Source organism: Strix aluco, chromosome 9 (genome assembly GCF_031877795.1).
Source record: "Strix aluco isolate bStrAlu1 chromosome 9, bStrAlu1.hap1, whole genome shotgun sequence".
NCBI classification, from domain to species: Eukaryota; Metazoa; Chordata; class Aves; order Strigiformes; family Strigidae; genus Strix; species Strix aluco.
The window spans coordinates 8,288,882-8,343,767 of NC_133939.1; the positions used below are offsets into that span (position 1 = coordinate 8,288,882).

The 54,886-nt window shown below is 38.5% G+C and overlaps 1 protein-coding gene across 15 annotated transcripts; it reads right to left on the minus strand.

The window, feature by feature from the left end:
• Window positions 1–5,701: 5,701 nt before the first annotated feature.
• PER2 (period circadian regulator 2) lies at window positions 5,702–54,138 on the minus strand. 15 transcript variants are annotated; one of them, XM_074833642.1, is made up of 27 exons: window positions 54,069–54,138; window positions 46,655–46,710; window positions 45,555–45,600; window positions 43,322–43,483; window positions 38,029–38,130; window positions 36,300–36,774; window positions 35,313–35,381; window positions 32,135–32,289; window positions 31,492–31,613; window positions 29,730–29,931; window positions 28,132–28,183; window positions 26,624–26,766; window positions 26,210–26,288; window positions 21,966–22,072; window positions 21,213–21,366; window positions 20,682–20,790; window positions 20,183–20,314; window positions 18,645–18,741; window positions 17,735–17,891; window positions 17,525–17,652; window positions 15,747–15,920; window positions 15,224–15,484; window positions 12,998–13,845; window positions 10,771–10,969; window positions 10,074–10,266; window positions 9,213–9,363; window positions 5,702–8,171 (listed from the first exon to the last, which is right to left on the minus strand). In XM_074833642.1, the coding sequence occupies exons 6-27, from the start codon at window positions 36,554–36,556 to the stop codon at window positions 8,022–8,024; spliced, it is 3,939 nt and encodes a 1,312-aa protein (XP_074689743.1). In that variant the 5' UTR covers window positions 36,557–36,774; window positions 38,029–38,130; window positions 43,322–43,483; window positions 45,555–45,600; window positions 46,655–46,710; window positions 54,069–54,138; the 3' UTR covers window positions 5,702–8,021. The 15 variants fall into 15 exon arrangements, with proteins under 15 accessions (XP_074689743.1, XP_074689744.1, XP_074689749.1 ...); XM_074833643.1 differs by having other exon boundaries at window positions 43,322–43,489; XM_074833648.1 differs by lacking the exon at window positions 43,322–43,483 and adding an exon at window positions 43,512–43,573.
• Between the last annotated feature and the right edge of the window lie 748 nt (window positions 54,139–54,886).

Consider the following 54,886-nt stretch of genomic DNA (forward strand, 5'->3'; position numbering starts at 1 on the left):
AAGCTAGACTGCATAAATCAACTAGGTGATAAATACCATCTCCATTTATAGACACTTCTTAAAACACATTAGATCACACTGCTGAGCTTCCTGGACCTAGTTTACAGCCAGCTCCTTCAGACACATGGAGAATTTACATTACGGTGGCCAAGCTATCCCGACCTTCCTCTGCATGAGTTCAGTTTGACCCCTCAGAAGGCACTATGGGCAGCGTCACTGTTCAACAACTTCCTGAGCATTTGGACCCTTTGATCCTGTCAAATACATTCAAAAAGGCTCTACCTGTAAAGCCACCGTTGTCAGCCTAATGAGTAAAAGTTAACACCATAAACTTCACAGGCCTATGAACACTAAATTAGGTGACAAAGGCAGTCATATATCACTTCATCAAACTAATTCTGTCAGTAAGTGAAATCTGTTAAACCATTTACAGTATGCAGTCTGGTTCAATTTATATAATTCTGCTGCAAAATCAATTCAAGACTATAAACAGTTTACTCAGATTAGGATAAAGACACCTTTATTTTGCTAATGTGTTAGCTAATAGACTATCAGACAAACTTTAAAAAAAAAACCCTAAAATAAAAAAAAAACCCAAACCAACCAAACAACAAAACCCCACACCAAACAGATTTTTCCACAAAAATCCAAACCAGAAACCCCTGAAAACTCAGAGTTAGAGACTTAAGCGCTTATCACCTCATAATGGCAGAGTATGTACAGGGAAGGGATTTTAGGTGGCCTGGTAGGACTAATGAAACAATGTTGTACAGAAGTGCTTTCATAATCAGGTCTTTATAGTTGATCTCATTTAAATTCACCACTCATGTAACACAAGGTAATTATTATTAGAAGAATATTAAATACACTGCCTGACTACATCCAAAGCATTAGGAGCCTCCATTTGAAGTAAGCAGTTTGGTAACCATCTTTTTGTATATGCATAGCTAAAGACAATAGAAGAATTTCCTAGTTCTTTACATGCCATGTGATTTTGGCAATTACAAATTTCAACACAATTCTAAAATATATATATATTTATATTTGAAATTGTCTCTGAAAGGAGAGGAGGCAAAAGAGAACTTCAAGGCAGCCAACAGTGAACAAAAGCCTTCCAGCCTTCAGCCGCCTGCAGGGAGGTGGAGTTTAGGAAGAGGTATGCATCTTCCTAGAAATCAGATCTGAACAGAAGGCACTCCTCCCCATCCTCCCAGCCCCACACTGAGCAGCTGGGACAGAGTCTTCACTATTCACAGGCAGGCAGCAGCTCTTCAGAACACAAAAAAGGAGGAGCTTGTAAAGACAACTGCCCACAGACACTGGAAATAACTCCTGATGGCCACATTCTTCACGTTGTCACTTCTTTCTGCATTGTGTCACCCCACGTGCTTTTTTAACTGCACAAATTGCAATATTTAAGATGCTGCTTTTGGCTGGTAACTGAGTCTCTGGATAAGGGCCTGGAGGCACAGGCAGAGCAGCCGCAGAGCTGGCAGAGCTCAGTTCGAGGGCTGGGGTTGTTACGGAGCCTTCCGCGCCACTCCGGAGATCATCATCCTGCAGCCAGAGCAGTGTCTGGTCATTCTTGGGTATTCCGTGCTCTGATGCAGACGTGTATTTTTTTCTTCAACTCCATTATTTCCTAGAGAGATTTTTTTCTTCCAATTTTTATTTTTTTAGTAAATTAAAACCTCATTTAGCCCAAACAGGAAAAGAAACAATTCCATCAGATAGTTATTACATTGCACAATAAAAGAATACAAGTTCACTTTAATACCATCTGATATTCAAATATACTGGTTGGCATAGTAAGTCACATGCATTCTGTCACTGCAAGAGAAAAATAACAAGATGTTATTTTACTTTTTAGAATCCTGTATTGCCGCAGAAACAAAATACCTATTTTAGGACTCTAGAAGCAACAGTATCCCCCACATTGCAGCTATTGCCATTCCTAATTGCTTAGCACAAAGAAGCTGGTCTACAATCTAAGTGTTTTCTTCATCAACCTCTGGTGTCTTACCAAATCTAGAAATGCAACTGAACCATGAAAAAAAAATAGTTTTCCACAATATGGGAAGATAGATTTGTCAGTATTCAAAATTCAAACTGGAAGTCAAGGGAGGTGAGAGAGGTTTATTAACACAAGCACAAGAAAAGCACTGAGCCAAATTTATGTATCACTTCAGTCTTTATACAGTCCAGTAATTTTGTATATGCTCCCAACAAAACAGCAAACACTTAAAAGCTGGAGAGATGCAGTCAGCAGGGGCACAAGTCACGGCACACAGAATTGACAGATGGTTCAGATTAAACAGTTAGTATAAATGCCTGTGTACAACCCACACCCCATAGATGTGACTCTTACCTGGGAAGCTGGAAGAACTGAGTCTGTCTTGCCAGGGCTCCGCAGAACAGAGCCATGCCAGTCCCAGCACCCATCCAAATCGGAGTGGAGGTAAGCACAGGCCACCCAAACCTTCCTCTGCTTCCTGCAGCTAAGAAAATTAAAGATTAAAGCCAACTAGAGAAATGCATTCGCTAAATTTATCCAGCACTTGTATGATTGGGTTCCTGGGTTTTCTGGTTTCTAGGTTTGGTTTTCTTTTGGTTTCCCTATGCAAAAGGGCACAGGAAATTTCAAAGGGCATCAGCTGGGGACAACAGAAGGGAAAAGCAGTCGACCTTACCTTAGAAAAAGCAATGGCCAAGTACATTTGAAAAGAAAAAAGGTACAGCCCGTATTTTCTTGGACAGAAGTAGAATTTTTGAAGTTGACAGTGCAACAGCAAGACAAACAATTTACTTTTAGACCATTATAACAAACTAAAGGTGGTAACAGATTCAGTATATTCTGTCATACTGTATTAATGTACAGAGAAAGAAACACACCTTGACAAATCCTGGAATACCAGGAAATTCTAATCCATCATCAGATTCATCTCTTTTTGTCTAATTAAAACAATACATGAAGTGCAAAGCAGTATGTCCCTCTAAGGCTGATGGTGTAACGGCTCCCACCGAGCCATCTACCCCAGCTGCGGCAGGTGCTTGAGAACTGTCTCACTGCTGATTTCCCCATTCTGTATTACACTGAAATCATTACACCCACCGCTAGAAATGCATCACAGTTCTGCCACAGCACCTGCTCCTTTTGGTTAATCCAGTGCTGAAGAGTTCTGGGTTACTTTGTTGGGGGTTTTTTTTGGTTTTTTTTTTTTTTTTTCTTTTTTTTTGGGGGGGGGGTGTGTGTGTGTTTTGGAGGGTTTTTTTTTGTTTGAGGGAGGGTGTTGGTTGATTGTGTGTGGTTTTTTTTTTTCCCCAGGTGTAACACCAGAAGCAAAGGGCCTGCCACCTAACTGCTCTGTTACAGTGCCTCAGAACACCGGACCTCCTTCACAGTGAGTTCTTCAGCTAAAAAGCATTCCTTACTAGCAAATGGCAAGTGTTTTCATACTTTCATATTGTCCACTAGGGTTAAACAGTATTCATGTGCTGCCGGAGCAGCTTCTTTTTGTCTGCAACTACTAGATATAATCCAGAACCAGAAATACTGTAGAAAAACCCCATCACACACACTCCTATTGTACATGGCACTCTGATGTACCTCAGATTTTTTCAGCAGATGCCAAGAGAAATACCCATCATTGAGTGTTCAGTTGTCTTGGTTTCTACCCAGTCTTGTAATTCTTTTCCACTTAGGAAGCCTGGCAGAAGTTGGGTTTTGGTTTTGGTATGGGGTGGTTTTTTGTGTGTTTTTTGAAGTTGCACCTGTGAAGCATACTGACAAAGTTATTATACACTTTGTGTACCACTTCTAAAAATACTGCCCTCTTCCACAGCCCTCAAGAAAAAGATGCTGACGAACAAGGTAATGAACAGCTCAATAGATTAAATATATTTCTCAAGCTCCTAACCACTAGTAAGCAAGTAAACACTGGAATTTCTGGAAATTACACCTACAAACATTATTCTCCTTTTAAGTCATTCATTTGTCTCTTTGCCAGAAGCATGCAACTCATTTCACTACCTTACCAATTCATTAGGTTCTTTCCTCCCTTGCTAGAGACACAAAAGAACAATCAAGGAACTTAATTCTCAGTTAACTGAGCATTTTTCTTCTCCAAATTCACGACAGCTGTTAAGTAGACTAAAATCCAATGCTTTTCAATAGTCCGTTTCCCTTTTCCAAGCAGAAAGTTTATATTTGCATTCACTATTATTGGGCCAAAAAGCTGGATAGAAGAAAAACAGGGGTGGCCAAACTGCCAAATATAACCACAGGACACCAGTGACGCCTAGGGGCTGCTGAGGTGGGAGAAACTCTCTCTGACAGAAGACTGTTCCCAACAGTTCTGCAGTGTAAAGCAAACCATTATCTTTGAGTGCTGACAGAAGGCCCATCACCAAGGAGTACACACATACCTGAAGCCACTTTTAATCCGTACTCTTATTACATTTACAACTGCAAAAAATTACCAGAAGCAGAAATAACTGAAACGTTACCTGGTAATTTATTGTGTCAGCAGCACTTCACTTCTCTCAGCATTATAGATCAATTATCAAAACTTACAGCCAAGTGCTAGCACAATACCTGCTCTACAGGCACCCTGTATATGTGCATGACACTCACATTTGTAGTTCTGTAAACTGCTTCATCAGTACATCTCTCCTCTGCACGTTTAGCTAAGCAAGGAACCAAGGTACCCTTAGGAGAGAAGTGTTTTCAGACTTCACATACAGAGAACTGCTCATGTATTTAGGGTCAATTCAGAAGACTTCAAAGGGACTTGAATGATGTGTTGAACAAGCATGGTTTAAAATGCATGTCTCACCAACAGTGCACAACACTACAATTCTACCCTTGGTGTGAAGGCAATTCACCTATATGAACTGTTTTGTGGTACAGGAACACCTTGATTTTGCAGCTCATAGAAATATCTGGGTCCCTTATAACCAAACTAAGGTTTGCACTAGCTTGTTCTGTAAAAAAAAATACAAAACTCTCAAAACAGTCATGGAAAAAAAAAGACACAACAATGGTCTCGTAACCTGAGTACCTCCTAAACTGGAGGGGTGGTCCAAAGCAGCATCCCACACCCACTAAACCACATCACAACTCAAAGTGTGAAAATAGAAGTCTTCAAGCATCCCCACTTTGTCCACTCAGGAGTATAAAACAAGATCATCAACACAAAAGTACACTAGCTTGATGAGCTTCAGCAATCTTCAGAAGACATGACACTTCACACCACAACAGGAGACTAATAATCACCACATAAAGCAAATTCAAAGGGCATAACTGGAATTCTCTACCTCTAGGCTATCAGTATAAAACCACAGAGGGCTGCAGGAGAAAAGGTATCCATAGCTGACATTAAACAAAGTAAAAAGGACAACATGCATTCTGGTGGTTTTGAAAAATAAACACCGAGAACCCAGCTGCATACGCTTTTCCAGGTAGTAAATTTGTACGCGTTTTCAGAATGACTAGTCAATGTAAAGATTCATTCTTCCATTTGACCACTAAACTTACAGGTCAGACAAGCTGGCAACAATTTTAACTTCAGGACAGTAAGCCACAACTAACTTCATGGCTTGCAAGCTCTTCAGTTTGAAGTACCAGTTCACATACTATCAGTAATGCATGGGTTTTTTGCTTCTCACATGGAGTAGAAGGCTCAAGGAACAAAAAGGCAACTAAAAATATATCTGTTTTATTTACCAGTTTTCTAAAAAGCAAAGTCATAAAAATTAGTCACAAGTGGCAAAACCAAAATATATTGCACAGTGTACAGAAAACATTGTTGACATGTTGACAAAGTGTCATCACAAATAAATCATCTTACAACAGTTTGGAAAAATTACAGCTTCAGAATCTTATCTATAAATGGAGGCATGTAGATTTAAAGTTACAGGAAAATATTTTAATACCACCCTGTAAATGCAAACACTTTAAGGATGCAAGATTAAGTCCATAAGTAAGCACATCCACAAAATGCTCTAAATATACTTTTCTCTTCCTTTCACTAAGTTATGGTTACAAGATGGTCATTGAAAAAAAAAAAAAAGAAATGAGAACAAATTTAAAAAAAGCAAAAAAAAGGCATGCTAAAGCAAAGAAGTTCAAAGTGGTTGAGAAGTCCCTGAAAATAATTTGTATAATTATGATGCACTCCTTTTATATAAAGCTTTTATTTTTCCCAAACCCTGGTCCAATTAAAACTATTTCTGGTTACATGTAAAAATGAAATATATTTAATATGTTGGTATAGCTGCACTGTTCCATTTATGATTAAAACATTTAATACATCAGACTTGAACACCAACATTTTAAAATTTCTCATTCAGTTTATATTTACATATATTTAAGTTTGACCTTGCTAAACTATTAAAGACAGGAAGCAGATCTTGCTGGGTAGTGCTTCACACTACATTTAAGATACTTACTTTTAAAATTGTGATTCTACTTGTTTCACAAGTTCACATACTCTGCACTATCTGCAGAACCTGTCTCCAATGTAGATTTCCTCATGACACTATCCAATTAACAACTAATTACTTTACACAAATTATTTCTTCCACTAAGCAAATACCAGTCACTTCTGCATGTTTTTGGTGCTGTCAGATCTAACTTCACATCCTCTTTGTACGCAAAGAGGATTATTTTTATAGAATGAAAATAACCTTGAATTTCAGTGAATAGAAATGTTACCCTAATAAAAAAGGAAATGCTTTCCATGAAAAATATTTTAAGACAAACATATCAAAGTTAACTGCATTTCTCCATATTTTTCACCCCAAGACCTACAGCTGACATCTAGCAATGTTGTAACTAAATGTCCTTTAACTAACCAATATAGTAAAGTTGCTCCTTTGTGTTCTCTTCCCACATCCAACGTGTATAAACACTACAAGAACATAAAGTACACATATTCAAGTCAATACAATCTCAGAGGCATTAAATCCTTGACAGCAAAGGATTCCAGCCACACTAAGTTTTAGATTATGCAATTCAAACATAGTGAAAGTCAATGCTACTCGCAAAATCACTTATTTTTCTTATTTTTTATAAGAACTATCTTCAAATGACAAGAAATGTCTAAACCTCTTGTCACATTTAAGTTTGATGTTTGTTTAGCCACACAGAAAAAACTGATGGCCAACCTCCTGACAGAACAAATCAGAAATAAAGGTTAAAGTCATACCAATCTTTGTCTAACAGTCACTGGATCATACGCAGTCATTCTGTGGTCTTACTACTTAAAACCTTTAAGCATAAAGATTTCTTGTGTATAAATTCTCAGAAATGATGCTTCTAGGTAATAAACAGTTCATAGTATTGCAGCATCCATTTAAATAAAAGGCTACAAAGTTGTCAGCACTTGTCTATACTTACACATTCACATAAGTATTTTAACCCAAGACCACCTTACAAAATTAATTCAACATTTCTCAGACAAAAAGGGTTCCTACATTCAAAACTATGGGAAACAAATAAAGAGGATGGGATCAACTGATATGAGAAGGGCAAGTGTGAATTGATTCACTTGAAGGTTATTTCTTCTACTATGCTGGACCACTTCAAATATTAAGAACAATGCTAAAGAGCCACTAAGCAAAATTGCTAGAACAATTTATAACGCTGAATCATTACCAAAAGGAGATGTGAAGAACCGTACGTACGTACATAAAGGGATTTTCAGTACTCATTAACCCACTCTACAAAAAATAGTAGGCATCAATGAAACTTTCTATAGTTTATAAAGAAATACTTGAGGCATGTAAGTGCAAAATATGAGTCTTTCTTTTTTAAAGAAAAGCTATACCATCTTCAACAACGTCCTTACTGGGAAGAGATTGCCACCATTTAAAAAGAGATTCATTCACAAATGACTCTTCTAGACCAAGAAAAACGCATGTTTTTCTGAACTGGATTCATCTTGCTAGATGCAAGATTAAAACCTTTATGCATCATCACCGTAGTTTTGAAGCAGCTTTGAAAACAACAGGCTCAAAGGCTATGTTTGTTCTTCACTGACTTGACTCAGGGAAACCAAGTTGTTTTCCCCACTGTCTTCAATCATTTCATTAAGGTCCATTTCATGAATTTCTTCATCATATGATGTATAAAAATTGCTCTGTATATTGTCCTCACAAAAAATACATTCCTAAAAAGAAGAAAATTATAGAAACACTCATAAGTCAAAGAAAAAAAGCTTTTCAAAACAACAGTCCATTTGCACGCAATCCCCGATTCCATGGGAACCTTTACATCCATGCTGCGATTACAAGATATATTCCACTCCCCAATTTTCCCCCACACAATCATTTTATAACATGCAGTAAATCAATACAGGTACTTGAGAACTCTACTGGAAGCAGTTATGTCGTACATCATTTATAACACTGACATTTTACATGCACTTCCAATCACCTTTTCCTCCCTCTGATTGCTAACCCTGCAGTAATCTGTTCCTGTCAGTTGCAGCACTTAAGAGACTGAAGCAACCCTACGCTTACACAAGTTGCATGCTATAGTACTGATGTTGCAGTAACATTAACATCAGCATTAGGATTCCACTGCAATTCTGTTACAATGACTTCTGAAATACTCATGGGCAAAGAGAGCCTCTGCCTTTGATAACTTATGTGCAAAAGAGCTACAAATGATGGAAAGCTTAGAGAAAAAGAGAATGCAATCAGGTATTTGTGTATGAATAAATAAAATACACAGACAACAAATAAAACTGCAAGGATGCTTTGTTTTGTTTTCTTTTTTTGCTTTTCAAGCCATTCCACTTATAGAACCAAAGCAAGAGATGAACTTGTGTGAGAAGTCTAGTAGAAAAAAGGAACGGTACTCCCATTAATTCTGCACTTTCTAGAATGCAATGAGCATAAATTTCTGCACGCAAAATAGAGATTTTTACATAGTGAAGTTTCTGGCTGTGTTGACAAAGGATTTTAAACAGATGCACAGAAATTTAGAAAGGAAATTCCTTATACTGTAATCACCACTGCTTTGACTTTCCCATTGGAAAGAAGACTTAGGGTAGATTAAATCAAGCCAGAAACCACTGCATGGAAGTATGAATCAATTTTTTTACCTTTTAGCTTTCATAGCAACAGGAATGTAAAAATCTAACATAGGCAGCTAATAATTTAAGCACTGTTATACATGCAAGAGTAACTAACTCATTTAAACTTACAGAATTAGCAACAGTTTTTGGGAGTCCACCTTGCTGGATCCACGGATGAACTTCAATAAGCTCTCTTTTTTGTTCTTCTGTAAATTTTGGCTGTAGTTTCTGCATTTGCTTTAATTTCTGCTTATCTTCTTTCAAAACAGTTTCCAAATCTCTAAAATAAAATGTATTTAGAAATTGAGCTTCAAGTTTCTGGGCTTTATGCCTATATAAGGTTACACAGTCAAATACTAACATTTAAAAGACTATTTTTGTTCTGGAATGTTAAGCTTACAAATCTTATATTGGAAGAAAATTAAGTGTCGTTATTTCAGCAGCAAATGCAGACAACTTAAACGCATCTCTGCTGGCTCATTGTCTTTTCAAATCCCATCAGTGAAAACAGTTTTCTTAGAGCTGTTCAGGCAGCACCACTGGTGAAACCCAGAACTCCAGTTTCCCTCTGCTGCCGCTGCAGTAAGTTCCAAGTTCCCCTTCACTAGGGGGACAACCCAAAACAGACACCAGATGCACATATGAGATACTAAAGCAGAAGTAGTAAGATATGTTTAAGGAGGTCATCAAGAATGGATTGAAATTCAGGACAGAGAGATTTAGAGAACACTGCTCTATTTCAGCAGCCAAGGTTCTCTCTCCCCCCAATGCCCCACATTCCTTCAGAAACTTTAAAAAACCCGCACCACACCATACATTTACAAGCTGTTTACCTCTGTAAGATGACAATAGAAAGCAAGTTCCAAGAAATCCAGTACTATTTCTGCTCCTTACAGCATACGCAAGAATAGGTTGACTTTACACTTCTCTGTACACCCTGCTCCCCCCAGCACACATACAGATCATGAAGGACTATGACATTGGAATTACCGTGAAGGTATCTGGTAAGTCATCATAACAGTGTCATCTGTGTTTGCCATCAAAAGCCATATAGGATCCTGAAGTACGTATTTAATGAAGTGCTCACTTTCTTCCATTTCTGCCTTCATTTTGGTTTTATGATGATTTTCTGAGGAATCAATACTCCCGAAGTATTTGCTGGTATGACTAGTTTCACTACTACCTTTAAAAAGAAATGTAAAGTTTCATTATTGTCAAATTCATAGATTATCTGAATGCTTTTGAAAATAGAGATTAAAGAGAACTGGAAGTATAAACACCACTTTTCATTTTTTAAACAGAGGGAACTTTCACCCCTAAGTAACTGCATTAATATTTTTAAAACTCAAATTCTCAAGCTAAGTCTCCATTAAATTTCAGAAGAATTAGCTGATGTAAATTAAAAACTCTGAAATGAAACATGAATGAGTATGGTATTTTCTCTTCACTATGCAGTCATACCTACGTAATATCTCAATGGCTATTTTACGTACACTTAAAAAGGTTCTATACTGTAAATTAACACAATAGAAAAACTTTCATGTTATGTAATAGAAAAGAAATCAAGAATAAACTATGCAATGAGGATTAAAGACAACTAAGATTTTTACATAAAGTACTTGATGTTCAAGTGGTGTTTGCAATACCTCACGCTCCAACTCTTCTAAAATGCTAAGAGAGTACTCACTGCCAGTGTTACCTGTTCCACTCCCTGACATGCCACAGCCATTGGATCCAGACCCGAGAGACTCCGCAGCTGCAGACACACCACTCCCTGAAGAAGCTGAACCAGTGCCTGAACACGCATCTTCTTGAAGTAAAATGTCAAGCAGGACACTAGACATGGAGAGTGCATCACTATTTTGAGCATCCATTGGAGATTCAGCCTAGGGATAAGAAGGGGAGGGGGGAAAAAAAAAAGTAAAAAAACAAACACAAAAACCAAAAAAACAAGGCTTATTCATTACTAGTAACTTACATTTAGTATTAATCCCTTTCACTTTATATTCTAGTATGTTTACACAGTTATTCAAAGACAGACAACCACCAATAACATATGCCAAGACCAGCTGAGGAATAATGAAGTGGAGTGATAGGCAGAGAAGTGGTCCTTCAGTAAAGCTGAGATTTTAATTCAATTCCTCTTAAAAAAAATATACAGTTTAGTGAGGAAGTAAGGAAGCCATTTGCTATTCAGTTTTGACACCCCCTACTGTCCTGGACAAGTCAGAATCTATCCAAGCTACCTAAGACATACTAGCAGTTGCTCCTACTATAACCTACCTCAAAGAGATTTGTATTAGCAAATGATGGCACTGTTATACCACAGCAAAATTCCGAAGTCCTTATAGAAATAAGACTTCAGAGATGTTATCTAAGTGCACAGAATACATTATTTCAAATATGGCACTGGATGCATATATCCCTGAAAATTTATTTGTAAGTGGCAACTGCATGACTAGTATGATAAAGAATTTTTAAATGAAAACCAAATGTATTTGTTCTCAAGATCATGAGGTAACCAGCATGTAATAAAAGCATGTGACAAGTTTCCTGCACCGTATCAATCAAGTTTGAAGGTTTCTCTAGAAAAACATCAATATCACAAAATCCGTTTCTTTCTGTTCTCCCACCATTCATCCTCCTTAAGGATCAATATCAAGAGTAAATATTGAGTAAAGCAAGTCATCTGGAAACTAACCAGGAAGAAAAGTTTAATATGGGGATCTAAATGTTCCCCACAGTGTGGGGAACAAGCATTTTCAGAAGGTTTTCCTTCCTCCTCCTTTACAGCTTCTAATGTAGATGCATGCTTATGACTCACTGCACAAAGAAAGTCATCTAATCAGCTGTTAGCATCAACACTAACAATGCTTTTTACCAACTCCTTACAGTAATTTAGATCTCGGACATGCCTAGAAGTAAAAGCCACCCCTTCCAATGCCTGCATTCCTTTTATCAGCAGTGAACCCCTGTTCTACTTTAACTGCACCATTAGATGCAGAGACCAGTTACAAACCACAGCACGAGAAAAGCAGGAGGGAGGAAGGAGCCAGTCTAAAAGGTTTAGGTTGTAACTCCATCCTGTCAGTGACTTAGTATTTCTAAAAATACTCTATGGTGCCTTTAGAAAACACTAATATTAGTCTACATATTTCCATCACAGAAACCTTTACGGACATATTGCTCCATATGAAGTTTCTGTAAGGTTATCTGTTAAACTGATTTGTCAAATTTGAATGAGCCAGGTAATAAAAAAAGTTACCAAATAGCTCAGCATCACTTTAGTGCACCAAATAAAACAAAAATAAAGTTATGGTCTGCAAGTAATAGTTCCTTCTTCCTTTACTTTGTTTGCTTGTTTGTAAGCAAAGATGTGATTTTATTTTAAATCATCTTTCAGAGCACTTATAGATTGTTTCCCCCCCTCCATACAAATTCACTAGCCCAATACTTTTTGCTAAAAACAAAGTGCTCATTTTAAGTCTATTTCAGTGCTTTTCAATGAACGTATTCATATTCATACTTTTTTAAAAAAAATTGAACTGTTTCAGGATATATTTCCAAGCTTCTTGGTGTAAATTTAGAAGAACAGCAACAAGGTGGTTTTAATTTTTAAAGGTTAAGACCATTCTAATGATTGGATTTCATGTTTTATACAGACTGCTGAACTTTGTGTTTACTAACTAAAATTGTGACTCCAACTCCTGGCATTATATTGACAGATTACTGTTCATCATTAAAAAAGAGGGTCCACAAGTGAAAGGGGATTGAAAACAATGTAGCAGAGACAAGAAAACAGGGAGAGGGTGAAAAAAAAAGATCCATTTTAGGCATCTCTGCATATTAACAACTTCAGAAATGTTCAAGAATGTGAAGACTTTAAAAAACCCCCAAAACATCAGCATACTTACTGGTAAGGATCCCTTTCTACTACAGTTATCAGTTGTCATGATTTTGCCTATGGCTCCTTCCTCACTTAAAGCTCCATGTAGACCCACAGGAGGTCCACTTTCAGCAGTTTTTGTGGTCTCTTCTAACTGCAGAAGATTCAGAGGAGAACTGCACCTTGACTGGAACAGAGGTGGTGAAGCCTGGTCTTGAGGACCCACTGACTGCGGAGTGCAGGAACGGGATGGCTCATTTCGTGGCTCTGTGACAGGAACCTTTTCACTGTCTGCTGGTGGATTATAATGGAATGGCTGTGTTGAAAAAAATGCCTGTTGTGGGAAAGGGCTGGGTGTAGCGAATGGTGGCTGTGTTGGAAATACTGTCTGTGAAGAGAAAGTGGAATGGGTAGGGAAGTTGGGTTGGCTGTGGTAAAGAGTTTGAGGTAAGTTATTGTTCATCTCTGGGTAGACGTAGTTGGGGAGCACAAGAGCTACAACGGGTGTCATGAGGGGTGCAGAGAACTGGGATGGTTGCATAGGGCAAGTATTTCCAGAGTCTGGCAACTGATTAAAACCAGAGAGTGAAGTCTCAGGAGCTGGGGGCACAGTCCCCGCTGCCGGAAAAACAGGAAGAGGATATGCAGGCATAACAGTGGGAAAAGACATGGCTGAATAGCTCGCTTGTGAAGTGTCTGATGGTGACCAAGCAGTAGTATTTAAACCTTGAAGAGGGAACCGATGCGGGAATTTAGTTCCAGAAGTTGTACTGTCTGAAGACTCCTGTGGTTTAATGCGCTTTGATTTCCTGTTCTTTCCACTTTTCTTCCAAGGCTGATCCATTCCAGAAGTGCCATTTCTTTGTCCACGGCCACCTGCAAAATAAAACCCCAAACATCAGAAAGGATCCTACTGGCAATCTGATGGATCCCTTTCACATTATCACCCCTAGAAGTTGCTCAAAACTGCAGTTCTGGACTTCGCCCACCCAAATGGAGGCATTTGGGAAAGGATCAGGTTCACTTTTACCTCCAGCACAAGAGCTAAGCTAACTGGGCAATAAAAACCATGCTGACACACCATGGAAGAAAAAGAGAGCAGCAGTGGATTAATTCAGGCTCAAGTGTGTGACACCCAAATAGCTGAAAGCTACAAAACAGTGACTCCCAGAGGGGCAAACTTCTACTTACTCCAGCAATTACAATGAAAACAGTATGGGACATAACTGAAAGCATTTCTAGAGAGTTAAGGTCAGGCAGGTCTGTAATTGAAAAGGTGAGGAAAAAGAAAGAAGAATTTCCTGAGGGGAAAAAACACATTACCTTTACAACCTTATTTTAAGGGAAGTCTGTGCCAAGTGACTCTTCCCTAGGTGAAGGCTGTCAGTTCATCTGATTACAGACATGAGGGAATCCATAAAATATTTACCAGCACTACAAGCTGCTCAAACTTTTAGTTTGTCTAAAGCTTATTTAGATAGGCTGAAAGTTTATCAAGTATAAAGAACACAAGGGGACTAAAGGGTTCCAAGAACAGGTTTCCTAAATAAAGGACCTGTATAACTATTTAAATAAAAAGTGGAAGATAAGAATCTGTAAAAAAATATACTTAGGAGTGTCTGACTTCTGTTCCAAGTCAAGTCAGGACTCAAATGGGAACAAAGTCAGATCAGTATGAAGCACTGCTGAAAATGCCATCCAGAGTTCCTAGTCCTCATAAACAAAACAATCTCACTTTACATCTAGCCTGCGCTACTTCCATCCCACTGATCACATTATTAACTTAAAGGCAACCAAGCAATTAACAGACTGTTTCACCGATTACACAATACTGGAAAAAGCAAAAAGCAAAAAAGCAAAAAGGACTGAAAACAGAATCACAGACCTGAAAAAAAAGACAGATGGAAAGACAGAAGGAAAAGAAAAGCAAGGGAATACAAGCGTAGATACAGTAAAGCAAACATGCTAAAGCATGGATTTGGTCCCCTGAAAGTAGATGAATGACAGTAACAGCGAATAGATAAAAATCAAACCATTAGTTACAAAAATGTCACTTACTACATTAAAAGCTATATTCCATTCTCAACCTTCAAGCAAGATTTATCAGAAAAAATTTTTCTGTGGAATTTAAAAATAGCATCCAACTGTCACTAGTCACAGTGGCTCCACAATACAGCTAAAAATGTAAGCACCCTCCCAATAGGATCTACTAACTACATAAATACAAGTTTTATCGTGAAAACTATTGCCGTACCACGTTCACCAGGCCGTCCTTTTGGTTTATCTTGTAAGTAGTAATTGCACTGGGACTGAAAAATATTAAATCTCTTGATTTCTTTAAACTTATTCAAAAAGCTCTGCTCCTCTTTTTGCGTATGCACTGCAAGAACCTCCTTTGTAAGTCCCAGTTTTTTAAATGGCTCCTTTTCCTGATTTACATGCGCAGAGCCAGATGGAGGGGCAAGAAGTTGACCATCTAAGAGGTCTGCTCCACTTGGACCATCTTCTATCATTTCTACAGAAATAGAAGGAAAAAAAAAAAGTCAAGATGAAGTAAAAAAAAGCTCTGTATATGAATTGTTAAGCTATTACAATTCTGTAATAATTTTGCTGTAAATTTAAGATACAAATTCTGTCCCTGTTTATTCTAATTCCATAGGAACATTTTAGCTGCAAGAAAATTAAGTCACAAGCAGATACTAGCTGTTCACATGTCTGAAGTTTAAACTTGCTAGCAATTGTCATTTTGGAGAAAATTTATTAGCAAAAAATCATACCTAATTCAGGTTGTGGCTTTTTGTCTCCAACATGAACAATGGTGCTACTGTAGCTGCACTGGCTTGTGAGAGACACAACGCTTTCAGGCTTGCCAGGTAAAGCCAAAGACGTTAAGTGAGCACCAACCACTGGGGGACCACTTGGTTTACCAGATGCCTTCAGAACAGCGGGATCTATTAAAAGAAATAAAGTCATGGTTTACTGAACATAAACAAGAGTGAATGCAAATTATAGGTTGCTGGGGTTGCAAAACAGCAGAGGATAAACTGTGCTCGACCAGACACACAAGGAACATTTTATTTTATGCATTCCACCAAGAACACTTCAGGAATAGAACAACTTCTGAGCAACCACATCCAATCCTCTACTTTCACATATAGCCAAACCAAATCTTTTCAATGAAAGACTTTTTGCTCTTTCCTGGTCTTCACTCTTCTTTCATGGCACAATTTTCAAAGAAAGTTTCTAGCCTCTTCCAGCCTAAGATTAAGTCCCGTCCAGCTCCCATATTGTTGAACACTAATCTCTGTCATTAGCTGGTTATCTTAACAGCTTTGCTCTAAGCATCTATCTATTTAAATGCTCTCACCTGAAAGCTATACACAATAATCCAGCAGAGGTCATACCAGTGCCTCATAAAACAGTGTTAAAACATTCCTCCTCTAGTATGAATACTTAGCATAACACATATTTAAAAGCTAAAGTTTGCCTTTTTTCTGACTAGAGTACGCTAGTGCTTCATCGTTCTTGGTTATCAGTGCACCAAAAAGCTAGTGAACCCACATCTTCTCCTGTCAAATAGAACTGCACAGACTCCAAATGACAGCAGAAATTGTGTTCCTAATTACATGATGTTCTTTCAAATGCATTCAAATGTTCTTCCACCATTTTGTCCTATCTAGTTCTCAAGGCATTCCAATTCCTTCTGCAGGACACTTCGTTCCTATGTATTCCAATTGAATTTTAAAAGCTGCATTAGAACTTCTTTTTGAAGCTCAAAAGGAAATATAGTCAAGATCATTCCCACAACCAATTTTTAAGAAACACACCACTAGACACTTCTTTTCAACCTCATATAATGACAAGGTTGAATCGGCAAGTATCCCATTTATGAATAGTTCGTTACCAATCTCACAATTCTTGTACTAACCAGTTATGTTCCTCACTTCAGCTCCCCATCCAGACAAGGACCATATCAAGTACTATACATAAGTCCTAACAAATTAAGTTAATGTTTTTGCCTACAACAGAATTTTTACAATAACTATCCTTAGTAATCCCCATCTTTTATTTTCATGGCTGGACATTGCTTTCATATGGGTTCTTGTGCCTTACACAACACAGAGCAGTCCAACACTGCATTTTACCCTCTCTTATTCATTTTTAAGTCCACAAAGAAGAACCAGAAGTGTAATATGCATATTTTTGTTGCAATTAATTAGCTGTCAGGATCTTCAGCTGGTTGTTCCTACAAGTCCCAACTGTGAAACAAGCTTTTTACATTTGATAATGATTCAAGTCCTAAAACTCAAAATCCTGCTGTATTTTGTACAGTATAAATAAGCTTGTTGCATCTACAACCCAAATAATCAATCAGCTACTCAGTGTTTTGATTTTAGGGAAGATTTTCATAAGAGTTAGATCACCAAACATCTAACACTGAGAAAACGGCTACGAGGTCCTGCCTAAGCTATGCTTGTCATTATTCTGCAAAGTAGTAACATCCAACTGGCTGTTAGTAAAAATCAATCAAGAAAAAGCTGTGATGTAGAAATACCTCCCAAGGGCTGTATAGCATTATCAGCTGCTTTTTGTTCATGAACTCCAGAATTCAGTGATGCAACACTTGATGAAGGTTCACATTTTCTTTTTGCTGTACCAGGCACATTGCAACTCTCCAAGTATCTAAAATACAATGATTTAACAATATTAGATATGGAAGTCTTAAGCCTAGAGGTCAAGAGTAATTTACGCCCTGGTTGCTTACCTGATGACACTGTCCAAACAGCTAATCTGTTGATAAGAATATACAGGTTGTTCTTTCCAAGCCAGCTCTTCAGTAGTCACATTTTTAGGAGCAGCTGTTACTGCAGTATCCTTTCCTACTACATCTTTCACCTGACCACCAGGACCATTTTGTTTTTCTGTGAAAAGAGATAATGCTATTATGCAATTATGGCATTAAATCCTTGCAAATTCTCCTAAAAGCAAGGGTAAAAGTTCTTATTTACACATATTTCTTAACAGGTCACAAGTTAACCACTGTAAAGCAAGTAAGAGGTTTGCGCACTAATAGATGAACTTTGTGTAAACATTTTCCTGTCCTTATGGATTCTTGGAGGTGTGAAGATTAGTTAGGCTGATGCATATGGATCCAAAGGGAATAGATATTATGGCTGTAAGAGAATAGATATCATTAGAGTTGAAACACACTCACAGTACGAGCACAACTCTAGTGCCCATAAGTTATAACAAATTATTAGAAGAATAACCTATTAATGTATGTAGAATTTAAATCTCATTAGTAAGACTTTAATTTATCAACTTAAAGATTCCTGAGGTTACAACACAAACAGGAAAGACAACATCCATAACATTTTGCTCCACCTAACAGAAAAGATGACTTTTGACTTGTATGAAAACATGAGCTACAATTAAGGTATTTCAAAATAACAGCTTTAGGGCATGCCTTAACTGTTTGTTATTCCATTATCAATTCAGACATAGCTGAACGCAATATTTCCCTGAACACAGTGGAGAGACACAGTACAATATCATTTTAATTGATAAAAATGATGTTGTATCTATTGATTAGAACTAAACTAGAAAAAATCCTACTGTCATATTATAAGAGCCATCAGCGCAATAGACTAATAATCAACTTGCAAATGTCTTACCTGCAAAAGGCTCTCTCTTGTTTTCCGGTTTTGCTTTATTGTCAGTGAAAATACGCTGTCCTTTATTTTTGACCTTACGGGTTACTTGACAAACCTCCTGAAAGCAGGTCATTAAAAAGAGTTATTACAAAATTTTGACATAAAGCATTATGCTTAGTGATTCCATAGTAAACTAAATCTAACCTTAGTTAATCACTATCTTACAATTAGTCTGATCACAGGAGAAATCCTGATCTATAAAATTTTATTGTGCAGCAGCCAAATTTTAGGATTTGGAAAGAGAAGAAGTTTAAAGTATGTTTTTTGTACACAATTACTCTATTTTGTTTAATATGGTTGAATGACTTGGATAGGAAAATATACAGATAAATTACAAAGACGACTTCAGGAAAAAAAAGCCACTATCACTTGGTAAACAAGATATTGCTGCTAAGACTGAGAACTTTTTGTGCTATGTTGTTTAACCAAGCAGTGACAGGATGTTATAGAACTATAACAGTCTTCTCTATCTGTGGAAATAGTGAAGGAAAGATAGGTATCTACTTCCCTCAAAAACAAGATCTCCTTAAACATTACTTTTCTGCAGAGCTCTGAAATGTAGTAAGTTACCCGTTAAAAAAAAATCCAGAGACTTTATCTGCTTAAACCACTAGTATTTAAGGACTGAAAGCCAGGAAAGTGACCACCTTGACAAGAGTAGCAGTCTGCTATATCTGATCACAGAAGCAGGATTGAGATTTGGGAGAATTAGCCTATAAGCAGTAAACTAAGTAAAGGGAAATCTTGGCTTTCAGAAATAAACACAACTCGGTGAGCTACAACAAATTTGGGAAGAACAGGAAAGCCAAAATGACCAGAGATGTTAAAAGGTGCAGTTCTTTCGACTGCATCCATATTCAGTACTTTACTCTGTCTGATTTACTTTGCCTATTGAATAGTTCTGTTAGGCAAAGGCAGACTTAACACTGCTGTTTTGTTCAGACTAATGGAATTAAAAAAATTACATCTCACTATCTACTAGATGTAGCAATGGCCCAATCTACAGTAAAGTTAAGTTTTAAACTCAAAAAAATTTTTACTTTATTCATTCCATCTTATATAGTGTATTCTTGCAACATAAAAGAGTGATCAAGGTCAAGCTATCACTTGGTTATGCAGGTATTACTACATTTTCTCTTCTTATAGTGACAGACTTTTCCCTTCCAAAAGAAACTGCTTTCAAATATCCACCTAGTTTTCCCAGAAACACAGCATATTACATATAATGGCCATTAGAATAAGTTAATACACTGTACAGGTTTAAATTCTTCATTTACACTGACTTTCACACCTATAACTGTGCTTCAGTACCTTAAGACTTCATCTACACCAGAAATGTTTATTGCACTAGACAGAAAGTTTTTTCCCACATTAAACAAAAAGGAAAGATTACATTTTCCTTATATTTCCTTCCATCTCTAATTTGAAAGAGTTATGCTAAAACACCCCACTTGTACTAGTTTTGTGCCACATACTTGAATAAGAAAAACCAAACCTACTGGCTTATCCTTGTGAGCGTCTTCATTATTATTTCCTGTGCTGTCACTGGAGGATGCCACACTCATTAAGTGCTCATGTGAACCATTGCTACCTAGACTTCCATAGCCACTGGATCCACTGTTGTGTACAGGCTGTTAACAACAACAAAGTTATACATATACACACATATATCTCAGCACATCAGCTTTAAACAAAACTGAAATTATTACCAGCAGTTCCATGTGAGGAAAAAAAGATTTATTTTAGGGTGGATTTGTTTGGTTTGGGTTTTCGTTTGTTTGTTTTTGTTAGGACTCCATAGCTGCATGAAATCCTTAAAATACCAACTGGAGCTTTAACATAGTTCAGTAAGTCTTGTCTGGTAGTCATGAGTAAGTAATTTCCAGGATTGAGGCCAGAAATTCCAGTACAGTAGTAGACAGCTAAACAAAATGTCAAAGATAAATGCCCTTTCTTCAGTGGGAAATGAAAAGGGTAACATTAAAACACATGCTGTACCTGCAATAATAGCCGATATATCTGCTCAGTGATTTCCTGAACACTGGGATGAAGAATTCTATCCTCTGTATAATTGGGAGCGGCAAAGACATCTTCATTTAAAGGACCCCTGCAAAAAGCAAACATATCCCAGCTCATTACAAATGCAAGGACTTCAATCACAGAGATCACAACTCAATTTACCATTTATGTATAGTAAACAGAATCTGATGTTTATTCTATTGCATCTACAACCTTTGAATCTGATAATTACCTACCCTTACTCACTTTGAGCATGACTTCCCTTTCCTGAAGCAACTCTTGACAGTATTGGCAGAATTTGAAGGACTTCAAATTTCTTTTTAAAGCAGTTACTATATCACAAACCCCACATTTAAGAAGGAAGCAATTTGTGTGTGTGATTCCGTGTGCCATCCCCCCCCCAATCTCTTATATCTGTTTTAAGGATCACTATATAATCCTGAGGGAAGGGAAAATAAAAATAAATTTAAAAAAAAAAATCTTAAAAGTCCCAACAGTTTATTAACTTACGTCCTAACTTTGTGTCTTCCAATAATAAATGAAACTTTTCGACTCCAAGGGTTGATGAAACTGGACCAGCTAGTGTCCATGGTTATATAATCTCCATTTCTAGTGCAAAACCTGATTGGTGAATAGTCAAAAGGCTGTCCTCCGTACTGAAGTACTGTAATGAACAATTCAAAAAAAGTTTCAGATTAATATTTGCACAATTTTACTTCATGATTCAGGATTTTACAATAAATTGCAAAGGATGAAGATGATATTTGAAGGAACAAATAGCAGATAAATCTATACATTTTAGAAACATTAGGCTATCAGAATAAGTAGACCTTCATAATTTACTGGACTATGTCAAGGAAATCACCTTCAGAACACAACAAGCTAAAGATGACTGAAGAAACAGCTTTACATTTTCAAAGTGTAACAAATTATCATTGTCAGAATGGCTCTTCTCTAAATGGCAGTCCTATTTTATAAAGTATGACAGCTTCTATCATTGCATTTTCAAGAAAATTTTCTTTATGTATGAAATATTCATTTACAGCAGACACATATGCTTCATATCAAACATGAAATTGGGTAATTTTGCATTTTCATCTATTTGCATTATGAATCAAGTCATAAAGGATTCAGTATTTACTTGCAGAAAAATTCATAGTCACAATTAATTCTTACCTCCTACTTGCTGAGGTCTTTGTAGTCATTATTATTAACTCTTAGAAAAAAAGAATTCTATTTCTGCCACAATAAAAGATTACATACTTTTTTTGTGAATTGCTAGCATTAAGGGTCTGTCATTTGGGTGAAGATGCACCAAGACTGGTGTTCCTATTAAGTCTTGAGGTAGGTATCCCAGCAGAGGTACTGCTCTGGGAAAAAAGAAAAAAAAGAAAAAATAAAAATCAACTGGAATAAATGTGTATTTAATCTTTAAAATGTTTCCATTTTAAGTTTTCTTTGCTCTTTTTGCTATAAAAAGAATAAGCAATTTTAAGTTTGGGGAAATAGCAGTGCCAACTTAAGAGCCGCAGTACTCTTTGAACAAGGGGGTTTTTGTTCGTTTGTGAGGTGGCTGGGTAACTTTGGTTCTTTGGTAACTTTACAAAACAACATGATCAGACAAAATCAAGGAGTCTTCTACAGCATTTCTGTCTTCTCTGTGCTGCCTAGCTCTAAAGGATAAACACTTACCCTAATTTTAAAAGAGCATTAATAAAAGTTTGATCTTGCAAAACTCTCATGAAGGTAAACAGTACCCCAACCTATGGGCTGCAAGCCAAGGCTAAGGATCACAGGGTTACTATAGCTGAACTAGCAACAGAGTAGTCGACTAGGACTCAAGAAAACTTTCTCACAGGCAGATTAAGAGTTCAACTCATAAAGGAGCTGCAAGGAAGCAAGCTTATTAATTAAAATAGAGAATTAAAAGCAATGTTACTGAATTCCTGCAGCTTATCAATGACAACTTCTGATGATGTGACTGACTAAATTACGTGATAAAATAATTTTCATTGATCACTTAAAGCATTAAGGAGAAAGAGTGGAAGTTCACAAATGTCAGTTTGCACCTTAACCTGAAAGCTAACGACCAAAAACATGCTTTGGAAAAAACCCAATGCATTAAGTCAATACTACTCAGTAATGTTTAAGAAGTTGCCAGATGCCAGCACGTCATCTTGTAAGCTCAAAGTGCTGTATACCTTCCCCCCAGCCCCATTCACTGACAAAGATCCCAGAGCAGAAAGAGACTCAGGTAACTCAATGAAGAAATTAGCCACAGCACACCACAGACATAGAATCTGTGTTGTGTTGGAACTCAAAAGCATTTTGGGACAAATGCCTTCAACACTGCATTTCCAATAACCCATTGGAATTAGATCAGTTCCCCAAAACATCAAACATACCCTTCTGGCAAAGAGGCTGAGATATTCAGGGGAAGAATAGTAACTAATGCCTTATTATGGAAGCAATTAGTTAAATAATGAGACTTAAAAGCTTGTGGATGATCTAAAGTAACAATTTTACAGAGCTGAAACTGGCACAAAACTCATACCAAATCACACCATACTGACATTTAAAAACACTGCCAAATCCAAAGCACATAAGATAAGTTATGCTGCTAGAGGAGTTTAAAATACTAATCAACTCTGAATGACTTCAGTTAGGACTTAATCAAATAACATTCTAAAAAGAAGAAGAAAACACAAGTTGTTTGCCCTATTCCTATTCTTTGCCAACTACTTTATGAATGCCTGGCAAACTCTACATTTGTTTGTGCTGCAACAGAACACCTACCCTAAAAGGGATCAAATTTTAAACTGTTATTTATTAACCTAGTTATAAAGAAAAATGCAAATTCAGTCACTTCTATGCAAAAAAAGAAGAAAAAATCCCCTATGCATTTTTATACTGATATGAAGATCACTGGAAGAGTTTGGGATCTCAAATGTAAGACTGAGTAAAGACTGAGCTGAGCTCGCCTGTTCTGATGAAGAGGAGGCTAAGAGATGATCCAGGAGTTCCCCACAACTACTGGAAAGAGGAGTTACAAAGATGGAGTTAAATTTTCTTAGTGGTGCCAGACAGTAAAACTATGGGCAATGGCTCCAGACTGCAGTCTGGAAAGCTTATGCTGGATGTTACAAAAGTTTTTTAATGAAGTGAGTAGTGCAACACAGGAACAGTTTCCCCCTACAGATTATTTAACCTCTGTGCTTGGAGGTTTTCAGGCATTACTGAGACAAGGTCACAGCTGACCTAGCCTAGAACTGGGCAACGGTTTCATTTCAAGGAAAATGACGTAACAGAGACCTCCAGCAGTACCTTCCAACCAGCTTTTCTGCAATCGTATATTGCTGTATTTGAGAATACTTAATTTACTATCCAGTAGAGGCAACACTTCAGCATCACTATGCTTCCTCATAATTAATAACTCAAAATAATTCCGAGTTTAACTTAAACTAATTTATGAATGCAGATGCACATATGGCATAAGAATGGCTGATGAGGAGAGGCAGCAAGTTCAGTTTGTCTTTTATCAAATGACATTTGAAGTGTCAAAACAACACGAAAAAGAAGTCTCTTTATATTCTTATTGCAAGTTAAATAGGAAACGACTTTAAATTAATTTACCAAGATCGCACCACTGAACTATATAGAACTCCTTACACCCATCATACACATCAAGTATCAAATACATTTCAAAGATAAATATATACAGGAATGGTTAATTTCAAGAAAATATTTATTTTTACTTAACGTATTCTGTGCAGAGATCCACTCGCAGCATTAGGACAAATAAGCATTCTTCCAACCCATGAACACATACTGATTACAGAAATTAACTTTATTTATGCAACTCAGGCAACAGTTTCAGCACTGGATTATGAACACTTCTCACTTGACAGCAGGTGTTCAGTTGTATATTTTTAAATATTAGACTCTGCTTCCTCTAAGAATCTATTGTTTTGTGTATTCCACCTAACCCTGGAGAGCTTGAGAGTAATAAACTGCATATGCATATCTTGGTAAGCATTTATGTGGTTGTCAGTGCTCTCAGGAGTTAAATAATTATAAGCAAAATCAACCACACAGATCGCAAGAACAGAAATAAATGAAGCAAAATCCTAATATCAGACCAAGATGTATTCAACCCTCACGAGTGTTCAAAAATGGTGTTTGAGAATAAGTGATAACATCAGACTAACAGGAAACAAGCTTCCATAGTAGCCATAGAGAAAGGATTTACTGTGCTCGCTCCACCCAAGTCCACAAATAGCTCTCCATTCAGTATCTGGCCATTTTTGTTAAGTGACTAGAAATAAATGACCTGGGGGTGCACGGAGAAAGGGAAGCTTTACTTTGTGCTATTAAACTATCTGAAAAAGACAAAGCCACCCTGCAAAGTTGCAGTTGGCTTGGAGGATGTGTGGGAATGAAGGAGAGCGAAAAATCCATGAAGAGGACAGAACTCTACTGGACTAAGTAGTTCTTTTGTCAACTTAAGCTGTTTAGAGAGACTGTATAAATCACACCATGGAAAAAACAGTTTGTCAGCATTACATTGATTTCTATCCCGCAGGAACTCTTCACACTAAGCCACAATGTCTGCACAAGTTAGGCAAAAATACCTGTACCTTAAAGTCCAAACTTATCCTTACTGATTAGCCATTGTCACCTTCTACAGTAGTCTCCAATAACAATCTTCTGCAATTCTTGTTAATAAAAAAACATGTGTTGCAGTAATACTGATGTGCCTGACTTCTCTGCAGATAAATCGTCTCAAAAGTCACAGTAATTTTTTTTACCTTATTGACTCCAGCTTACTCAAACTTCCCAATAATCTCCTTTCCTTCAGTCCCTCTCTTCTGCTGCAGTTAAAGACTTTGCCAACAGCAGCATACTTCTTCAGAAACAAGATTCCCAGCCAAAAGATGTCACAGAAATCCAAGTTGTCTGTTATACTCCTATTCTGTCTACAGATACCCTCCCCATCTAGACCTACAAAGAAAGTTTTAGCATTCTTGGAATGCTTAAAAACAAAAGGGGAGAATCTCAGAAGTCAGATGCTACTATCGTAGTCAACTTAGTTTTCACTAAAGAGAAAAAAAAATCAAAATAACATATAGCCACATATAGCACATCAGAAACCATCATGAAGAAAATATCAACAAGGGAAGAGGAAGAGAAAGGAAGGGAAAAGGTAGCCTGTGTTTTCAACTCAGGAACAAGTGAATTCTCTTGTCAAGTCAGGTCTTCAAAACACTATAATATTCCAAAGTGCATCCCTGTCCTTAAAAGCTTGTTGAGACTATGCAAAGCTTATTTACTTGTGCAAAGCTTTTGGCACTGTCCCACACAACATCCTTGTCTCTAAATTGGACAGACATGGATTTGACGGGTGGACCACTGGGTGGATAAGAAATTGGCTGGATGGTTGCACTCAAAGAGCTGCAGTCAACAGCTCAATGTCCCAATATTTTTTTGTAATATTTTTTGTAAGTTACCTTTCATCTACATCCTGGAACAAACAGGTTGGTGTGTGCGTAGTTGTAAAAATTCTTTTGTCAGGAGGAATTCTGGGTGCTGAGAGAAAAATAAAAGCAGATTAACAAGTGGGGTTTTTTGTATGCATAAAATACTTCAAGCTACATGTTGCTATTAAATATTGAGTAAAGTGTAAAAGTCTAAGAGCATACAGGAAAGCAGCTTGCTAGCTCACAGCCTCCCAGCAAGGGCAGAGAACGGAACCAATTATCTTTCATTTTAGTAAAGCGAGATCACTGACAGTAACTCATGTAGTTGGCTTTCTTCGGCTGAAATTCAGTAATGCTACAACACATGGAAATTCCTGTAGCAGACCATACAACAGTTCTTACTTTTAAGAAACCAGACTAATCTTTGCGCATTCAAAGGGTTACCTTCATAACCAGAATGTACTTTTTCTGCAAGCAACACACAGCAAAGCTGGTCCTCTGCTATTTCTGGATCTTGCACTTTGATAAGGTAAGGAGTCATCCGAAATGGGTGATAGCAAATCTCATTTTCACGTTCCTTTCCCGCACTAATAATTAAACACAGTTAATTATTTCAACAGATTCATCTTATACTAAACAAAGTTTTAATTTATGTATTGTAATTTCCTCATCACACAAGGACTGCATGATACCTCCTAAAATAGCACCCAAGAACTTAACTTTCTGCATTTTTTTGGTAGAAGAGAAGCTAATTCTGATGGCATTCTTTGCATACCACCTGCAATAAAGAATACATTGTTGTATTCTTTAAAAATTCTTTAAAATTCTTTAAAAAGATTCACGATTGCTTTAAATGGAAATTTGATGGAAAAAACCCACCTCCTATGACAGATTAAGTTATTCTGTTGATCTAATAATCTGCAACATTATACCCTTCCAAGGGATGAATTTATAGTTGTATTTTATGAAGACTGCTATATCCCCTCAGTTAACATAGAGATCTTTTACCCAGTATTTATCCCGACTTAAAAAGAATGTAGACTCAGAAATTCTTACTTATAGCAGTTGTTCATTTAAGAATCCAAAGCACAGTAATGAAAATAACCATTTACACCATGACCAAAAAAAAGTTTCAGTTGTAATAAGTTTATAAACAGCACAGCTTTATAAAACTAAAGCTTTTGGAACCAATGTTAGTTGGACAAAAAAGTCTACACCACCAGCAGTACTTTTATAGTACCTCCAATCCAACGGTCTGGAGCAGTACATTTTTCTCTAATTTGTTTAAAGTTTACTCGTACCTTAATGGTAAGTATTTATTTGCTCCAGAAGTAATTAAGTAATAGGATCCACAATTTTTGTTTTTGGAAATGTGACCAGAGAGGCAATAAACAGCGAGAAATCAAATTGCACCAAGAAAGAACATGGAACAAGTTGCCAGCATTTCCTAAATAAGAGCAATGAAAGGGAGTGGAGGCAGGAAAAGAAGGAAGAAAAGCAAAACCAAAGGAACTACGTCATCTAGTAACTGCAAAAGAGTCAAGTCACGTTACCCTCATGTACCTTTCTCTACAGGAGGTTTGAGATAAATTTAAGATTAGATAATAGTCTTCTAGAATGAAAGAGACTCTGTAGCAGGTGCTGAACAGAACAGTTCAATTAACGTGAAGACTTTCCACAGCAGTAGGAGATACCGTATCAGCTCTCTTTATGGTGCAAAGGTCAATATTCACACTGATGAACTTCTAAAATTCAACTTCCTGAAATCGCTTTGTATTTTTCTCTGTAGCTTCTAGGAGTTAACCAACTGGAGGACAAGCATGTTTTGCCTTATGTTCACATTATGGAAAAGTAAGAAACTTGCATACCATACAGTTCTTATAAAAGTCAAATATTTTTGTAATGCATGGTTTCATAATGTAACAGTAAGCTTTATAAAGTTGTTGTCTTACCTGATGCGACAGAAAAAAGATTTCTCTTCCATGCAATCCTGGGTAGAAGACTCTAGAAATATTAAACAAATTTCATAACAAGTTACAAATCACTACAAGGTTGTATTTAAAATAAGAGTTTTTACCTAAGTGATAAAAGCTGAATTCTTTAAAAAGTTTATGTCCCCTGAAGTCTCTGCATGTATTTGCTAAATAATGTACTTCATAAGCAACTAAATCTGAATATCACTCAGATTTTGAGGCTGGCATGTGAATCACAGCTGTGTGCTTTTTAAGCCTTTTGCCAAAACCGTATCTGAACAGTTCTCCAGTTCGTGCCGTTTACTCTTACCAGCTTTTCCACTGTACTTTATAGCGTTAGCCAAAAAAAAGACTGATTATCCAAGACTCTGAAGTTTTACCTTTTTCCTAGAAGGGCACTAGGACAGCTAGATCAAATTCACTTACCACTCCAACCCCCTCCAAAAAAAAAAAAAAAAGTATTTTTCATGAAGGTTTCCTCTTACCTTTTAAGTCTATCTCCCTGCTCTTCCAGAGTAGGCACAGACTGATTTTAAGGCAAGCTCTGGTCTTTCAAAGGCCTCAGTATGCAATACTTTTGGCTATTATGTCTATGGCAGCTGTTACATGGAATAGTGTGTATAGTTCCACTTACTGCTTTTTTGAAATGTGAAGCTATATACAAACATAACAAAACTACAGAAGATGTTTCAGAGAAAAAATATTTGCATAACTGAATAGTATCTGTCATCAGGATCACATGGTCAGAATTCACCATTGACCCTCTTTTGAGCCAGAGGTTGGACTAGGGACCTGCTTTATGTATGCATTACTTACTATCTATTTATTGCTAATTGCTTTTTCACATTAAATATGGTTCACACTGACTTAATAGACTTAGTATACAATGGATTGGAATTTCAAACATTTAGAGCAGACCTTGAATTTCAAGTGTTTGATTAAAATAGTTGGCAGCTATTTCTTGACTCCTAACAGCTGTAGCTACACTAGTAAAACAATCCTCCCACAAATATTAAGTGCCCTAAGACATCTGATGCTTCACTATTAACACACCTAACATCATTTTTCTAAGGCTAAAAGAATAGAGATATGATTACACTTGGTGAGTGCACAGTGATGGTAGCTGAAGTACATCTTTCTACACTGTAATCAAGGTGTCCAGTATTCAAATCATAACCATTTTAAAAGGAAAGAGGCAGAATATTATCCCCTTTATATCTGAAGAAAAGTAATTTTAAAGAAAAACTGTCGTCATTGGATTGCTGGTAAGAGTGGAAAGCAAACCCACTATTTACCATGAACACCTACTTTGTTTTCATTCATCATTTGGATGAAAGGGGTACGAGAACAAACAATGACATTCAGAAGACTTGTAGCCAACAGACGAGCCTTGCTGATTTATAAGTAGTGTGTTACACATCTAGCGTTTTTCAGAGATGTTCTAATAATGCATCTGTGTTATACCCTCAAAAAGTGATAGAGAAGGATGGAAGGATATTAAAAATCAATTCAACTATTCAACACATTTGCATGACAGAAAGAAGGTCAGAGAAATATCTGCTGTTGAGACCACTCACCAGCTCTATTGCAAATATTCCATGATGGTAATCTATACGGGGTAGTAGAAGTATAGAACACACTGACATCCTGAGGTGCCAAGAACTCCACAAATTTGGCATTTTTAAAATAGCCCCTCTTACAGCGGAGAATAGAAGCAGCTTGATCAGAGATGTACAAAATTTTCCCAGTAATCAAAGAAACAGCTACAGCAAACATATCCTAAAAACAAAAATCTCAAGTTATTTAGACAGTTTAAAACATTCTTCAATCCAGTATGTATTTCTTATAAAAACACTTAAGATATAAAAGCATGAATAAGTTCAAAATAAAAATTACAGAAACAGTGTTGAACTGCATCTGTTTAGGGAGCAGTAAAATTAATCTGCTTATGCAGACACAGACAGTAAGCTTTTTGAACTATGCAATAATACACTAGCATCTTAATGGGTTACAAGCCCTAAATATCATTGTATAAAATTTTATGATGTAGAATGAATTTACAAATTAAGAATTAAAGAGCTTCCAGCTATAAAACTGCACATTTTGCTTGTGCTTGTTACGGGTATATTTTACATTTATGAAATTCAACTGTTTTGTGAAAGACTGCTCATGTTAGCTTGTCCATCCACTGCAAAATGAAAAAAGGTGCTCTAAACCACTTGGTAAAATAATGAGTAGACAGGTGAAAAGAGTCCCACACAACCATACACACACTCCACTTCTATCATTTTTTCTTCTTGACGTCATAACCTTTAGTGCTCTATTCACTGACATATACACAAACTTAAGAGCTGTTGTCAGGATACCAGTTTCACAAACTCAGATGCTTCAGATCAATTGAACAATGTTTATATTTGGCTGAAGTTCTCAGTTGTACTCTAGCCTTCCTACTTATTTTACCTTGTGGGCAGCCTTAACTATTCGTAGATACAACAAAAGGCACCTAACTTCAAGTGAGGGAACATTCCCCCATCATGCCATTATTTTATTGATTTCAGAACTTCATACATTCAAGGCAGAGGCTTCAGAAAAAAAGAAGTGGACAGTAGTCTAATAAGTTTAGATGCAATTATTTTTTGAAGACTCCGTAACATATCCCTAAAACACTGGGAAAATGTGGAAAATAACTAATAAAAATATTCAGACTATCATTTTACTGCTGAAAACTACGTTGACCATCATAGCTGTTCTTATCTAGGCGAGAAGACACAGTATCACTGGATCAAACAGCCTGTATCAGTTGCAAAGACTAGACAAATACCACAGAAGAGGACACAATACACAGTGATTCCAACACTTTCATCACTTTTCAGTTACACTAACACAAAGAACTGGTGAAAAATCAAATAATCCCTACTCATAAGGATAAACCAAAACAATTCAGTGTGCCTTGACTAAAATTTGGAAAGAATTACTCTTCAACTTTAGCAGGTGTTCTAAAGTGAAAACTAATGCTGTCTCACAGTGCATTATATCACACAGATGTTGAAGTACATCACACCAGCATTTCTAGGTATGAGGTACATTTCAGAGGACCAAGTTGTTTAGACTACTTATTTCCACCTAACTAACAGAAAAAAGCTTAGATCAAGGTGCTACTGGCAAAGCCTGCAAAGGCTCAGAGTTTCTACTCAACATCCCCTGGAAGGCAGAAGCCAGCTTCTTCAGCCTATTGGTCTAGATACCAACTCTTATGTTGTAAAAAGAAGGCATGCCTGAGAATTCCAGTTCTAGAAAACATTTTCAATGCACACTGCTGACTTGGGTCACCATACTCACCGCGTTTTTCATGATGTATTCTGAGGTTATAGTCTCAACTTCTTCCACAGTGTAAGATGACACGTTGAGTCCAGCAGGCTGGGATTCGTTAATCATCAACAATTGGTAATACTCCTCATTGGCTACACAAGAACATTAAACAACATACATTCAGGATTTAAAATCTCACCAATAAACATCCAGCCTGGAAGCAGCAAGTGGCCAATTTTTTTTTTTGTCCATAAGCACAGAATAGGCAGTTGGGAAATCTAGGTACTATTCCAAATTAGTTTTTCCTCAGTAGAGCTTCCTCATCAATAACCCAAATAAATTTACCCATCTTTATATACTCATATGTGCATGATCATATATTTTGGTCTGTTTGACAGTTCAAATAGTATGAAATTGTAAATTGTTTTCAAATTAATTTTCTAACTCAACAAAGTATCAGTAAAATATCAAGCATCTAGAAAGCTGCTTTAACTCCCAAAAGGGACACAAGTCAACAGAGCCAACAAATGGGAACACCATGAAAACATCTGCTTAGAGAGATTATTCAACAAAATAAACTTAGCTTTACACAGACAACTGCACTTAAATTCCTATTTTAAATGTTTAATTTTATCCAGGTTGGCACTATCTAGGTAGTATCATACTTGATTACCTTTAACTTGTTTAATACTTTTAAGGGCATATTTCAGCGTCGTTAGGACACTAGATTTGCCTTTTATTCTCTTTTCAGAAGGAAGGTGAGCTTTCAGCTCTTGTAACGTTTTCAGCAATTCCTTTTGTGTTTTGGCTTTAGTTGACTGCTCACTACTGTAAGATTAAAAACAAAAAATAAAATGTCACTTGAATGCTTGAAGTGACTCACCATCCTCACAGAAGCCCAAATATACTCTGACACTTGTCACATACGTAAATTTGTACAGCTAGCCATATAAACTTTTCCAGTACTTAGTATCAACATTCAGAACTTACAATAACTCTTAAATTAGCTTGAATCATTTAAAATGAAAGATTTACCACCACCTGAAGTCTTATTGTAAAGTGTACGCTGTATGTGCAACAGTACATATACCCAAGCACCAGAGAATTTTTTTTTTTTTTAGGCCAGTTTCCCTCCTCCCTTTTTAGTGGTATTTGTCTTAGTTCCTTTTAAATTCAAACTCAAAGAAATGTTCATGGACTTCAAAGGAGAGAAGCAGGAGGCCCATTCAGATCTCCACCTCCTGTTTGAGCAGGTTCTCATAAGAAAGGTCCCTGAAAAGGGAATGGCAGTGGGAAGAGCATCAATTTACCAGAGAAATCCTTGGAACAATGTATCGCAGTTAAGCATGGCAATACATTAAATAAGATCAGAAACCTTGACTAAATATATAAGGTTAAGATTCAGAGGAGGCTGGAGACAGAAATTGCATTCACATTTCTCAGGTGCATGTCCAGAAGTGCTGTCACAGTGTAGAAGGTCAAACTACAGAGATTATCAGTGCTAGCGTCAGAAGATTATTGTTTTCCTTTGCAGTTCCCGATATCTCTCCCCATTATTAAAAGTTACTTGACAAAATCAAAAAGGAGGTAAAGGAGGGGGAGGATTGCAAAGATGGGTGGCAGGTGGGTAGGAAGCAGTTAAAATGAAAAATCACCTTGTCTTTCTCATTGGAGTAGATTTTAAAAGCTGATCAGTCATCAACAATCAAGATGATTCTAGAGCTTTAAACCTTCCTAAAAATAAATTCCTTCCCATCAAAAGGAAGTTCTTCTCTTACCACCTGATTGTCACGGCTGGTAGTCTCTAAGAAGTTACCCTAACAGAAGAAACAATAGTCTTGGCAACTGCACCACACTGTCTGAAGTGCTGAACGAAGTGGCTTCAGCTTCTAGGTAATTTTCAAGAGGATTTCTGAATATTTTTCTGGGAAGTTTGAAAAGTTCTTCAGGCTGACCAATCACCTGACAGGTGTTGGGTGTATTTCACCAAAAATGCTTGGAAAGCGACAAAGCTGACTTCTACTAGAGAATACACATTGTTCTTGCTTACATCGCAACGTACTATGAGAAACATAGCATTCACTTAATCAGGGGTTATTTTGTGCTGAGAAATAATGACAAGGGATAAGACAAAAGAGTATAGTGCTCCCTTGGGAAACATGTTCATGCTGTATATTAAAATCACATCTACAACATGGCTTGACAGTTTGGACTGATGCAATCAAACAGGGCCTTGTTAGTAGAACCACCCTCTATGCTGGCAGTATGGAAGAAGAGAGAGGGAAAAGATTATGAAACAACTGGGCATACTGCTGTTTTTGTACTCTTCGAGCATACTTCGTAAGAGCAGTCACTCTTCTGCAAGAAAAAAACCTTTCCTAATTAGTCTACAGCAGCAGGAAATGTAGAAGATGGGCCTCCTTGGAAAATAAGTGATACAACTTGAAAACATTTTTCCAAAGATCAGCAGCGTCAGGCACAGTGGCCAACCACAGGGAAGGCATGACATGCAGAGGGCAGAATAAGCAAGTTCTATAAAGATAGAGGAGCTTTCCATTTTGCTTTATATGGACAGTGAACTGGAAAGGTTCCTACAGATATTAAATTTGTTGGTTGGTACCAATATTGAACCCAAAGCCCAGTAGTCTTTGAATCAAAGACTAAACCTATAGCTTATCAGTCTGTTAGTATTCTCTTTGAAGGTCATTCTCTAGACATCCTTAGTCTCCTATTCCCAAAAGATGATCAGATTCTGCTCTGTAACCCTCTAGCACTGTGCCTGACGGCTGGGGAAAACACTGTACTATCTGGATTCCTATTTATTTCTGAGCAGAGAGATATTAATGAAATCTAAAATAAAGATGTATCAGAAAAACTGTAATAAGTAATCCCCCAAAAACCTTGCAGTGGAGAAAATGGAATCAATGGGAAAGGAAGATTAAGAGATGCCTTTGGTTCACCCTGTCTTTCATACTAAGGAACATGAACCCAAGAACACAATTTCCAATTGAAAATACAGCATGGAACAAGATCTCCAGGTGCCTGCAAGGCAGACACAGAAAATAAGTTCATCAAGCACTAAATGCTGCGAAGGGGTAATTTTAATTCACCAGGTAGAAACACTTTCAGGTAGGTACATGTAGACAGGAGTCTTAACATCAGTAAGTGATAGCTAGATATCTGTTCAGGACCAGGTTTTGGTCTCCTGATCAGAAGCTGACTTAAAAAAACCCTAGAAGTACAGTAGGGCGTAAGTGTCCTGATTTGAGCCATCAATGCCACCAGTTTTATCAAGGCTATCAAGGTCAGAAGCAGAGTTCATACAGAGGGATTCCAGCGGCTGATGTTGGTTTACCCTTATAGACTTGAGGTTTGAATCCTTGCAAATGGAACACAGGAGAGGCAGATGATACAGCTGCTGGACATCAGAACACATCCAATTCAATGGGTGAATTCTGATGTTAAAACACTACGAGGTTGTCCCCAGGCAAGGGCTTCAGACCAAATTCTGAAGAGCAGAAAATTTAAAGAAAAGCTTCAAAAAAACCACTAGAGCTGAAGCAATATTCAAAGTGAACCATAACAATACAATTACAGAGTTAAGCTACCAAATCAAAACAAAGTAAGATGACTTGTAAGATTATTGCACAACTTGCATAGAACAGCAACAAAAAGTTCTAATTTGACAATGTGTTTAATAGGTTATGGACAGGAAAAGAATCAGAGATAGGACTTCTTGCATACCCCTCCAGGTTTAGCCAAAAAACAAAAAACCAAACACACAACACTAACTTTCAGCATTTAGTATTACATACATGCAAATTACTGAAAATATATGCACATGAATTTACCTGCATCCACTGCTAGATTGATTGTGTTCAGAGTTTGCAATCATCAGACTAAATGCATTTGAGCTTGAACTAGAATAAGGAAAGATAGAATAGATTAATATTAGTAAACCTAACAATTTTTAGTTCATTTTAGCTTTATATTTTCCTATTAATGACCGGCTACCTAGAAAAAAACCACTTTAAAAGCTTCTGCCTGGTACCACAAATGGAAACTATAGCTGTTACACGTTTGTCTAAGAAGGTGACTCTTACCGTAGCTTTGTTCTGCACACCAGGGGTTCTCAACCTTTCCTTCACCACGGACCCCCTTTAAATACTTTTTTGTGGCTGCAGACCACCAAGACTTAATTCAAGATTTAAAGCACTGGACTGCATCAAATATTTATTTCAATTTTCTCATGAAGGGTCTTCAAATTTGGAGAAGGGGAAATAAGTTAGTCTGTTAATGCGCACACTCCTATTATAATATCTTTATTGCAATGATTCCCACTCGCCACGGGCCAGACCAGATGTTTCCGGGCTGGACGTTCCTCACCCCTGCTTTAAGCCTTCACAGACCCCCTCCCTGTGACAACATCACAGCCCCCCAGGGGTCCATGGAACACAGGTTGAGAACCACTGCTGTACACTAAACTATTATTTAAAAATGAAAATAGCACAGTTGTATCCTTACACGTAAGAATAGACTGACACTTTTTGATATACAATTGTAGGAGTGGGTTTACAAAATAATATATAAGACTAATTAAACGCACAATGTTGAGAAGAAAGGTTCAAATGAAGCTAGCCCGATGGAACACTAGACACCTCTTTATCAATTATATCACACAATTTACATCATACAAGAGAGTACAAGTTAACTAGAACACTCAGCTTCAATCTGAAGATACACTTAACACCGTAGTTATTATTCAGAAATGAGATTCAAACCAAAAAAGCCTTTAGTGAGAAAAATTAAAGTGAAATTTATTTAATATTAACTATTACCTTTTATGACAGTCTGAAGATTCCATGAGCATTGCTGAATCTTTCCCATTTTCATCAGATTCATGGCCATGAGAATCATGCCCACTTGAGTAGTTTTCATTTGTGTCATTTCCACTGAAGTCGTTTCCACTTGATCCACTGCTCATTTCAATATCTTCCTGAAGAACTTCATGAGAGTGTTCAGGCTTTGTCTGAATTTCTGAGTCTTCAGCAATCATCTGGCTATGGTTATTTGCAAGTCCAGAATAATCACTCATTTTCTGTTGCTCTTTTAAAGAGAATGACGAAGAAATGTTTTCACTGATACCAGGTTGCTGCTCAGGGTTCTGCTCCCCAGTGCTAGAGTAGAACCCCCTGAACTTGATAGAGTCCACGGGACACTCATTAGAAACACTGCCAAGATCAAAAGCAAATCAAGCCATATTCAGAATTTTCTCTCTGTACAAATTCTGTTTGGAAGTACAGACCCACAAATCTGAGAAGGGAGGGAAGGAAGAAAAAAAAATTATTTTCTTGTTTGCTTTTGCTGACAAACTGGAATTCTTATTGATTGATGAAATTAAAAGTAATATCCATGGTTAATATATTCCATATCTGAACAGTGAAAAGTTTAACTTAAATATAACTGCAAACCTAACAATGTTTTATCATGGAAAAGGTATTTATGTTTTAGTAAAAACCCACACAAAAAGGAGTGGAATAAACATTAAAAACTCCCTAAAAGTTTAAATATTCACTTTTCTCTTCTCCTACTTAATACTTGGCAATTTTACTGCCTGGTTTTAGACAATAGCTATTACTATTTTCAGTGAAACCATTCCCCTGGCTTCCAGTTTACCTTGGTAAACAAAAAGATTACGTTCAGACATCAGAGGATTCCTCGTTTGGTCTGGAGGTTGTTTGGGTTTTATAAAATACATAATCTTGTTTCTTCCATTTAAGATCAGTTCTGCCATTTTGACCAATTCTTCATTTCTTTTTTTGTACAAGAGCTCCATAGGTAAGTAGACCAAACACACAATAGGAGCAGGGAAACTAACTACACAAACCTGCCTATTTATCAACAAAAAAAATTCTAAAATACAAATAAGCCTGAGAACAATTTTATCTACTGATTACCACTAATTCAGGGGAAAAAAAAAAAAAATTCTGCATTGTTTAGAAAAGTAAACTTAAAACAAAGCAAAAAAAAAATCCATCTTTAAAGCAAATTCTAATGCACCAGGCTCAAAAATCAGAGTGTATAAGGAAGTGAATTAAGAACAGACTAATACTGAAGAGCCAACAAAGGAGAAGTACTAGAGAGCAGTTCAACTTTATGAATAAAATAAAGATATTTAATCTGGCTCATTTGCTTGTCTATTTCAGCAACCCACAGAGACAATACTGCAAACCCATGAACTAAGATTCTCTGAACAATGTAATTCATCATCAGGAAAAAAAAGGGTTGCTTTTAAAACAACAGAACCATGTTTGTTCCTTCCTCTCTTTTCCTTTAAAATATCCAAGATTACAATTGTTGGATAATAAACCTCTGACTAGAATAACAAAGTCAGTGAAAAAAATCTACAACTAAGTTTTGCTAATATTAACTGCAGCAGCTTCCTTTGAAACACAAATATATATTTTTTTTTAGAAAGCCTGTAACAGAAAACATTTAAAATACACTATCACTCAACTTCCCTCTGCACCCCACCCCCCCACAAAAAAATTGAAACTATTTTCTTACCCTCCTAATTGCTGTTTTTCCAGACATTTTACATTTAGTTTGAGTTTTTCAGAAGAAAATACTATTCGTCTCCTCGTTTGGCCAAAGTAGTATGCAAGATATCTGTTTTCATTTGAAAGAGGAAGTGTAGTTTAAGGACATTCATTTAAGCTATCAGTAATGGTATACAAATAATTTTTTTTCTTTACAAGATTATTCACTAGTACTTCATTACAGGTCATAATAAAAAACACCCTTTGGCTAGAGTAAAATATACCAGTATTTCACTTCTGCATGTATTCACTTCAAGTACTCTAATCCAGATTATAGACATCCCATTATGTTGTTGTATTGAACAGTAGTATACAGACAGTAAATTATACTTTAGTAGCTCTAACAGGTTTTTTTGGACTAAGTAAGACACTTCTGTTAAAAATTACATAACTGGAACATGCAATAAAAGAATATTTACTTTTAGATGAAACTAATATATTTCACAATGGCACACACTCTGGTGGCCAATGATTAACTAGATCAGACAGTTCATCTCTGATTTAATCTCTCTGATAGATAGAGCTCACACTTTCACTTGCCTTTCTTAGCTAGACATTTTAATGAAGTTCTGTCCTTGTCTGCTCTCACCACATATGGTCCTAATGAACCTGACTAGTTAGTGATATCCATACTACTATCTGCAGTATCACAGTCCCTGCTTAACAATGCAGGGCTAGCCACAACTCATTTTGTCTGAGAGTGACTGAAAAGGGCTCAGGGCAGTGAATATAGACACTCAAAGGCTCACAAGAGTGAATACAGAAGGTGGCACTGGGGACACCTATATGGACCACACGAGACAAACCTCCCGTTACTGTAAAGGTAAGGAGCATCCTATATATGTTTTAATCCATTCTCACCCAGCTCTTACCACTACTTCAAGTATTGCAGAAATAAGAGCATCTGTCTGGTTAAACAACTGAACCCACTCTCAAGAAGCCATTTCTCACCTGTCATCTGTACTATTACTTCTCAGAGGACACCGAGGTTGTGAAGTTCTATATAGGATTCAGTGAGTAAAGATACTCCAGCACACTACTCAGCTAGCAATGGGATGGCTTTTTACTTTCTCTGTGAAGGTTAAAGGTAACCTTGGAGATCATCTACAGCATTTTGTCCACTTCAAATAAATGCCTTAGGCACATCAAAATTACAGAAGTTAACCCCATCGTGATTAAAATGAAGCTTTTGGAAAACAGACAGCCACAGCATCACCTGAAAAGGACGGCCGACTTATAGGAATTTAAGGTAAGATTGAACATTCCTCATACTATATTCTGTGCCCAAGGTACGGGTTTCCTCATATTTTTTTGACCAAATGCTACTTAGACCAAGCTTTAAATACAAGAGAAAAACATACTGCCATAACCAAAACAACACTATCTGCTAGTAAACTATGTTACATGATTTCTTTAGAGGGAGGGAAAAAAGCTTTACAAAAAAACCCACCAAAAAAAACACCCGACTTTGGGCTGCTATTCTTAAATAGCTTAAAAAAAGTTATATAAATGACTATTGATATGTTCATAAACATGAACTGCCAGAAGACAGACTCTAAGCATAGCCCTTAATTCTCTAAAGATAATTAATTAGCTCAATATTATACTAAAGCATGTATCAGGAAACTGTGCTATTTATGGGAAGAGCAATGATTGTACCACAGCTTTCCTACTCTGAATGCAAACTTTTTGTATTTCAGTCTTTAAGTGTGAGAAATCTCTTCTCCTGAATTCTGAAGCCAGAGTATTACATACGATAGTATCTTCAGCCTCAAGAGTTGTCCGCAAATATTCTTTTGAAACAACTTTTCCTTGGAAAATTATTTCCCCGGTCTTTTCTGTAATCTTTGGAAGTTTAAGAGTCAATGGAATTGTGGCATAGCTAGCATGCAGAATCTTACACAGTTTGAAATTCTGAGCTGTTAAACCACTGATGAGTAATTTCTTCCACCTCCAAATATCATCTATTGTCTCGTCTCCTCTCCTTTCCCTGACACCTAGGCTAGCTCCTGTCAGGTATTTATAGGAAACTTCAATAGTGCTTCCTTAGGTGGGAGAGAATCGTTCCCAAAATATATATATATAATCTGTCCAATAATTTTTGAGTAATTTCCTGTGCCTCCTTGAACAAGAGTTGAGTAATCCAATGAGTCAACATTTCAGGGTTTTTAAAATTATTTTTACTTTAAGCAATGAGTTCAAACTAAGAGAATCACCAACAGAAAAGAAATAGGTACTGGCCTATAGGAGATACCATGTGAATTCTGTTCCTTTTGATAGCTGGCAGAAGTGTATCAGGAAACACTTAAGCTGTGTTACTTCTGTCTCTAATTAGCAACATGCTGGAACTTCTGCAGCTTTGCCCACAGCAAGTATCTATGCAGTTCCTACATAACTACAATTTGGACCCTAAGGACAATGGTGCCAGAAACAAAAATGAGTAGCTCAGTAATGAAGAAGATACAAGTTTGACCTTTTTAAAGGTATCTTTCAAGAAGAATTGGCTCAACTCCTTGAGACGGAATGCTGTTCTTAGGCAGGACTGGAAGATTAATATCACTGAAAACAGTCTTGCACAAAACAACTTCTGTTTCAAAATATCAAAAACGTCAGTGCCAGAGGCACATACCAGAGTAAGGAATACAGGAAGAATAAATAGGAAGGAACAAGAAAAACATTATGATAGGCTTCCAAGAGCTTCTGGGGAAAGAAGGAAGAGAAGTGTTTCTTAAACAAGAACTTGTATAATAAATAAAAAAGCCAAGATCTTCCAAAGTAGCAATGTTAATATATACCATAAATTTTGAAAGATTTTAAGAAGAGATTGGAATAACTGTGAAAAAAAGAACAGAATGGCAATTACCCTACACCATGCTCCGTGCCTCGTTTTAGATAAAAACCGATGCATCTGGCTAGACTTTACTCTCAGACAGAGGAAGACCTTAAGTGGAACATCTGGATGCATACACACACAAGCACCATGCAAACACTTCAGGAGCACAGAGGGTCAGTCATCCCAGAGAGATTAATTAACATTGAAACTAATCTCAGTCAAACTGCCATAATAAACTGCACATATTCATTCCATTTATATGCTTGAATAAATTTCCAATCCATAACCAAACAAAAATGAAAAGGTAAAAGCTAACATGCTTTTCCAGTCTGAGGCTCTCTCCTGTTACCACAGTTTGAGGAAGGTAATTGGGTCTCATACCAAGTTCAGTAAGCAAGTGAAGACAGTCACATGGAAACAGAGGAAGAGCTCTTTTAGATTTGATCTTGAGAGAAGTACATTAAGCCATTTTTCTCTTTATTTACTACTCCATCTTTCTAAACTTTTAAGGGAGGTTGTCTACTTTGACTCTGTAAATAAACTTCTTAATCTTAAATTGGCACCAGTTAAGCTTGATTTTAAGGCAACTGGCTCACAAAAAACATTCTACTCTTCTAGACACTCCCAAAGCCACTCTGGCAAAGACTAGAACTCTTTAAGATCTTGATGCAGTGTATGAAAAAGGCAACATAATTCCACTGAGCACTAAGGACAAATGTAGGCATTAATATGCCAGGTTAGACATGCAGAAAATGTCTTTGGTTATTCATTAGCTACAGTAGCTCCTTTATCCTGTAGTAAGACAATGGGAACAGCCTTAACTTTTGTGTTCCCAGAAAAACACACTAAAATATGTATGTACAAATGCTGGAAGAAATATGCTTTTGAAAAACCCTCTTAAAAAAGGACTGTACAGCACCAAGGCAGCAAATTTCTTTTGAAACTATGACATTTAAACTCAAAAATCTTGTTTCAGCAGAGATCTGGTTATATTCAGAGAACAAATTTTTCCAGATTTCTTTTCATACAAAAAAAATCGTGTCTAGTTCTGGCATTTAAAGAATGAAAAACTAAAAATCCAGAGTCAAAATTATCTAATTCAAGAACTGAGTAAGAGGAGAACATCTGAAGATTTGAGTCTAAATCCACAACTAATATGAACTTACCAATATTCCCAAACGAAGCAAGTGGCACACCACAGTTTATGACTATAGACATGTGAATATTTGGGGACTCTTAACTGTACTAGCACCAATAGGAGACATTCCTAATGGTCAGGATTCAATTTTACTGAAAATCTTATCAGCAAGAAGAGTTTCCACAGGTATTCTGGAGATTGCTTTGCAAAATGATAAAAGTTCTCATTCGAATGACAAATAACTAGCAGCAGTTTAATCATATCATGCAATTTTAGAGAAAATTGAAAATTAACACCTACAATGAATGCATTCTCCCTGTGCAATTAGACAATAATTAAATGCTTGGTAGTAGCAAAAGGTTAGGAATAAATGTAGAAAAACAAACAATAATCCAAGAAGTGACTTGTCTAACTGTACAACTTCACTGGCAGTAACACTGAGAGCTTCACTTTTTTGTGGCAAAAGACAGAACAATTAATAGAATACCTTCACTAGGATAGAAAAAAAAACAGATGGCAGTATTCTCAAACTTCACTATGAGAAAAACAAAAGATGCTTAACAATTTCCTGCAAGAGTTTTCAAATTGAAAAAAATAATTTTTTTTAATAGATTCCTCATCTCACTGCAAGTCATAAGCAAGTTTTGCTCTTTTTCTTAACAAGAAATGAGGTGTAAGTCAATTTTCTACTTCTGTCAATAAAATTATCAACATCTAGAATATCACAAATGCTTCCATAAAATCTAAATTTCACAGCATTCATTTCACAATTTGTTGATAAAGATTCACCTTTCAGTTCAAGAGAATCCTGAACACAGGACTGTTATTTAAGTAAAAGTTAGTAATATCTCTATAAAGGTGATCCTAATTAACCACTGCTTACAGCTGCCACTTTACAACAGAGGCACTAATGAAGACATAGCCTTGGTCCAAGTCCCACCCTGAATTTACAGCAGCACCTATACTGGAAGAGGTCAGGATAAGCAGCAGGCCAGGGCCCTTGCATCCACAGGAAGGATGCTTCCAACCAGATTGTTTCCTCAGTGAAGAAACTCAAACCTGAATTTAAGAATAAGAATGGTTTTAGGCTAAAAATATGTTAGCTTCAAATAATGTAACTCCCAGTTTATACCCAAAAAATAGTTCTGAATGAGTATCTATATGACTGAAATCACAGTTCTAGGATGAAACAAACACAGAACAATCTAATTTCTGCATAAGCTGTAGGGGGGTGGGACAGGAAGCATCTTTCTACTAACACAAATCATAACAATTATGCATGTTTCTTACCTGTTTTTTCTACGAAAAGTTGGTTAAAAGTGTTTATCAAGCTCCCTCCCAGCTAGCATCAAAAGCACGAAGTGCCTAGGTCCAGAGTCTCCCACAAGCATTTAATTCTTGTCTCATCCTCTTCTACTGGAAATCTTTGACCATTACAGAGTCCGGACACCTCTATAACTATAAAATATAAAAGAAATACCTGGGCCCCCCAACAGTGTCCTCTTCAAACAGATACCAGAGATGCTCACAGTTATGCCATGCCTATGCAGATAAATGTTGGTTAAACATGAAACTGTCATCCAGCAGAAGAATCGGACACAAACTTGCGTTTTAAACATTTGTGGTCTAAAATAAGGTCTTACAGAGTTTTAAAATAACAGAATCTTCTACACCAGATAAAATAACCCTTCTGATTCACTATCAGTACGATATCATACTATGTACATGCATAGTATGTACATGGTCCGCATGGGCTGACACAGCCACTAAGAATGCAGGGCCAACCTCCCCAGTAGATAATAGAGCAAAATGCCTGAGGGGAGCTCCAAGTGCTTAAGAAGTTTGGTTAGAATAACATTTTAACGCCTGAACTAAATTCATCTACATTGCTGTAGGCTTGACATGAGCATTAAAGAGTTTACTAGGCAGTTACAAAATTTCAGTTCAGAGAATGGCTGAAGTCAAACAGGACCTCTGGAGGTCATCAGGCTGAGTCACCTAGAGCAGGCTGCCCAGGAGCACCCACAGATGAGTTCTGAATATCTCCAAGGATGAGATTCCCCAGCCTCTCTGGACAATCTGTTCCACTGTTCACTCACCCTCACAGTAAAAATAAAAGTTTCCTTATGTTCAGAAATCTGTACTAAAGTCCATCAACACTATTATTCTTCCTAATAAAAACAGTTTCCCAGGGAGAATACTGGGAATTTCAGCAGGAAAAAGAAAATCTGAAAGCTCTTCTATTAAATCTAGGAAACTAAGCCTATTGGTAAATGCCACTGCCATGTAACACAAAGAAATAGTAGAATAAAAATCGGAAGTTCAGGAGACCAACATTTGTGTGGCTAATAATTACATCACTTTAAGTGCTTCATTTGAATATGCAGAAGGAATGTTTGGAACAAAAATTTGGAACAGTGTTCAAATCCCAAGCTAACCATTTTGGAAGACAGCCCATGTTAACATGCCTTAATTTAAAATGCTGCACGTCTACCAACTGTTAAAAGTACATTTGTGTTGGCCAGACTTAAGGAAGAATTTATTCACAACATTCCATTCTGCATAACGTCACAAAGCCAATACAAAGTCTACAAGCCTCAGATTATGATACAAATCTGAGTACATTGGTTCTTTAAATGTTTTGCCTCTGTATACCATAAATTGATAAAACAGGATTTAAATTATAAGCTCTCTATGCCTGACCATGAGAAGTGTTAGAAATTGCTGTATCTGGAGCTACTTGCAGATTTTGCAATTTTTAGCTTGGACATGAAAATGTAGAATGTCTTTCAGCACTAGGTAAATCCTGGTTTAAAGACAGTTCTTCCCATTCCCTCACACTAACTCATCTCCCTGTAACCTGTATCTCCTCAATTAAGTTAAGTTTCTGCCTTCACCAATCAAGTTCCATGAGAAATTAGCCACAAGGACTTGCCTATTTATGAAGTGACATAGCACTACTCTAGTTTGATGACCTCCATCATGACATTTTCATAGATAAGTCAAAAAGGTTTAACAAAGTCTAGGTTCGAAGAGGATATTCGCAGTAGCAGCATGTACCATTTTAATTGGGTATCATACTAGCTTCATCTACTTAATGCATTTAGGAAGACATTAAGAAAAAACAGTCCTTGTAAACTACTTAAAATTCTCATGATAAGCCTTTCTACAATTTAACTGAAAGCTAAGACAAATCTACGGCAACAGGATTTTTATCTGCAACTAAATACAAGTCATTCAAACCAGGCATTTTATCAGTATGAGTAGAATTAGAGGCAGTTAAATCTAATCTTCTGGTTTTCTGTTATTTATCAGAGGAAACATACAGGTGAGTATGCCCAAATCCCCAAGAATTAAAAGAGTATATCCATGTATGGCATCTCAAGGTCATTTCCACAGAAGGATTAGTATACAAAGAATACAGAGCTCGTGACATTTCCTTCAATACTGAGATATATCTATTCTAAGCATAGAAGATTTCAAATATTAAAAAAGAATGAACAACCTGCTTTAGGGAACACACCTGTATGACAGGATCTCAACCAATCTGTAGAGAACTGAAGTCGCACCTGCAGCATTGAAAATGCTGTCAGCTTTAAGAGCCTATTCAGATCACATTTTGTAGCCATGACAACACAGGGGTTTTTTTTCAATTTTAAAAAATTTAAATTTTTTTTTCCCCCAATCATTTAGACTAATCAGACACTATAGTATTATCCCTCAAAATCTCAGTTACAATTTCATCCATATTGCAATATTACAGTACTATCCAGAACTGCTATCCTTTCCTTTCCTGTCTTGGCCAATATTGTCCCATCATCAGATCACATATAACAAAACCACTTGGATAAATTTTCTTTGCATCGCAGATGACATGCCTCCATCATTCTCCTTTTTTTTCCCTCCAATAACCATCAACTTTTCTTAATTTTCAAAATATTTCCATAGTTCTGACCATCTATTCTGCTTTCTTAATCCACCACACAGCCCACCTGAGTTGTAATAACCTTTTTTTTGTCACCAGCTTCTCACACATTGAACATGTATAAGTCAATATCTCTGATGCTACATGTTCAGATTCTCAGAGATTAGAATAGCATCACCCTGTTAGAAAGCTGAGCACAACTGACCAAAAAATAGTGTTGGAAACTATGACCTTCTTTCTAAATCAAAGCTTAAAAGCATAACATTTTCCTTTCTCCACCTGAGCTATCATCCTGATTATCTGAGTAACACTAGCTACTTTGTTTTCTGGATCCCCAGAATTTTCCTCATCATTAAAAGTTCTCAACACACCTGCAAGAGCAAAAGATTGGAAGTTATTAATAAACTTCTGCAGAGCCATCAACACAGATGTGGCACTTGATATTGGATGCTACACTAAATTTCAGTTTCCTAAAGATTTAGAGAAGCCACATCATTTCCACCTGCTTCATTATTCATACAACAGGTGTTTAAAAACTTAATGCCCTGAATATCTCTTTATTTTTCAACATTCTGACATTACATCTCAAAGGAAGCATACAAAGCAGCAACAACAACAACAAAAAAAACCAGTTCAGACTCACTGAGAAACAACTGATATTATAAATCATTGTCTTGGGAACAGCATAAAACACTCACCTGAAAACGTGCCAATCACAATCCTTCCAAATCTGAAAGCGTCATCAATATATTCCCTATTAAAAAACAAAACACCAAGTTTTATAAACAAAATTTAAAGTTATTTCAAACATAAATCAAGTCCATCTAATAACGCAAGTCCAGCCATGTAAAATACATATTCCACAGATGAAGAACAGTTATAAAGACTACGAATACAAAATGAGAGAAAATAAAATTCCAAATTAGCCTTAGCAGATGAAGCACTCTTCAGAGAGCTAATTCAACTGAGCTAAAGTATTAACATCATGACCAAGACTAGTCTCATATTCCAAAATACAAGCACACATTCTTAAAGCGAGAGCTGTTCCAGCTTACTAAAACTTACACTTTTACTTACATTTGTTAAAAAAAAAAAAAAAAAAAATCAGAGAAAGAAGTTTCTTTAGCTATGTCCCAGAGGGCCAAACAGGAAAAAAAAAAATAATCCCTCAGTCCTCAAGTGATGGTTCCTAAATGGACCTAAACTAATGTCACCAGTCACTTCTATTCCTGAAGCACCCAAGGCACCACTGTTATTTAATTTCCTTCCAGTTTTAGATTGGTTTTGTTGTTCTTAAAGCTGCTTATTCTCTCCGTGGAGAAACTAATAGCAAAAAGTTTGCCTGAGGTAACAGGACAAAGTCAACTCAGTTTTACTATGAATAGCACAGTACCAGCACATTCTTGAACTTATCAAGCTCACCTCATGGAGGGTCAATCTCACCTATGCTGTGCTGAACAACCCGGGCCAGCTCCCAGTTCACTCACCACTTGCTTTCCTGTAACTATAAGAAGCCAAGTACCAAAGGTAACTAATTCTTGTTCTATTAAGCCCACCACTTGTGCTCAAGTCTCCACAGTGGATCTGGACTGATCATCCCCAAGAGCCAACAGAAACTGTCTTTCTCAGGTTTCTTCCTTCACCTTGAAGCCATGAGCCAGAACTAAGTTTAATTGCCAACAGGTTGGGTATTTGCCATAAAGAAAAAAAAAAGTCAGCAGAGACATATACCCATGACAGACAAGACTACTGCAGCCTGTGCCAAGACATCTTGTGAAGAAGACGAAGTCTCCTTTACCTGTCCCATGCTAATTTCTAGACATCTTTCCTTCCAGTCTTAAAATAGGTACCTTCTTAAAGGTGAACTATAATTCTTTGTATTAAGTGTGAATTCAAAAAGACATTTGATTTTCTTTGTACACAGGAAATGCTACTCTCTTCCTGAATGGAACTGGAGAAATTATTAAGCAGTAGTCAGAACTCTTTAATATTTGCCTATGTCAACTCTTGTCATTTTTGAGTAAAATAACAAAAATTATACATTTGAGGAAGTGTTGTCACAGAAAGGAGGGAAAAATTATCACACCCCACCATGCAGTCATACATTTCACTTTTATCATAGGTGAAACTAGATCTAAAGTATCTACACCACCATATTTCAACTTCAGTATTTGTTGACATCTCCATTAAGCAGCATATTTGCACACCTACTGCTCCCCTCCCATAAAAAAAAGAGTAGAATTTCACCATGGGGTACTATATTTACAGAAGTTCCAGGTTAACGCTGTTCTTTAGACATTGCTGCAGTTCACACATAGTTAAAGACTTCAGTCAGAATGAAAGTCCCATTCTGGAAGACTCTATGCCAAAGACATTCTCTATTACTAATACGGCCCCCACCACATCAGTAATACACTCCATAAAGCGTGGCAGCCTAACAAACATGATGTACTTGTCCTATGAGTTAGTTATATTAGTACTCAGAAACAAGAGTCTGAGTCACTGAGGAACCCATGGTAGAGATATAACTGAAATCAAAGAAGTGCTTTATACACCGAAGATCTTTGTACAATTAAAGAAACTAAGTAGCAGAAACATAAAAGTACATGTAATAAGGTCAAGCACAAAAACCACACTAAGATACAAAAGCTGCAAGGAATAAGGAGGATAGGAGGCAAAACCGACAAAAAAGGGAAGTACTGGACATCCTCACCACTTGATCCTGTCTCCCTAAGCTCCAATTATGAAAAATCACAGGTGTTATTTGACAGTGAAGTGCCTCTGTTTTAGGACAGGATGTTTGAAAGGCAGTATAGCTTTGGTTCTACTTTTAAAAAGCCAGTTCTACTTTCAAAAACCATCTATACAAGGAAATCTCTAACTACTCTATCTATAACAAAAATTAAGCGTTAAGAATTGCCATGGTAGACTCAAAACCAGCTGGAAACAAAACCCCGAAGTCTTTCCCAGACATTTTGACGTACAAATGAGCCCTTGTTCTCGCTATCACGTATTTTCAGGATGGACATCGGTACAACTTGCACTGAAGTTCTGCAACCTGCTCACACAATCTGCAGAATAACCTCGTACTCTTGCCCCAAGAAACATGCTCTCTGTGTATTTCAGTCCACTTGTCATGTAAAACAGCATGTTAACTCTCCACCTCTTCAGCACACCCAATAAAAAGTTTTACTTTCTATTGGGAGAAAATAAAGGAAAAAAGGAAAACCATACTCCATTATTATATATCTGAAGGAAGGTAAATTTAGCCTCACTTATTGTGTCCTACAAGGAAAGCTGTCTAAATCAGACTACCAAAAAAAGTCAGAGAAATCAGAAGGCTCCTCTAGGACTACCATATACTACTTCAGCAGCAGCTGAAGACATCTGTACAGAAACTCTTCTTGACCTTATGATAGCTTTTACACACAAAAAAATTCTCATAACCTTACTTGTGTATGTGGATAAGCAGGGAAAACACCCTCTTCAGAACCACTGCCCCGCACATCTTGCATGAAACTTAGTACACTGCTGCTGTCCCTCAGGAACTCTTCAAGAGGGAGAAAGGACCAAAAGGATTCTACTGGATCAGTACAAATCCAGTGCAGGCGTTCAGACATAAAGACTCTATCTACACTTAAAGGATAACCTTAGAAATACAAAACAGAAGCACAGAAGCCTGATCTGCCCATGTTCCAGCACTGCTGGCAGGCAGAGTACAAGCAGGCTGCACAAACATGCCTGGTGATCTACTAAGCCACTTACTAGACTACCAGATCACCGTGCGTATGCTCAGGCATGTGGATTCCCATGTGTTCAGGTGCTTTCCTACTACATATGGTTACTGGCTCACTGTCAGCATGAACAGAACGTGCTCTAATGAGAAGCTTCTGAGCCTCTCCACAGCCTTTGCAGACATACCCAAACCATCTGACCCAGCTTCATCTTGGTCTTCTCTGCCATACTGTATCTCACAAAAGTGGCCTAGGGCCACAAGAAATCCCGGCAACACTGAAGAGTGTTTTTGACTGCTGCCTTCTCTTTTCCCACACCCTTTAAATATACTTCACAGTGCAAAGTATCTCAACTGTAGCTAAAAAGAAACAAGACCCCCAAAAAACCATCTACGTGTCAGAAGGTGGAGTTCTTCACTAACCAACAACTAGCAAGCAAAAGGTTTGCCTTACTACCAACAACACACGCAACATTAACAGCCTGGCTCCCACTACAGCAGTAGTTAACTTTAAGACAGCAGTTAAAGCAGGAGAAGGGACAGACACCTTTTACACAGTACACAAAACATCAGCAGTATTACTTTCAAGACGACCATTTTCTGCATCCAACCTCATCCGTACCCAAAACTGCAAGTCAAAGCCCTTCAGAGTAATAAAACTATCACAAAGAGTAATACAGATGTTAATTTACCCATTTGCCATTCAGTGCTTGACAAGTTAGGTAAACTGCTTAAATATTTATTATGTTAAAAACTTGTACAATGGGGATATAACTAAATGTGGAAAGTATGAATGCAGCAAGAAAACCCAGTTTAAAATCTCTAATCCACCATCCTCACAGAGGAATTCTAGGCCACGCAACCAAAACCGGACACAAAATTCCTTTTCAGAAACACCTGATTATCTTGCAATTACGATGTGGTAACATTATGAGTAGAGTACAGTGTCTACGGGACATTCATGCCAAGTATTACACAACACCTTGCTAGGAACACGATGTTCCCTTTTAACATAGGCTAACCATAGCAACCTATATAAAACACTACAGTTGATCTAGACTAGTGATAATTTACTTGTTCTACAGGCTAGTGGTAATCTACTTGCTTTTAAACCACACCAAATATACCTCATCCCACAGTAACTTGCTCATGTGCTTATACTTTAAGGGGTTAAAAAAAGCTTTTCTGCAGTAAAGCACATTTTAATATTGTAAAGATGTTAGCAAAATAAGGGTGTGGCAAGAACCCAGGGAAAAAAAAATGGTTTATCACTCTGTATCTAAACCAAACACTTCCTGGTCATAATAAAGTCTGAGGTGGAGGAAAACTCCAGAACTCTACTTCCAGTCAGTTTCCCCATTTCACTCTAGCCTCATACTATGGCTAAACACCATCAAAACCTCACTTTACTCAAAAAAATGTGATTCTTCACAGGGGAAATTTATTATTATAGAAATGTATTGTCCAGGGACAGACTCAAGTCAGTTTATCAAATAAACTGAGTTGTTATATCTTTTAATCTTATGACTGGGAAAAAAAAAAAAAAAGGAAAAGGTATTAAGCCAAGAGCTGCCACAATATGCTGTGTCTTTAACGCCTCTCTGTGGAAATCCAAAAGGAGTTAGAATAAGCTGTAAGAATGAAGATTACTTAGATTTGCACAGATAGCGTTCATGTGTTAGAACAAATATAGGAAGCCTACAAGTCCTACCAACTGACAAATATGCAAAAAGCCCAGCAAAACCATGTAGTCTTTGGATCATAAATGAAACCAGAAAACTTTCCGAGTCTGAAGAAAGTGCACAAAAGCCAAAATCTTGTTTTACGTGTCTTTACCTTCACGACTAGGTCAAGCCAAGCTACACTTCTTCACAGCACAGGCCAGGCCATGCTCTTTCACTGCAGTGTTGGACACTTATGCCAACCACCAAACTAAAGCATTCTCCCTTCTACCTTGAAATAAACACCTGAAAAGGACAAAAACCACCAAAACTGAAGGTTATTACTTTTTTCTCCTACTCTAGGCCAAAGGTCTTCTCTTTTCCATTATGTCTTACTAGTGAGGTAAGCCACCTCCACAGTCCAGGACAAGGACCCCACACCTCAGGACAGTGCCCTAATCATAAGACTAACAGCAAGCCTTGGATGAAGCGAGGACACGGTCCAGCTCTCCAGTGAAAGTTCCTCACTTTGCAGAAATAATGCGAGTTTCAGTAAGAAAGGGTAAAAAGAAAGATCACAAGAGCATGCAAACACACACAAGCAAGAAGGAACCTGATGTTACAGCGCAACAATGTGGGCACACTCCCTAACGTGAACCAAATTCTAGGCCCTGCTCCCAAATTTTGTAGTCAAGAGCCACTGTGTAAAGTGTTTAAACAGCATGGAATGGGACCCAAGGCTGAGAAAAATCAAGGACACATACAGACACTGAGGCACCCTAAAAAGTATGAAAAGTTAGAGTTTCATCAAGTTCCATGCCCTCAAACCATCTCATATACAATAGGATCTGTTTATGGAATGGGGCCACACCATCAAGGCCTTCGCTTAAGTTTTATCAACCACCCTACATTATCAAAACTAATCATATGCATTCAAGTAGATATTCCTCACTGCCATCATTGCAATTAATTTGGATTTTACCTTGACAATAAGCAAAAGCCAGCTCCAAAAGATAGCTGCAGCTTTGACAAATGTCAACCAACATTAACAGTCATCTGTAAACAAATTGCGGTTAAAATGATACTAGCAACTTGAAACAGTTTCTCACCACATTAAATCACTTTTTTCCTCTACTTTGACTTGACCAGACAATCCTACCATCAGAATTTCAGAATTTCCACCTTTTCCCCTTTACTTGTAAAGACATAAGTGATCGTTATTCAATCTCAGATATACAAGATGGCAAACCTCAGAGTCTTACATTTGGAAAAAGAGAAAGACATCTCACAGCCTAAAAAACATAAACCAACACGTTTCTTCAAAACGCTTCATATGCATGGTCTCCGCCAAGTTACTGTTTCGCTGGAATACAGTTTCAAGTGCTTCAGTTTCCAAGTACCTCTTACTGACCTCTCTGGGGGCTTTTTAAGCTCCTGTGGTACACGGAGGAATGCTGTACCCTATCCTAACCTATTACAAAAAGTCAGCTGGGAAGCGTCAGCTTGACTGTTACCATACTGCTCATCTATTTGCATGAAACCGTACTTACATAAACTGTTTTGTAATCATGCATGTAATAGCATGCAATTAATGTCAACAGCAGCACAACCACATGGTCTCAAGGAACAAAGTGTCCTTGCAACCACAGGCAACACAAAGAAGAAATGCACAGCACCTGTTGCCTACTCTACCTGTAGCTCACGCATCTCCCTAGCGCGCTGAGACGCTGCTACTCACTCCTACACAATTCCTCGCGTGAAAAAAGCCACCCAGCCAACTGCGTAGACCTGTGTCCCCTCAAGAGGAGGAGGGCGGGGCCGCGGGCCATGCTCACCGGGCGGGACACCTGTGGTCCCCGAAGGGGCCACCCGCGTCTGCTTTCGCTCCCTCCGAAGCCCAGCGCTGACCTTTCGCACAGACGCGGCCGCGCCCCGCAGCCGCCGGGGAGGCCAGAGATGAGCCCCCCGGAGGGACCGGCCCCGCCGCCACCGGGACCCCCATCGGCCGCCGGGCGGGGAAGTCACAGCCGCCCCGCCACGCTCCTCCCCCGGGCCGCCCTGACGGCCGCCCTGACCGCCGCCCCGCGGCACCACCACCGCGGCCGGACCGGGGCGGGGGGCACGGCCGCCCCGCTCCCGCTCCAGGGTGGGGGCCACCGCCGCCCCTCGGCGCGGCCCCACGCGGGCGGGGCCGTGGCACAGCCGCCCCTCGGAGCGCCCGGCTCCCGCCCCGGCCCGAGGTGGGGGGAAGGACGGGAGCGCCTGCGCCCCCCACCGCCGGACGCCCCCTCGCTGCCCGAGACGGGCGGGGACCGGGCCACCCTCACCCCCGGAGCCCCTCACCCCGCGGCCCGGCCCGAGGAGGGGGCCAGAGCCGGCGCCCCCTTCCCCGCTGCGGGCGGAGATGGGGGTGGGGGCGCGCCACAGTCGCCCCCTCCCCGGTTAGAGGGCACCCCTCCGGCCCCCGCCCCGGCGGGCCCGACCCCCGCGGCGCCGCCCGCCCCACCGGCGGCCCCGTCCCGTCCCATCTCCCCGGCAACGGGAGCGCCCCGGCGCGCGGGGGTTACGTAACCCCGGCCCAGCGGGCAAGAGAAGCGGGGGAGCCCCTCAGCCCCCCGCAGCTGCCGCCCGCCACCCCCTTCCGCCACCGCCCGGGCGCCCACGGGCCCCCCAGCCCCGGCCGGCCGCGGGGAGAGCGCCCGGCGGAGCGCGACTCACCGCACGCACCGCTCCCACCTAGTGCAGCGCAGCCCGGCACCGACTTCATACAGGCAGAAACGTGACCGAGCCCGCAGAGCCCGCCCCTCCCGCACGGCCATTGGCCGCGGGCGCGTGACGCCTGAGGGGGACGGGGGCGGGGGCGGGGCGCGCGCCTCCCCCATTGGCGGGGCCGGACGCCGCTCATTTTACATAAGCCTCACGTGTGGCACCATGTTTCCACCGGCAGCCACGATCGCCTCCGAGCCTGCCCCGCCAGCCCGCCCCTCCCCCCCTCCCCTTCCCCCCCCCCCCCACCCCCCCCCACCCCGCCGCGAGCGCGTCCCCGCGCGACCACCGGCGCGCTCACCGCCGGGTGCGGCACCGCCTCCCGCCGCCCCGCGCCGCCCCCCCCCCCCCCCGGGCCGAGCAGGGCAGAGGTTACATCACGCTGGAGGGAAGCGGCTCCGCCCCGCCCCTCCGGGGCCGCCCGTGACGTCAGCGCGCGCCCGCCCGCTGGGTCGGCGCGCGGGGGACCGCGGGCAGCTGGGCCGCGCGCCCCGCCCCGCCCCCGCGAGCGCGCGCGCGCGGGGCCGGCCGTCAACGGCTGAGGGGAGACGCGAAAGGGCGGGGTGCGCTGCCCGGGACTGCCACCCGCGGCCCCCACACGGCGCCCGCCGCCTCGGGGCCCCCTCAGCAGCGGGAGCGGGGCGAGGGGCCGCCGGTCCGCCCGCCGAGCGCCGTCCGAGGCGGGTCAGGAAGCGCTCCCGCCCCGCCGGCAGGAAGAGGCCGCGCTAGAAGAGGCTCCTGCGCGGCCTGAGAGCCGCCGCCGCTAACGG

Bases quoted from the DNA above. Each gene is read 5' to 3' on its own strand.
- PER2 (XM_074833652.1), bottom strand. From the start codon at position 36,556: ATGAGTGATTATTCTGGACTTGCAAATAACCATAGCCAGATGATTGCT. The intron at 10,970-12,997 runs GTAAGTATGCTG...TCTTATCCCTAG, and splicing joins GTAGAAAGGGATCCTTACCA to GCTGAATCTCCAATGGATGC. The intron at 8,172-9,212 runs GTAAGTTTAAAT...TCTTCTTTTTAG, and splicing joins CAAAAACTGTTGCTAATTCT to GAATGTATTTTTTGTGAGGA.